The sequence below is a fragment of the Aquarana catesbeiana genome, linkage group LG11, assembly GCF_042186555.1.
Source record: "Aquarana catesbeiana isolate 2022-GZ linkage group LG11, ASM4218655v1, whole genome shotgun sequence".
Taxonomy (NCBI): Eukaryota; Metazoa; Chordata; class Amphibia; order Anura; family Ranidae; genus Aquarana; species Aquarana catesbeiana.
This window is the reverse complement of record NC_133334.1, coordinates 218341634-218413722: the sequence shown is the minus strand read 5'-3', so window position 1 is coordinate 218413722 and position 72089 is coordinate 218341634. Positions and strand designations below refer to the sequence as shown.

The 72089-nt window shown below is 43.5% G+C and overlaps 1 protein-coding gene across 1 annotated transcript; it reads right to left on the bottom strand.

The window, feature by feature from the left end:
- Positions 1-37887: 37887 nt before the first annotated feature.
- STX5 (syntaxin 5) lies at positions 37888-70534 on the bottom strand. Its single transcript, XM_073605318.1, has 11 exons — positions 70390-70534; positions 51172-51383; positions 48538-48608; positions 45960-46015; positions 44564-44634; positions 44341-44457; positions 42565-42621; positions 42096-42177; positions 40859-40959; positions 40649-40770; positions 37888-38960 (listed from the first exon to the last, which is right to left on the bottom strand). The coding sequence occupies exons 2-11, from the start codon at positions 51367-51369 to the stop codon at positions 38801-38803; spliced, it is 1035 nt and encodes a 344-aa protein (XP_073461419.1). The 5' UTR covers positions 51370-51383; positions 70390-70534; the 3' UTR covers positions 37888-38800.
- Positions 70535-72089: the final 1555 nt, after the last annotated feature.

Sequence of the window (72089 nt, the reverse complement as noted above, 5' to 3'; positions counted from 1 at the left end):
CAACTCGGTGGAGGTGGTCCTCCGAGTTGCATTCTGGGCGAGGGTATTTATGGGACAGACGCCATATTTTGGGGTTCCTTTTACAGCCACCTGCTGGAGGACGTATCCTAAAGTGATTATACAGCATAGTGTTGCCGGGTTGGTGTAAAGGTTCAAGCACTGTGACTGACATTCACCACAAAAACCAATACATCCTTTGGCAGAGGATCATACGGGTTCATCCCAAACAAGTCTGTGGCAGAGACTTTTGTTCGTGCTACGTACTGGCTGCTAGGCTAGTGAGAGAAGCCTATCCAGGCGTGCAAGGAGTGTGTCCCACCAAGGGAGTGCATTCTACTGAAATATCCAACCCCAAAGGACATTTGTCAAGAATCTTACTAAAAAGGTATTTGAGTTTTCCTCTGCAGTTTCCCTTCTGCCTCTTTCCTGCTACTTCCTTCGTTGATGGTTTGATAAAGCATTGAAAACATACTCAAGTGTTGGTGCGTGTGTCGTCCAGAGGTAAACTCAACGGAACCCTAGACCCGGTGCCGGTGAAACAGGGGGAAGGAGAGTGAAGGTAACAAGCCCGCTTAAACCAGCAGCTCCACCGAGAGTTATTACTACATTAATATATAAAAAAACATATATAAACATATACCACGCTTCTGCAAAAACAAATGCTAAATATATGTAACTGTGCCAATGTCCATAAATTAGAACGCACAATTCAGATCAAAGTGCAATAGTGCAAATAAATGTGCAATAAAAGTTGTGCTGCGACCCTTCTTAATGTAAAATGAATTGTGCTCTGAGTAGACTTCACTCTGGACAATTCTAGTTGGTGTCTTCACCCGTGTCCCCTCCAGGGACCAAACTCGCCAATAGTTGTTGACCTCCTAAGCATATCCCAAGGAAGTTCAATATGCGCTTGTATCAGACCCGGTGTATAAATTAAGCCATCATCCAGAGACATATAGTTCATATCACACATAAAAGGAGAGGAAGCCAAAGAACAGTCCTCTAAGCATGAAACTGTTTATTAAAACAAATAAAAGTAAAAATAAAAGTAAAAAGATTACCCTTACAAAATCAACATTTCAAGTATCGGTCCCTGGATGATGACTTAATTTACACAGCGGGTCTGTGTTTGGAAGCAATCCAGCAATCTACTTTAGGCACAACACTTTACAAATTATTTTGCCGTGTGCAGTGCCCTATGTACATTATAAATCATCAGCACATTTTAGAATCAATCTCTATGTCAAGGTAATGTTCAACCTGGGCAACCTTTTTAGCAGCAGTCTCTTTGTGACTATCCAATATGTTTTCCTGACAAGATATACATACAGAAGTAGTTATAGGAGAGTTTTGTGGGATTTTTAAGGTACAAAATTAGGTACAGTGCTCTTGAAAGATAATATAAAAAGTTTTATTTAAAAAAAGAATAAAAAATTGTTAAAAAAACAATCATGGCAAGTATGTTAGACACAATTGTATGGATACAGCACTTTGGAATGGAATTCCCAACATGTTTCACCCATATTCCGGGCTTCTTCAGGTGTTGCTGTCCATTTAGGGTACAAGCCTTCTATTGAAAGAGAATATACATATAGTAATCACATCAAAAGTCAGAATATAAAAATATATAATATACATACACTTATTTATTCACTCCTTTTAGAAATTGTTTTTCAATACATATACATGTGCACATTCAATTTGACGACACTCTTACTCACCCAAGTCTCTTGAAATATTGTATACTATGACCAAGCAACCATATGGATCAAGAGATCTGCCAGTGTCAAGGAGACCAAGAGCTATAGGTAACCATAGGGAGCATTCAAGGACCAGCAACAATAATATAGAGGGTAATAAAATTAATTTAAATGTCACAAAAGTGGGAAAAAATCTCCAGAAAATGAAAAAATATAGAAAGAAAGAGGTTGACCTAGAAAACAAAGTTTTGCAATGAACTCAATACCGAGGGACATAGACTCTCAGCACAGCAGTATACTTGTATCTAAAGTTTCAAAAGCCAAGAAGAAACAATAAGAAGAGGTGGAATCACTAACATAAAGCGCTCAAATGGGTGCTTCAAACCGGCAACAACTGGCACCAGAGCATTTAACTCAATGTGCGATATATAAAGAAAAGTTTGTATAAACAAATACCTGGCATCCTGCAGTAGCATATATGTCCCTGTAGTTTCGGCAGCATGTAATAGCCGGAACAAGAGGCCTTAAATACCCCCATCTGGCCTGTCGAAAAGACGAAAAGACCGCACTGCGCATGCGCGAACTACGTCACATCTGCCGCTCTACCCCTCACTGCTGGGTCCCAATGTCCAGCTCATGAGAGGACAAAAGAGCTCCCTCTGGTGGTTGGAGGGAGATAGTTCCTCTCAGAGCAATAGTGGGAACCGGAACAAGCGGATCAAGGGAAAAAGAAGGGGGTGGAAGACAAACGAGAAGCACATGGACAGCGCGGTGAACTGGGCGCCATCCAGGAACCCTGGATCAGACGCCCTGGGCGTCCATATGGTCACCCCAGGTGCTCAAAGGCAATCCAAGCAGCAAGCAGACTTTTCCCATAGATATACAAATAATATTACATAAAAAAGTCAGATGGACTTGAGCAGCGCTAATAAATGTGATTATTAATTCATGATCTTACAATAAAGTCTGTACATCAATATGATAAAATACCAAATTGTGTCATTAATTGCTAAGGAGAAAACTGCAAGTCCTTTTAAGATCAAAAGTTATATGCAGAACGCTTCATAGAGAGAGTTGCTGACACCAGAAGAAAGTCCACATCACACGTGCTCAATATAGAGGGGGAAGTGTGCGAGGAAGCCCCCTCTTGATAAACTCTTACCAGATAAGAGATTGTTCTTAGCGTGTGTATCTTTTAAACCAGTGGAACGTCTTTACCGGTGTCCTCCTTCCTTTGTTCAGAGCGAAGCAGCACTCAGATCATCCAGTTTATTCAAGAAGAAAAAAAGGGTGATCGGACATAGCGTAATCTCGTTTAACACAATTTTATTTATCATTTAAAACCAAGGGGAAAAACCCCCCTTCAAGATGTACACTTACAAGAATCAATAAAAATTGTAGCGGTGTTCACAAAGTAACAACAGATCACATCAGGTTTTCACAGCGTCTCCTACTGCTCCCGACATATATCACATACGAGGGGATCGGAGCTAAATTTCCCTGAGCTCACTGCTGTGTCCACGTACATCATATGGCTCCACCCTGACGCGTTTAGTCACTCATGACATCATGACATCATGGACTGATCAGCAGAAAGCAGCTCACTTTCTGATACGTCTGGGACAAAAAAGACGCAATGTATGCCGAGCCTGGCAAGCAAGTGGGGAGATCACTGCAGAGGACAAAAAGAAAACAGAGGTACTGTTTGCAAAGTTTGAAGTATACTGAAACCCAAGGAGAAACTCCACAGTGCAAGGGAAACTGTTTTATGAGAGGAACCAGTGTGGAGGCGAGTCTGTGGATGAATGGGTGCCAAAGACTGTGGTTTCTATGATGCCAGAGATATGATAAAAGACCGTTATCTGATGGGCAGTAAGTTTAAGGAAGTTCAGGAAAAGCTGTTGCATGAAGAAGACATAAATCTTGAGAAAGCCATAAGGATTGCCACAGCATATGAAATGTCAAAAAAGGACATGCAGGTACTGGAAGGAACACAGCTCCAGATTAATGCTATAGAAAATCACAGCAGCAGATATTGGCAAGAAAGAGCACACAAAGGAATAAAAGGCACCTATGGCACTGGAACAAGTAACACACAAGCAGCGTGTGGATATTGTGGAAATGTGCACCATAAAAATAGTGTCTGTCCGCCAAGGGGGCAGATATGCAAGAAAAGAGGACATTTTGCCAGGGTGTGTAAACTGTCTTCACAAACCGATAGGTCAAAAACACGTTCTGTATACGCCATAGAGGCAGGACCGGTGCTACCACTAGGCAAATTAGGCAACCGCCTAGGGCGCACTGTTGCCTAGGGGAGCCGGGCCACTGGTTTCCTTCTGCGTCTGCATGCTCTGCAGGCTGCAGCATGTAACTAACTCAGTCTCAAGCAGCTGCTCCATCCGACCGGTAGTGTAATTAGAGACGCAGTGCAGCACTGGAGCCAGCGATAGAGGAAGCAGAGCCGATGCTTCCTGTATAGTGCCACCTCCTGTCACATGGGCAGGAGGTGGCACTATACAGAAAGTATCGGCTCTGCTTCCTGTATAGTGCCACCTCCTGTCACATGGGCAGGGCAAAGGGGTGGAGTCAGGGGTGGAGCCAATGGGGGCAGCAAAATGAGGTTTAACCTAGGGTGTCAAAAATCCTTGCACCAGCCCTGTATAGAGGACAATGATGACAATGCAGGGTCAGACTCAGACTGCACCCTAATATATCTTGCAGCAGTACAGAAAACACATCGGTCCGCAGATGAAGCAAATGTTACATTACAGATAGGGGCTAACAAAACTCCAATCACATTCAAAATAGATACAGGAGCACAAGTAAATTGTGTGCCAAGCCACATATACCTGGAACACCTCAGTAATGAATTCCCCTTAGAGACTCGGGACCTACCGAAACGAATGGGATATGGGGGTGAAAAGCTGATAGTATTACAGCTTACAGGTCCTTAGATGTAGTGGCTGCATTTGTTTTTTTTCCATACCTTTTCCCCTTTATTTTAACCTGCCATTAACACACTTCCTGTCCTAGTGTGACAACTGTACTGAGCAGTGTTGTCACTCTAGGTAAGGGAGTGTGTTAGGAATCCATTGTTTTAGTTTAGATTTCACCACCTCCCCGCCTCTCAAGCTTATATAATCAGAGAATGCTTTGCATTCTTTGACAAAATGCCACATACATTATTCTGTGAATGGCACCCATGCCAAGCGGGGGGATCTTTTGTATTCACAATGCAGCAAGGCAGCTGCTCAGCATGGGCCTTGGAAGCTAGTGGTGATCGCTGGAATAGCGATGCCGGAACTGCACCCCCTCGCATTCCCACTGAAAAAAAGCCCTGAATGTAACTATATATAAAATGCCATCCTTGAAATTCTTAATCTTTAACAGATCAAAAGGGAGAGAATAACTGATTATTGTTATGCCCCGTACACACGATCGTACATTGATCGGACATTCCGACAACAAAATCCATGGATTTTTTTCCGACGGATGTTGGCTCAAACTTGTTTTGCATACACACGGTCGCACAAAGTTGTCGGAATTTCCGATCGCCAAGAACGCGGTCACGTACGACGAGACTACAGTCAGGTCCATAAATATTGGGACATCAACACAATTCTAATCTTTTTGGCTCTATACACCACCACAATGGATTTGAAATGAAACGAACAAGATGTGCTTTAACTGCAGACTTTCAGCTTTAATTTGAGGGTATTTACAACCAAATCAGGTGAACGGCGTAGGAATTACAACAGTTTGTATATGTGCCTCCCACTTTTTAAGGGACCAAAAGTAATGGGACAGATTAACAATCATTCATCAAACTTTCACTTTTTAGTACTTGGTTGCAAATCCTTTGCAGTCAATTACAGCCTGAAGTCTGGAACACATAGACATCACCAGACGCTGGGTTTCATCCCTGGTGATGCTCTGCCAGGCCTCTACTGCAACTGTCTTCAACTCCTGCTTATTCTTGGAGCATTTTCCCTTCAGTTTTGTCTTCAGCAAGTGAAATGCATGCTCAATCGGATTCAGGTCAGGTGATTGACTTGGCCATTGCATAACATTCCACTTCTTTCCCTTAAAAAACTCTCTGGTTGCTTTCGCAGTATGCTTCGGGTCATTGTCCATCTGCACTGTGAAGCGCCGTCCAATGAGTTCTGAAGCATTTTGCTGAATATGAGCAGATAATATTGCCCGAAACACTTCAGAATTCATCCTGCTGCTGTTGTCAGCAGTCACATCATCAATAAATACAAGAGAACCAGTTCCATTGGCAACCATACATGCCCACGCCATGACACTACCACCACCATGCTTCACTGATGAGGTGGTATGCTTTGGATCATGAGCAGTTCCTTTCCTTCTCCATACTCTTCTCTTCCCATCACTCTGGTACAAGTTGATCTTGGTCTCATCTGTCCATAGGATGTTGTTCCAGAACTAGGAAGGCTTTTTTAGATGTTGTTTGGCAAACTCTAATTTGGCCTTCCTGTTTTTGAGGCTCACCAATGGTTTACATCTTGCGGTGAACCCTCTGTATTCACTCCGGTGCAGTCTTCTCTTGATTGTTGACTTTGACACACATACACCTACCTCCTGGAGAGTGTTCTTGATCTGGCAAACTGTTGTGAAGGGTGTTTTCTTCACCAGGGAAAGAATTCTTCGGTCATCCACCACAGTTGTTTTCCGTGGTCTTCCGGGTCTTTTGGTGTTGCTGAGCTCACCGATGCATTCTTTCTTTTTAAGGATGTTCCAAACAGTTGATTTGGCCACACCTAATGTTTTTGCTATCTCTCTGATGGGTTTGTTTTGTTTTTTCAGCCTAATGATGGCTTGCTTCACTGATAGTGACAGCTCTTTGGATCTCATATTGAGAGTTGACAGCAACAGATTCCAAATGCAAATAGCACACTTGAAATGAATGCTGGACCTTTTATCTGCTCCTTATAAATGGGATAATGAGGGAATAACACACACCTGGCCATGGAACATCTGAGCAGCCAATTGTCCCATTACTTTTGGTCCCTTAAAATGTGGGAGGCACATATACAAACTGCTGTAATTCCTACATCGTTCACCTGATTTGAATGTAAATATCCTCAAATTAAAGCTGAAAGTCTGCAGTTAAAGCACATCTTGTTCATTTAATTTCAAATGCATTGTGGTGGTGTATAGAGCCAAAAAAATTAGAATTGTGTCGATGTCCCAATATTTATGGACCTGACTGTATAAAAGGGCAGTTCAGAACCAAGCGCGGCACCCTTTGGGCTCCTTTTGCTAATCTCGTGTTAGTAAAAGTTTGGTGAGAGATGATTCGCGCTTTTTCAGACTTGTGGCTTTCAGATCGTTTTCTGCTGTTCAGTTTGTGCTTGTGTGTTTGTATCTGGTCTTCAGTGCGTGCAGCGAGTACAATTGACTTGTCATTGTGTTCGTGTTCGTTCGTTATTGATTTTCTGGTCGCTCTTCACAGGCTTTGCTGTTCTTCAGTGCGTTCTGTTACTTCGTTCTGAGCAGCCGACCGTTTTCTAGCCATGTTGCGTATACGTACTCCTCGTAGAGTTCGTGCTGTGCCGGAGCTTGGTGTTGGGGTCCTTACCTTGACACAAGTCCAGTCCATGAACAGGGTGGGGAGGTGTTCATGGACCAAGAATTGGTTGCTTCAGCGTGACCAGTTCTGTCACATGCCTTTGCTCCATGAGATCCGTGAGAATAATCCTGATGATTTCAGGAACTTTCTCAGGATGACAGACCCCGTATTTCACCGTTTGTTGGCTTTGCTGACCCCCTATATCAGCAGGCAGGATACCTGCATGAAGCAAGCCATCACTCCGGAGCAGAGGCTAGTCGCCACCCTGCGGTACTTGGCGACGGGGAGAAGCCTGCAGGACCTCAATTTCTCGACAGGCATCTCCCCCCAGGCTCTGGGGATCATTATCCCAGAGACCTGTTCTTCCATCATCCAGGTCCTGCAGAAATAGTATATTAAGGTAAGATTTTTATCCTTTAACATCACATTTTATTGTATAGAATGTTTGCTAATATATTGTATTTCTTTCCTCATTCCCTAATTACCATGATTGTAATATGCTGTGAATGTCCCCTTTGTCCTCATGCATGCTGGATTTTAAGGTAATTTTTACTTTTGCCCTTCATACATATTTGCCTTCACTAATCTCCCCAGCATGCTCTCCTGGCCCTATATTCATCTAGTGTAGTCACTTAACAATGTATTTTGTCATCTCCATAGTAGTGATTTACCCTAAATACCCCCTAAAATGTTAAAAAATGTGATGTGTGCTTTAAATTCTGGCAGAGTGCCAGAGGTTTTTTTTTTGGGTCACAAAATCATTTGGAACCCTCCCTTCCCCCAACTGCTAACTCAGCTGATACCAATCCTCTATCTGCTGACTTTGCCAAACCCATACACAGTATACCCACCTCTTTTGTGGTCAGATTTATGGATGAATTCCCCAAAGCATGTAGTGCAAGGGCCTGCCTGAATACTTTTAAATGGTACTGTTTAAAGTTTTTGGATCCTATTATTATCTTGATAGCAGAATGTAAAAATGTGCTAAAATGTGTACAGTGTGTATTTACATCTTTGTATTATGACACTTCTTACCTGTCCAGTGGGCTGCCAATAGTGTAAGTAAGGAGGGGCTGGCTAAAGTAATACACATTATTTAGGCATTCAACTCTCAATGAAGTGGAGAGGGTTACCTGTCCAAAACATCTCTCCACCCCTCGTAAAATTCACCAAATGGCCCATGGGGGGGGGGGGATCTGATAGGTGGACCTTATACCTTTGTCTTTAAATACTCCTTAAAATAAATGTAATACTGATGTTGGCCAAGAATGTTTCTGTCTAATCTGCTTTCCATGTTTATGTGAAAAATGATTAATTTTATTTTATTGTTTGACTCCAGAGTCTCCTTCCAACCCACAGGAATGGCAGACTGTGGCCTCCCACTTTGCCCAGCGGTGGGACTTTCCTAACTGCGGAGGGGCAATTGATGGGAAACATGTCCACATTGTCCCCCCACCCAACTCGGGGTCATACTATTACAACTACAAGGTGTTCAATAGTATTGTGATGTTGGCGGTGGTGTCGGCTACTTACGAATTCCTGTATGTGGACGTGGGGAAGAATGGCCGAATGTCAGATGGTGGCGTCATCACCCAGACGGAGTTCTACAGGCGTCTCCAGAATGGCAGCTTGGACTTGCCACCTCCAGAAGACAATGCGTAAGGACTCCCATTCGTCTTTGTTGCGGATGAAGTGTTTGCGCTGGGGGACCATCTTATGCGGCCATTCCCTATGAGGACCCTCACCCCGGACCAGAGGGTTTTTAGTTACCGGCTGGCCAGAGCCAGAAGAGTGGTGGAGAACACATTTGGAATAATGGCCAGCCGGTTCCGCCTATTTCTTACACCCATACACATGGCGGAGTATAAACTGAATCACATCATCCTGGCTTGCTGTGTTCTCCACAACTTTTTACGGAGAAATTCTGTGAACTATGCTGGCTCAGTTGGGCCTGATTCCGGAATTCAAGTAAATTAGTAAACCTGACGGCGCTTGAAGCTGGCCGTCCTGGCTTGCCCCCCCTGAGTGCCCGCGAGGTCCGCCTGAGATACATGGAATACTTTGCACGTAGGGGGGCCATCAATATGCCAGACAATGTCTGAGACATTTTTTAAATAAAAAACAAATTTCAACAACTAAAATATTTGCTGACATTTACTGCTTGTCTTTCTTTTAGCTGACCCTGACATCAATTTGGAGAGTCCTGAAAATGGCGTGATTGTGTAACATTAGAAAGCATTACTGGGTGTTATTTACTAAAGGCAAATACACTTTACACTACAAGTGCACTTGAGACTGCACAGAAACTGCACTTGTAGTGCAAAGTGGATTTGCCCTTAGGAAATAACCCCCATTGTCACAGAAACCAACAATTTTACCAACCAAAAATTTGGGGAGCATTGAAAGAAGAATCCACACATTCTTGATGAACAATCTTTTTAATACAAGCACAATCACGTGCATTTATCAAAGGTTTTTAAAACAAACCAACATGTTTGTTGTATAACAATTTTTGGAGTCACATTAATAAAAGTAGAAATGTCCATTTAAGGTAAAACAGGCATGTTTAAAACCAACAAGAAATACACAAATCTGGAACTTACAAAATTCAACTTTGGTAGAAATTGAAGGCAATATCAGACATGAGTATTTATAAACTGTGTTTGATATTGCATACAGATGGGGTGAAGTCACCCCTGGAAAAGCCAAATTTTGAAGATGCACACAAATTCACAAATGTCAACATGTGCTAGCTGCCATCATGGGGGATCAATGGATGTATTTTGTGGGTGCAACCCCTTCCTCTCAGTTACTTTATTATTGAGGAAGGGGTTGCACCCACAAAATGCATACATTGATCTCCCGTGATGGCAGATAGCACATGTTGACACACTGTGTGCATCTTCAAAATTTGGCTTTTCGAGACTATGTTAAAAAAGGTGCAACAATTTTTTGTGGAAAAAATGCAAACTACATTAGAGATTTGAGGGGTTTTAAACTCTCCCTAAAACATCAATGATGTTCTTCATTTTGTTTTTAACATCATTGTTGTTTTGATTGATGTTTTCCAAGTCCCTATTATACCCCATGATCTCCCCGATCAGGATCTGGGCACTCTCACTGGTGAAATGTCCTTCATCCACAACATCACGATCACCTAAAAATATATATTAAAAAAAAACACCATGTATTATAAATATGCCGCCATCCATCTCTTACCTGAGCCTATGGTCACAGACACTCACCTGTTGTGGTGACAATTTCCACCACGTCTCCCTCCTCCTCCTCCTCCTGTTGCCTTTGGGGGATTTCCAATTCCTCATGAGGTGGGGGGTCTGTGGTCTCCTCGGATGAGTGGTGTCCTCCGAGTCTTTTCTCCTCTATGTAAAAGAAAAATAGGTATACTTAGCACACAGATATTTGATGACAGAATTAGGAATATGAAACATTGCTTGGAAGTGAGGTACAATTGTCTGTTTTGGCAGAGTTCCAAGATGAAGAAATATATTTTTCCTTTGTCAAGCTTGAATACTTACCTGTTTTGTAAAAGCTTCAGAGATGGAGACACCCCTATAGTATACACTGGAGCACCTGTGTGGGCCCCCTAATAAAAAGAGTTTTCTTGTGTCCCACACTAGTGCTCCAGCGTCCAGATGTATAAACAGCTGCTGAGTGTCCTCTCCTTACACAGAATCTAGTTTGCATTTCATTCTAGTTAACAACCCATCTAGACACCAAAATTATTTGAAGAGAAGTAGGCTAGCAAAAATGTATTTAAATGCATATGTCCAAAACATGGTGTTTTCTATGCCGGAACGAACAATGTTTCATACGAACGAATAATGTGCACATGAACATGAAAGTTGCAATTTTAAACTGTACAACAGTTAAGAAAAGCACATGGAGCAGCACGAACGTTAGAAAAATAAAGAATAGGAACACAGGACAACTACTTACTTTTTTGCAGCACTCTCCTGATCCTTTTGTACTGATCGTGCTCCCTTAATTTGAGGTCCGACCACCGTTTCCGGAATTGATCCTTGGATCGACGTACCCCAAAATTCTTCTGCAGACTCTTAAATACTTTCCCCATGATCTTGGCCTTTCTGACATTGGGGTTGGGGTAAGGTCGATACTTCCCATCATAGTCGGTCCTCTTCCGTATGTCCACCATCTCCAACATCTCCCCAAAGGACATATTTGAGGCCTTAAATCGTCTCCTCTGGGATCGGGACATTTCTGGCTCCGGGATTTCCTCCTCCTCTTTGGTGTAATTAGCACGCACCTGCTGTGTTTCCGCCATGTGCTTTTCCCCACTGTGCCGAAAGAGAAGGGGACGGGGAATAGACTAGAAAGAACGTCAGGGGCGGGTGGAGTTTCACGCATGCGCAGTGTATATAAAGCGTAACACGCGTGCGTAGGACGTACGATCTGTGAGCGGAGGAAGGAGTATCGGAGGCGCCGATCGTCATAATGAAGATTTAAAATTGGGCCTATACTGCTTCTAGATTGAGGCCTATATTGGGACAAGATTAGGAGACTTTAGTCTGACATTAGGGTTTGTCTTGTGTTGTGTCTTGCAGAGAAAATGGATATCTTGAAGAATCAGGAGTTTATCTGCATATTCATAGATATGTTCAGGGAGCTGCCCTGTCTGTGGCAGGTAAACCACCCTGATTATAAGAACCAAACAAAGAGGAAGGCAGCGCTGGAAAATTTGCTGCAATTTGTAAAGCTGTTGATCCCCACGGCAGACATCCCCTATTTGAAGGCCCTAATTGGTGGCATGAGGAGCACTTATCTAAGGGAGCACAAGAAGGTCCAGGATTCCCAGAGATCAGGAGCTGCAGATGACATTTATCTCCCCAGGCTGTGGTACTATGACAGGCTGCATTTTCTGGCAGGTCAGACTGAAACCAGGCCAGCACTCTCCACTCTTCCTTCCACGCTTCCTTCCCCCTCAGCTGAGGCTTCTGACGCCCAACCTGGGCCTTCCAGGCAGCAACATGTGGAGGAGCCCAGCTTGAGCCAGGTATAGCATTCTTCTAAATATTTCTGGTTGTCAAATTAATGATGTTAAATCTATGTTAGTTTGGAGTACTAATTTATGATTGTGATTGATGAACCACAAACTAAAATGATGTCCCTTATTTATACACAGGAAAGTCTCAGCCAGGAGGTGGCCGGGCCAAGCAGGCTGCCTGATACCCAGGTCCCTACCCTCCGCCTTCAAAGAAAAAGTGTCAGGAAGAGGAGTAACCTGGAGGAGGCTGCAATAGGCCTATTTTGGAAGGCTACTGAGGCCCTCAGAACACCCCACAGTGTGGAAGAGGATTTTGCTGCCATAACAGTCTGCAAAATGCTGCAAATGGAGGAGGGCCAACCACTCTTATGTGAGTGTGTCATTTTAGAAGCTCTACAGAAGTGGTTGAGGGGCCAACTCACATGCGAAAGCCACATTTGTCAGCTCACCCATAGATCTCCTCCTCCTCCTCCAGGTCCTACTCCTCCTCCTACCACACCTCCAACACCAGAGCCACAGCCGGGAAGGAAGCGTCTAAGGAAGACCAGAGAGTGATGATCTGGGTTCAGTCTGGTCTGGCAAAAGATGCAGGCTCTTGTATGACCACAGCCTGGGGACATACATGTCATCCGTTCATGATCTCTTGGACTTCTGGACCAGACTGCACTCCCTTAGATATGGACTCCTCAGGCCACCAATTTTGCCTGGAAATAATTGATGTCTGCCCTGGGGGCCAAAGGCTTCGCCAAATTCTGCTGTTTATCCAGCGTTGCCTTCCTCTTTGTTTGGTTATGAGCCCTTAATAAAGGAATTTTGGTTTCAATTATACTTGCCTATGTGTGTTTTCCTTCAAAAAGGACAGTTTGTTTGTGAGGAGGCAGGTACATTTAAAAAATACAATGTGAAATTAACAAGAGACACCAACACCAAGCAACCTCCTTGAGATTAAATAATACTCAATAATAATGGTGTTGTGGTAACTTGACACACAAAACACACCCAAAAATATTCTGGTAAAAAAAAAAAAAATTTTAAAAAAAGATCAGGCTTGAAAAAAAATACAAACCAAAAAATAAAAAAATTATAATTTTTTTCGTCAGATGTGACAAATCAAAATATAGTGATGAAATCACAATAAATAATAAAGAAGGAAGTTTGTGAGAAGTCTGTGTGAATATGAGCAGCAAAACTACTTCATTCTTCTAGCATTATAAAGAAGAACAGAGTGCGCTGCATTAAACAATTTCAAACATTGCACCGTGACGAAAGTGCTATATCCATTGCGAACGATAATTTTACCAGACCGAGCCGCTCCGTCTCGGAATTTCTTCTGAGCATGCGTGGCACTTTGTGCGTCGGAATTGTCCACACACGGTCGGAATTGACGAGATCGGATTTTGTTGTCGGAAAATTTTATAGCCTGCTCTCAAACTTTGTGTGTCGGAAAACCCGAAGGAAAAAGTCCGATGGAGCCCACACACGGTCGGAATTTCCGACAACAAGCTCCGATCGCACATTTTCTGTTGGAAAATCCGACCGTGTGTACAGGGCAGTAGAGTTTACATACACAATAAATGTGCTGACATGTGTTGTGCTGACAAGAATAGAGAGTGAAGGAATGACCAAACAGTTCAGTACTGTAGATCTAAGCCTTCATGTGCAGGAAAATATGTAGCTGGCAATGAATAAACGCTGTTAAGCATGTTAAGAGGCCCATAATTAGAAAAAACATTATCTTGCTATTTTACTACCTCACACTCGCCTACAGACAGACGTTAAGAAACAGGAAAAAAAAAATTTCCAGGATGTGCAGACGATTGCCATCTGAAACACAAACGTTCCAGGATTTTGCCACGCACGAGTATTTCATATGCCTTATAGAAGGAACTAATAATAGTGCTTTCCAATAACCGCAGGACCACAAACCGCAGGGTTTCATATCCACGTTTACCTTAGTAAGGCAGGAACGACAAGAATGTACACAGGTTTTCCAATGGATGATAAAGCAGGAGCTTTAGATCAATACAGGAGGAAAAACAACATTTGTGTTATTTGAAGTTTGCAATAATCAATGAGCTATAAGGAGCAATATCAGACATGAGCAAAATGCCAATGTAGAGGCTTTTGGCTCCTCAGCACCTTAACTGCTTACCGACCAGCGCACGTCGATTTACGTCGGCAGAATAGCACTGGTAGGCAAAAGGGCGTACAAGTACGTCCCCTTTAAGAAGCGGTGTCGTGGGCGCAGTCTCAGTGACCGCGGGTCCCATGGACTCGATGTCCACTGGGTGACCGTGATCGTGTCACGGAGAGGAAGAATGGGGAGATACTTTTGTAAACAAAGCATTTCCCCGTTCTGCCTAATGACAGGACAGAGATCACTGCTTTCTGTCATCAAGAGCAGTGATCACTGTCCTGTGTGTTGAAGCCCAGCCCCCTCACAGTTATGCCGGGTACACACGATCGCACATTCCGACAACAAAATCCACGTTTTTTTTCCGACAGATGTTGGTTCAAACTTCTCTTGCATACACATGGTCACACATAGTTGGTTGGAAATTCCGAACGTCAAGAACGCAGTGACGTACAACACGTACGACGAGCCGAGAAAAATTAAGTTCAATAGCCAGTGCTGCTCTTCTGCTTGATTCCGAGCATGCGTGGCACTTTGTGCGTCGGAATTGTGTACACACGATCGGAATTTCCGTCAAATTTCCGATTTTGTTGTTGGAAAATTTGAGAACCAGATCTCAATTTTGCGCAACGGAAATTCCGATGGAAAATGTACGATGGAGCCTACACAAAGTCGGAATTTCCGACAAAAGGCTCCCATCGAACATTTTCCATCGGAAAATCCGTCCATGTGTACGGGGCATTGGAATCACTCCCTAGGACACACTTAACCCCTTCACCGCCCCCTAGTGGTTAACCCCTTCACTGCCAGCGTCATTTACACAATAATCAATGCATTTAAATAGCACTGATCGCTGTATAAATGACAATGGTGCCAAAATAGTGTCAAAAATGTCTTATGTGTCCGCTATAATGTCGCAGTCCCCATAAAAATCGCAGATCGCTGCCATTACTAATAAAAAAATTAAAAATAAAAATGCCATAAAACTATTTCGTAGACGCTATACATTTTGCGCAAACCAATCAATATACGCTTATTGAGATTTTGTTTTACCAAAAATATGTAGAAGAATACATATCGGCCTAAACTGAGGAAAAAAATTGTTTTTTTATATATTTTTGAGGGATATTTATTATAGCAAAATGTAATAAAATAAAAACCGCAGAGGCGATCAAATACCACCAAAAGAAAGCTCTATTTGTGGGGAAAAAAAGGACGTCAATTTTGTCTGGGTACAACGCCGCACGACCGCACAATTGTCAGTTAAAGCGACGCAGTGCCGAATTGCAAAAAGTGCTCTGGTCAGGAAGGGGGTAAAATCTTCCGGAGCTGAAGCGGTTAAAGACTTTTGTCTTCTCTGGCTCTCTAACCACTAATAAACTGCAAGCATTAACACAACCTGGCAACATCTAAATGGTAATGTATTAGTAGACTTGTAGTATATCAGCAAGTATATAGATACACTGCTGAGAAAAAAAAAATGAACAGTAACAATATACAGTATATACAACATATATGAGAGAGATTTACTAAAACTGGTGCACACAGAATTTGGTGCAGCTGTGCATATTAACCAAACAACTTCTAGGTTTGAGGCCGGGTTTACACTGGTGCAACAAATGCTCCAACATTGGGAGCTCATGTGGCATGACGTGTGAAAATCAATGTTTCCCTATGGGAGCCGTCTTAACTGGTCCGACACAAGTCGGTCCGACTTTGAAAATGCTCCCTGTACTACTTTGGTCCGACTTTGATCCTACTTCAGCCCATTGACTATCATTGAAGTTGGATCAAAGTCGGATCGCTGTCTTGCATGATCCGACTTTGGCATGCGACTTGTGCCCTGATGATCTTGAGGGGGAACTCGTGCCAAATTTTAAATAAAAGACTGGCATGGGTTCCCCCTCCAAGAGCATACCAGGCCCTTCGGTCTGATATGGATTTTGAGGTCGTTTTTTCGGCGTGGGGGTCCCCCCAAAATCCATACCAGACCCTTATCCGAGCACGCAGCCCGGCCGGTCAGGAAAAGGGGTGCGGACGAGCAAGTGCCCCCCCCCTCCTGAATCGTACCAGGCCGCATGCCCTCAACATGGAAGGGTGGGTGCTTTGGGACAGGGGACGCCCTGCGGCCCCCCCCCACCCCAAAGCACCTTGTCCCCATGTTGATGAGGACAAGGGCTTCTTCCCGTCAACCCTGGCCGTTAGTTGTCGGGGTCTGCGGGCGGAGGGCTTATTGGAATTTGGGAGCCCCCTTTAATAAGGGGGCCCCCAGTTCCCGGCCCCCCACCCTATGTGAATAAGTATGGGGTACATCGTACCCCTACCCATTCACCTGGAGAAAAAAGTGTCAATAAAAAAACACACTAGACAGGTTTTTAAAGTAATTTATTAGGCAGCTCCGGGGGTCTTCAACATCGGAAGAAGACCGGAGGGAAGAAGACGACGGAGAAGACCGGGCCAACGCTAGCAAAAGAGCGGGCAAAAGAGCAGAAGATAGTGGAGGAGTCCGGCAGAAGACACCGGAGAATGGGAGAAGAACTAAGGAGTGCCCGATTATGCTCACCCTTTCAGCCCAGCTCCTCTATTCATAGCAGTCATACTACAACTTTTGAAAAGTGATCTGTGAATAAACTACTTGCTTACTGGGCACTTATACCCCCCTCCTGCCCAGACCAATTTTCAGCTTTCAGCGCTGACGAACTTTAAATAACAATTGCATGGTCATGCAACACTGTACCCAAATGAAATTTTTATCATTTTTTTCACACAAATAGAGCTTTCTTTTGGTGGTATTTAATCATAGCTGGGGTTTTTATTTTTTGCTAAACAAACAAAAAAAGATTGAAAATTTTGAAAAAATAAATAATCATGTTTCATAGTTTGTTATAAAATTTTGCAAACAGGTAATTTTTCTCCTTCATTGATATGCACTGATGAGGCGGCAATGGTGGGCACTAATAGGCTGCACTGGTGGGCACTGATAGGCTGCACTGATGGGCGCTGATAAGCACAGATAAGGCGGCACTGATGGGTGGCACTGATGAGTGGCACTGATAGGTGGCACTGTGGGCCCCCGATGATCGGCTTTTTTAAAAAAAAAGCTATCAGCGCAAGGAGAAAAAGTAGCCGATTACCGACTCTGTTTACATCACATGATCAGCTGTCATTGGCTGACAGCTGATCATGTGGTAAGGGGTCGGGATCGACCCCTTACTCCGATCTGTGATCAGCCAAGGCTCATAGACTCGCTGATCACAGAGCGCGCCGCATATGCCCTGCATCAATAGACGTACTCCCGACAAAGTAGGTCCGCGCTGTAGCTGTCATTCATGAAATCCTAGACAGATTCGATGTTGAGATCAGGGATCTGGACCATCCCTTCCAGGATTCCTTGTTCTTCTTTGCGCTAAAGATAGTTCTTAACTACATTGGCTGTATATTTGTGGCATTGTCCAGTTGCAGAATAAATTGCATCACCAATCACATTCCTCCCTGTCGGTATGGGATGATGGGTTAGTATCCGTCTGTATTTCTCAGCATTTAGGACACCATTCATACTCAATAAGTCTGCAGCTCCAATTGCAGAAATGCAGCCCCACACTTACAAGGAACCTCCACCATGGCTCACTGTTGCCTGCAGACACTTATTATTGTATTGCTCTCCAGCCCTTCGGTGAACAAACTGCCTCCTGCTACAGCCATATTTTTCAGATTTTGATTTATCAGTCCAGAGCACCCACTGCCATTTTTCCTCACCCCAGTTCCTTTGTTTTTGGGCATAGTTGAAACGCTTAGCCTTGTTTTCAGGTCGGAGGTATAAAAACCACTTCAGACAGATGGTTTCCACTAGTTCTGTGCTGATGGCACTTCTGAACATCTTCCAATATCGAAGGGAAGAAAGCATGACGTGTCTTTCATCTGCTGCATTACGTTTCCTTGGCCAACCACTGCGTCTACGGTTCTCAACTTTGCCAGTTTCTTGTGTTTCTTCAAAAGAGCTTGAACACCACCCCACTCTGCTTTGAAATCTTTGCCTGAGAGAGACCTTACTGATGCAGTATAACTACCTTGTGTCTTGTTGCTGTGCTCAGTCTTGGCATGGTGTTTGATCTGTGATGTGAAAATGTCTTCCACAACCTCACTTTAGTAGCAGAGTTTGGCTATTCCTCACCCAGTTTAAGCCTCCTACACAGCTGTGTCTGTTATAATTAATGACTGTGTAACAACCTACATATGAAATTGGTGCTTATTAACACCTCTTTGATATAATAATTGGTTAAACATATACCTGACTCCTACAAAATCCCTGACTTTGTGCAAGTGTAAGAATTGATGCTGGTTTGAAGTCAAAGGGTAGTCACACCAAATATTTACTTGAGTTTGATTTTATTTCTGTTCGCTCACTTTGTATTTTGTGAATTGATAAAAATAAACGAATTTAAAATCCATACTGTATTTTGCAAGCATTCTTACGGTCTCTTACTTTACAGCATTTCTTTACAGCTGCCTTTGCACAGTACTGTATCTCTCTTTTTTATTCCAGGTCTCAGGAGTAGAGGTCAACTGATTATCGGAGCAGCAGGTTATTATGGCCGATATTCGAAAATTTTCAAATAATCGCCATCGGTCAGAAACTTTCGATTTCAGGGCCCACTACTACTGTCACCATTATCGGCTCAGGTAGAAGAAGCCAGGACTCAGAAAGTGCACTGCAGGCCCAGTGCGCAGAGGCGCGCGGCACATGTACGCAACATCATTATGTATGTTGCACCGCGTGCCTCTGCGCACTGGGCCTGCAAACGTTCTTAATACTGACTTTTTCTACCCACATAGGGCAAAGGCCACCACCTCCCTCACCTCGGACAGTGTGTGGAATGGTGGAACTGGACCAGAGAGAACACATCAGCCAGCCACAGCAGGGTCAGGGTGCCAGCCACCCACAGCAGGGTGCCAGCCAGCCACCCACCCACAGCAGAGTGCACCGTGCCAGCCAGCCACCCACCCACAGCCGGGTGCACCGTGCCAGCCAGCCACCCATTCAGCCACAGCTGGGTGTCAGCCAGCCATCCATTCACAGCAGGGTGCCAGCCAGCTACCCACACACAGCAGGGTGCCAGTCAGTCACCCACTCAAAGCAGTGTGCTTGATGCCAATATAGCCCACCCACCCATAGCAGGGTGCCAGCCAGCCGGCCCACCCACCCACAGCAGGGTGCCAGCCAGCCAGGCCACCCACCCACAGCAGGGTGCCAGCCAGCCACCCACCCACAGCAGGGTGTCAGTCAGCCAGCCACCTACCCATAGCAGGGTGCCAGCCAGCCAGCCACACACCCATTGCAAGGCGCTCCGTGCCAGCCAGTTTTAACCCTTATCTGAAATCTCTCTTTCCAATTTCAATGCAGATGGCTGCAGAGAGAATAAGTAAAAGTGTGGTCTGGGACTATTTCTCGTCTCAACCATCCCCAGCAGTGTGCAACACATGTACAAACAATGTGAGCATTGAATCAGCAACTGCAAAAAACAAAAATACGTCAAATCTTTGAGCCCATCTAAGAATTCATCATGTTGAATTATATAATGCAGCCCAGAAAAAACAAACTGAATCATAAAGTGAAACACAACTATCCAAGACAACAATAAAAAATATGTTTCAGAAAAAAGCTAAGTTCTAAATTCGGATTGAAGATCCCAACTGCTGGACAGAGCAATCACAGAGATGGTGGTTACTGATAACCAGCCATTTACAATGGTATCTGACTCTGGATTTAAAGTGAGGTTCCACTCAAATTTTTAACTTAATCTTACCCCCTTCAGTTAATTGCATAGATGTTCAAATGCCGCACGAAAAAATTTTTAATCGCTGTAATTACCTTTATTTTTGATTGAAAATGTATACTTTATTTTGCAAGAAAATATACAAAAAAACAAGTACTTAAACAGGGTACCTTCCAATCTGTACTGCGAAGCAGCGCATAAATATACTACATAACAATACATTGCCAAGCATACAAAATAAATTACATTCATCCTGCGGTATGATGCCTAATGTGTTGTGTAGAGTAATAATACCCCAAAACATCACATCATGCATGACGCTGCATTACCCTGAAAGCATTATTTCAAACACATGTCACAAAAGTCAGGTCATACAGTCTAATAACATTCAAATGTGCAACGGGTGTGTTGGGGGGGGTGGAGAAGGTGAGGTAGGGGAGGGAGAAAAGAGTTCACAGGCCCGAAGCTTTATTTGAACTGCCAAAGGATACACGGGGGAGGGGGGGGGGAATCTTCAGACCTCCTCTTCCTCCTTGAGATCCATCAAGTGGTAGTCTCTGAGCAGACTGTGGACCAGTCTGCGACAGTCTTCGATGGACATCCTCTCCCGCTGGTGGATGAGGCGCTTTCTGGCGCACCATAAAGCGTCCATAAAGCAACACAGCACCCGCCAGGCACCGTCAATGTCCTCCTGTGAATGAGTTCCACAGAAGAGTCCGTTCAACACACCAAAGTGTGTGATAGCAGTCTGTGGAACAAAGTCTTTGAGTTCAGGTTCCAGGGCCCTCAACAGGTCCTGTGCAAAGGGGCACTCCCAGAAAACATGCAGAGCAGTTTCCTCCTGGATGATGCAAAAGGGGCAGTGCCTGTATCTGCACAGGTTTCTGGCATGCATGAATGTCCTGAGTGGCAACCCCCCTTGGATTGCCATCCATGCCAGATCTTTGTGCCTGTTGGTGAGTCTCTTTGAAGAAACATTTATCCAGACCACTTTGCAAGTGGCTGAGGGGAGGCCTGGAACAGTCTCAACAATGTCCGATGCTCTAATCAACTTGTGGATAGTTTTTGGCTTCCACAAGTCGGGCTTCACTCCATGTAGCCCCAGCTCCTTAATAAACTTGAAGGTGTCCAAGTAGTACCAAGGGGTGTCCCAGTTGTAGGGGATAGAGCTGTCCCATTTGTCCCATCCAAGGGTCCTCCAAAGAGGCAGGAGGAAAAAAACGGGACATGGAGTTACCACCAGAGTCCACAGTTCTGCCCACCAATGTCCTGCGGATGCAGTTACAAGCAACGCACACCCTCAGTAGTGTAGCGATGTCGGGCACGCCCTTACTGCCTTTGAGGGGTTCCTTGAACATAACCGCCCGCTTCACTCTGTCCATTTTGGAGCTCCAGATGAAGTGAAACACCGCCCTGGTGATGGCCTTACAGGTGTTAACCTGGGGGGGCCAGGCCTGGGCGAGGTACTGCAACACAGGGAGGATCTCGCTGCGGAGTACCAGTGTTTTGCCTTCGATGGTGAGTTCTCTGGGGCTCCAAAGTCCAAACTTCTGTCGCATCTTTGTCAGTCTTTCCTCCCAGGACTTCAGGGCTGCGCCCTGAGCTCCAAACCAAACCCCAAGGATTTTGATGAAGTCCGTCTTGATGCTGAAAGGAATGGGCGCAGAAGAAGGCAGGAACCACTTTCCGAAGAGCATGACTTCTGACTTCCTGCAGTTGACCTTTGCCCCTGAAGCTTGGCCGAAGTCCTCACAGGTCTGGGCGAGTGTGTCGATGGAGCGCCGATCAGCACAGAACACCGTCACGTCGTCCATGTAGAGTGAGCACTTGACCTCCCGTCTGTCCGGTCCTGGTGGCCAGAACCTTGGCGAGGATTTTGTAGTCCACATTTAGAAGAGAGATCGGACGCCAATTTTTAAGATCCGATCTCTCCCCCTTCCGCTTATACAAAATCGTGATCATCCCCTCCCTCAGTGACGGAGGCATTCTGCCCTCCACCACCATCTCCTCGTTCAGCTCGAGCAGGTCCGGGCCCACGAGATCCCACAGTGCTACATAGAGCTCAACTGGGAGACCATCGCAGCCCGGGGTCCTGCGTCGCCTAAAGGATTTAGCGGCAGAGTGCAGCTCCTCCAACACCAAGGGGGCATTGACGGTTGATGAACCTGCAGGATCAATTTGGTTAGAGATACCTGACAGGAACCTGTGGGCCGCCTGTGTGTCCGTTTCTTTCTCAAGATTCTCCACCTTGGCATGGAAGACAATGTGCCTGGATTCTTCCTCGAAGTGTCCTTTCAGGCTCTTCTTGGAGTCCTCCAGGTCCTGCCTAATGTCCCAGCTGCAGTGATGAAGTTCCTACAGGGACTGCAACTGACGCTGCAGTCTCCTGAGTTTCCTCCTCCTGGCACACACACCGGCGTCCCCTTGCCTGAAAGAAGCTACGCAGCTTAACCTTCACAAACTCCCACCAATCACTTAACCTTCCGAAGAATCTCTTTTCCTCCGTCCAGGTGGAATAGGCTTCCCGGAGTTCCCCCATCAATTCTTCGTTTTCCAGCAGGGTGCTATTCAGCTTCCAGGAACCGGTCCGCAGGTGAAGCCCTCGGCCAGGTCACCCCGAAAGTGAATAGCCCTGTGGTCAGAGAAAAAGCAGGGGACCATGGAGAACTCACGATGCTTGACTGTTCTTGAAGTGAGCACGAAGTCAATCCTGGAATGCACAGATCCATCGGGTCGGCACCACGAGTAGTTCATGGCCCCTTTCACATGCCCACAAGCAAGATGTAAACAGCCAGCATCACATTTTTTAAGTTATTCTTCAGTACGAAAACAGACAGAGGCGGAAATATTACACCCAAACTGAGTATTATTTTGGGATTAGCAAAGTGTCTCAATGACCTAAAAAAAAAAAAAAAAAAAAAAGATTGGTCGCCGGACTCCTGCTTTAAGCAGTTGATGTCCATAGCTGAGCAAAGGTACACACCAAAGAGTGAAAAGTATTACCAAACCAAAATGCTGGTAAAAGATTCGCCAAAAGGTAGTTGAGAAAGTAAAGACTATGTTGCAACCAGAGAATGCTGGCAACTCACACTCATTCACTACTGAATGCTGGTCAGGACCAACAGAGTCACTAATGAATGCCACTTCATTGACAGCGGATGGACAAAAAGGCAATTGCTGTTGAATACAAAAGTGTTGCAAGGATCCCACACTGGCGAGTACATTAGTAATGTTTCTAGGCATGCTTGAAGACTGGGGAATAAACAAAGACCGAGTGATGCTTATGCTTCGAGACAGCGAAGCAAACATGGTGAAAGAAGTAGATATAGTGAATATTCCCACGCTACCTAACCTGGGATCAAAACAAGTCCTTAGTTGCAGCAAACACCAGATTGGTTAAACGTAAGCCAACAATAAAGTACTATAAAATCAATAAGTGGTGTGGCACTCTAAGTGATACCCAAATGAGTATATATGTGCTACGTGGCTACTATAAGGTGCAAAATATTCATAGATAGTGGACCTCCAAATTAATCACTTCAGCCCCGGAAGGATTTGCCCCCTTCCTGACCAGAGCACTTTTTACGATACGGCACTGCGTTGCTTTAACTGACAATTGCGCGGTCGTGCGATGTTGTACCCAAACAAAACTGATGTCCTTTTTTTCCCACAAATAAACAAAAAAAGAGTGACAATTTTGAAAAAAAAGCAATATTTTTTACTTTTTGCTATAATAAATATCCCCGAAAAATATATAAATTTTTTTTTTTTTCCTCAGTTTAGACCGATATGTATTCTTCTACATATTTTTTGCTAAAAAAATTGCAATAAGCGTATATTGATTGGTTTTCGCAAAATTTATAGCGTCTACAAAATAGGGGATAGTTTTTTGGCATTTTTATTATTAACTTTTTTTTATTAGTAATGGTGCAAGCTATTTTTATTGGGACTGGGACATTGTGGCGGACAGATCGGACACTTTTGACACTATTTTGGGACCATTGTCATTTATACAGCGATCAGTGCTAAAAAATGCATTGATTACTGTGTAAATGACACTGGCAGTGAAGGGGTTAACCACTAGGGGGTGATGAAGGGGTTTAGTGTGTCCTAGAGAGTGATTCTAACTGTGGGGGGAGGGGCTTCAACACACAGGACAGTGATCACTGCTCTTGATGACAGAGAGCAGTGATCTCTGTCATGACACTAGGCAGAACAGGGAAATGCTTTGTTTACAAAAGCATCTCCACGTTCTACCTCTCCGTGACATAATCGCAGGCACGGGATTCGCAGTCACGGTCAACGTGGGTGGGCGTGCACGCGCGCGTCCGCAGTGCCGCTTCTTAAAGGGGACGTACCTGTACGCCCTTTTGCCCACCAGTGCCATTCTGCCAACGTAAATCGGCGTGCGCTGGCATTCAAGCGGTTAATAAAATATCAGCAGGGCACAAAATACGCAAAGTACACAATGTACAATCTAAAGTGCCAAATGCTCATAATATGAATATCTCCCAATGTGTGAAAAAGTGCCAATAATGCAAAGAAATAGCATCTAAAACAAAATACACAGTATGCAATCTAAAGTGCAAAGTGCTAATAATATAAATGATATGTTCCAATGTGCAAAAGAGTGCCAATAGTGCAAAGAAAAAATATCTGAACAGTGCTATCACACACTAAATAAAGTGCTAGTGCCAAAGGAGTAATAAGAAAGAAGTCCAAAGGGTAAAGTCCATAGTGAACATCAATCTTCCAATAATAATCTTCCAATAAATAAGTGATGATTTCCAACTAACACACTGTGTTAGTGTGATGTTGTGAATAAATGGTGTTTCTTCTTCATTGTAATCACACCTTGAAGTGAAATGGCTCCTTACCTTACCGCTGTAAGGTTACAGCGTAATATTAGCCAGTGGTACTTTGGGGGTACTGTAATCGGTCACCCTAGGTGTATCCTATAGATGGCAGTGTAGTGCCCTGGTAGGTGCTCCTCCCTGGGATATAGTTCCTTTATATAGATCAGATATAGATCAGATGGCAATGGATTTCCATTGGACTTTCCGCCAACAAAAACGTGGATTTTTGTTCGAAGGATGTTGGCTCAAACTTGTCTTGCATACACACGGTCACACAAATGTTGGCCAACAATTCCGAACGTAGGAACGCAGTGACATACAAGACGTATGACGACCCGAGAAAAAGGAAGTTCAATAGCCAGTGCGGCTCCTTCTGCTTGATTCCGAGCATGCGTGAACTTTTGTGCGACGGACTTGTGTACACACGATCGGACTTTCCGACAACAAAGTTTTGTTGGTGGAAAATTTGAGAACCTTGAGAAGCTCACATCCAACATTTCCCATCGGAAAGTCCGTCCGTGTGTACGCGGCATAATAGTTTATTTAAATCTCAGCCAAGATGTGGTACTCACATAAAAGCAGGTACAAACAAATAAAACACAAAATGAGCAGCGAGCTCGCGGCCTGACTTCACTTCCAGTGCCTCTGTATTTTGGCAATAAAAAGCCTTCTGTCTTTATAACCATCTGAAATTTAATTTTATATCAGTGCAGTGCACTACAGTTTATAGGTATGCCATTTTTCTATGTTTTGGGAAGCCATTTAACCACTTAAGGACCAACCTCGTTTTGAGATTTTGGTGTTTACATGTTTAAAACAGTTTTTTGTTTTGCTAGAAAATTACTTAGAACCCCCAAACATTATATATTTCTTTTTTTCTAACACCCTAGAGAATAAAATGGCAGTCATTGCAATACTTTGTTTCACACCGTATTTGCGCAGCGGTCTTACAAGTGCACTTTTTTTGGAAAAAATTCACTTTTTTGAATAAAAAAATAAGACAACAGTAAAATTAGCCCAATTTTTTTTATATATTGTGAAAGATAATGTTATGCCGATTTTGATACCCAACATGTCACGCTTCAAAATTGCACCCGCTCGTGGAATGGCGACAAACTTTTACCCTTAAAAATCTCCATAGGCGATGTTTAAAAAATTCTACAGGTTGCATGTTTTAAGTTACCTCACATGTGTGGTTTGAACACTGTTTTCATATGCGGGCGCCACTCACGTATGCATTCGCTTCTGCACGCGAGCTCATCGGGACAGGGAGCGTTTAAAAAAAAATGTTTTTATTATTATTTATTTTACCTTTTATTTTTTAATTTAAAAAAAAAAATGTCACTTTTATTCCTATTACAAGGAATGTAAACATACCTTGTAATAGAAAAAAGCATGACAGGACCTCTTAAATATGAGATCTGGGGTCAAAAAGACCTTAGATCTCATATTTAGATTAAAATGCAATTAAAAAAAAAATTGTAATTTAAAAAAAATATTTAAATAAAATGGCCCTTTAAGAGCTATGGGCGGAAGTGACGTTTTGACGTCGCTTCCGCCCAGCAATTGTATGGAGACAGGTGGGGGCCATCTTCCCCTCACTCGTCGCCATACCTGACAGGAGACAGGACGCGATTGCCTCCGCCACTGCCGAAGGCACCGGATCACGGCGAGAGGGGGGGCCCTCTCCCGCCACCGATAAAAGTGATCTTGCGGCGAATCCGCTGCAGAGACCACTTTTATCTTGTAGCGGACTGTCCGCTGAAGATGAGATTACCGGGGTTATGGCAACTAGCTGCTGCCATAATAACGATATCCTCCTTCAAACAGCCGCTGTAAAACTGCGGCAGGCGGTCTGTAAGTGGTTAATAAGTTATTATTTTTCAAGCACTTTATTTTTCCAGTTGTTTACTTTTTGGCCTCGTTCACACCATGGTGCAGAGACGTCAGTTTTTCTGCAGGTGTTCTGCAAGGGCACAAAAAAACAATGGTTCTCTGTCTCTCTTCTCTATGTTCCCTGTTCACACCACAATGTGCAGATTTTTTCTGTGCAGGAATGTACAACGTGTATGCAGTTTTCTGCACAGGAAAAAAAAAAAAACTGACATTACATCAACATTGGTGTGAATATAGGGCACATAACTGACACACATTGAAAACTCCCCAAAGCACCCTCCCCAAGTTCAGGGCATGTGGCCTGGTACGGTTGAGGAGGGGGGCGCTCTCTTGTTGCCCCCCCTTTTGCTGCGGCCTGCCAGGTTGCATGCTCAGATAAGGGTCTGGTATGGATTTTGGGGGGACCCCCACGCCATTAAAAAAAAAAAAAATGGCATGGGGTTTCCCTTAAAATCCATACCAGACCTGAAGCTTCTGGTATGGATTTTGGGGGGCATCCCCACACACCATTTTTTTTTTTTTAAATTTTGGTGCAGGGTTCCCCTTATCCACTTCAATACACTTTATTATATAAACTACACTACCTGCATTGACTAAATATAGAGTATACACTGAATATATAGTATACACTAAATGCAGAGTGTGTGTATATACAGTATCTCACAAAAGTGAGTACACCCCTCACATTTTTGTAAATATTTTATTATATCTTTTCATGTGACAACACTGAAGAAATGACGCTTTGCTACAATGTAAAGTAGTGAGTGTACAGCTTGTATAACAGTGTAAATTTGCTGTCCCCTCAAAATAACTCAACACACAGTTATTAATGTCTGAACCGCTGGCAACAAAAGTGAGTACACCCCTAAGTGAACATGTCCAAATTGGGCCCAGTTAGCCATTTTCCCTCCCCGGTGTCATGTGACTCTTTAGTGTTACAAGGTCTAAGGTGTGAATGGGGAGCAGGTGTGTTAAATTTGGTGTTATCGCTCTCACTTTCTCATACTGGTCAATGGAAGTTCAACACGGCACCTCATGGCAAAGAACACTCTGAGAATCTGAAAAAAAGAATTGTTGCTCTACATAAAGATGGCCTAGGCTAAAAAGAAGATTGCCAAGACCCTGAAACTGAGCTGCAGCACAGTGGCCAGGACCATACAGCGGTTTAACAGGACAGGTACCACTCAGAACAGGCCACGCTATGGTCGACCAAAGGCGTTGAGTACACGTGTTCAGCATCATATCCAGAGGTTGTCTTTGGGAAATAGATGTACGAGTGCTGCCAGCATTGCTGCAGAGGTTGAACGGGTGGGGGGTCAGCCTGTCAGTGCTCAGACCATACGCCGCACACTGCATAAAATTGATCTGCATGGCTGTTGTCCCATAAGGAAGTCTCTTCTAAAGATGATGCACGAGTAAAGCCCGCAAACAGTTTGCTGAAGCAGATTAAGGACATAGATTACTGGAACCATGTCCTGTGGGGTCTGATGAGACCAAGATAAACTTATTTGGTTCAGACGGTGTCAAGCGTGTGTGGTGGCAACCAGGTGAGGGGTACAAAGACAAGTGTGTCTTGCCTACAGTCAAGCATGGTGGTGGGAGTGTCATGGTCTGGGGCTGCATGAGTGCTGCCGGCACTGGGGAGCTACAGTTCATTGAGGGAACCATGAATGTCAATATGTACTGTGACATACTGAAGTAGAAAATGATCTCCTCCCTTCGGAGACCGCAGGGCAGTATTCCAACATGATAATGACCCCAAATACCTCCAAGATGACCACTGCTTTGCTAAAGAAGCTGAGGGTAAAGGTGATGGCCAAGCATGTCTCCAGACCTAAACCCTATTGAGCATCTGTGGGGCATCCTCAAACGGAAGATAGGGAGCACAAGGTCTCTAACATCCACCAGCTTCGTGATGTCGTCATGGAGGAGTGGAAGAGGGCTCCAGTGGCAACCTGTGAAGCTCTGGTGAACTCCATGTCCAAGAGGGTTAAGGCAGTGCTGGAAAAGAATGGTGGCTACACAAAATATTGACACTTTGGGCCCAATTTGGACATTTTCAGTTGGGGGTGTACTCACTTTTGTTGCCAGCAGTTTAGACATTAATGGCTGTGTGTTGAGTAATTTTGAGGGGACAGCAAATTTACACTGTTATACAAGCTGTACACTTACTACTTTACATTGTAGCAAAGTGTAATTTCTTCAGTGTTGTCACATGAAAATATACAGTATAATAAAATATTTACAAAAATGTGAGGGGTGTACTCACTTTTGTGAGATACTGTATATACCTTTACACACAGGGGAGTACACCCCTCACATTTTTGAAAATATTTTGTTATATCTCTTCATGTGACAGCACTGAAAAAATGACATTTGCTACAATGTAAAGTAGTCAGTGTACAGCTTGTATAACAGTGTAAATGTGCTGTCCCCTCAAAATAATTCACACAGCCATTAATGTCTAAACTGCTGGCAACAAAAGTGAGTACACCCCTAAGTGAAAATGTCCAAATTGGGCCCAAAGTGTCACTATTTTGTGTGGCCATCATTATTTTCCAGCACTGCCTTAACCCTCTTGGGCATGGAGTTCACCAGAGTGTCACAGGTTGCCACTGGAGTCCTTTTCCACTCCTCCATGATAACATCACGGAGCTGGTGAATGTTGAGACCTTGCACTCCTCTACCTTCCATTTGAGGATGCCCCACAAACGCTCAATAGGGTTTAGGTCTGGGGACATGCTTGGCCAGTCCATCACCTTTACCCTCAGCTTCTTTAGCAAGGCAGTGGTCGTCTTGGAGGTGTGTTTGGGGTTATCATTTTGGAATACTGCCCTGCGGCCCAGTCTCCAAAGGGAGGGATTCACGTTCTTCTTCAGTATGTCACAGTGCATGTTGGCATTCATGGTTCCCTCAATGAACTATAGCTCCCCAGTGCGGGCAGCACTCATGCAGCTCCAGACCATGATACTCCCACCACCATGCTTGACTGTAGGCAGGATACACTTGTCTTTGTACTCCTCACCTGGTTGCCGCCACACACGCTTGACACCATCTAAACCAGATAAGTTTATCTTGGTCTCATCAGACCACAGGACATGGTTCCAGTAATCCATTTCCTTAGTCATCCTTCTGGGATGAAAGCCATGCAGCCCAATTTGATGCAGTGTGACACTCACACGTCTATTTCCAGAAGAAAACCTCTGGATGTGATGCTGAGCACATGCACTCAACTTCTTTCGTTGACCATGGCGAGGCTTGTTCTGAGTGGAACCTGCCCTGTTAAACCGCTGTATGGTCTTGGCCACCATGCTGCAGCTCAGTTTCAGGGTCTTGGCAATCTTCTTATAGCCTACGCCAGTGATGGCGAACCTTGGCATCCCAGATGTTTTGGAAGTACATTTCCCATGATGCTCAGCTACACTGCAGAGTGCATGAGTATCATGGGAAATGTAGTTCCAAAAGATTTGGGGTGCCAAGGTTCGCCATCACTGGCCTAGGCCATCTTTATGTAGAGCAACAATTCTTTTTTTCAGATCCTCAGAGAGTTCTTTGCCATGAGGTGGCATGCTGAACTTCCAGTGACCAGTATGAGAGTGAGAGCGATAACACCAAATTTAACACACCTGCTCCCCATTCACACCTGAGACCTTGTCACACTAATGAGTCACATGACACTGGGGAGGGAAAATGGCTAATTGGGCCCAATATGAACATTTTCACTTAGGGGTATACTCACATTTGCTTTAGACATTAATGGCTGTGTTAAGTTATTTTGAGGGGACAGCAAATTTACACATGAAAAAGATGTAATAAAATATTTACAAAAATGTGAGGGATGTACTCACTTTTGTGAGATATTGTGTATATATATATATATATATATAATGTGTGTGTGTGTGTGTGTGTGTGTGTGTGTGTGTGTGTGTGTGTGTGTGTGTGTGTGTGTACATACACAGTTTTGCTCATAAGTTTACATACCCTGGCAGAATTTATGATTTCTTGGCCATTTTTCACAGAATATGAATGATAACACAAAAACATTTTTCATTCATGGTTAGTGTTTGGCTGAAGCCATTTATTATCAATCAACTGTGTTTACTCTTTTTAAATCATAATGACAACAGAAACTACCCAAATGATCTTGATCAAAAGTTTACATACCCTGGTGATTTTGGCCTGATAACATGCACACAAGTTGACACAAAGAGGTTTGAATGGTTATTAAAGGTAACCATCCTCACCTGTGATCTGTTTGCTTGTAATTAGTGTGTGTATAAAAGGTCAATGAGTGTCTGGACTCCAGACAGACCCTTGCATCTTTCATCCAGTGCTGCACTGACATTTCTGGATTCTGAGTCATGGGGAAATCAAAAGAATTGTCAAAGGATCTGCGGGAAAAGGTAGTTAAACTGTATAAAACAGGAAAGGAATATAAAAAGATATCCAAGGAATTGAGAATGCCAATCAGCAGTGTTCAAACTCTAATCAAGAAGTGGAAAATTATGGGTTCTGTTGAAACCAAACCACGGTCAGGTAGACCAACTGAGATTTCAGCCACAACTGCCAGGAAAATTGTTTGGGGTGCAAAGAAAAACCTACAAATAACTTCAGGTGAAATACAGGACTCTTTGAAAACATGTGGTGTGGCTGTTTCAAGATGCACAATAAGGAGGCATTTGAAGAAAGATAGGCTCCATGTCATTTGGAGTGATGAGACCCAAATTGAGCTTTTTGGCCACAACCATAAACACTACATTTGGAGAGGAGTCAACAAGGCCTATGATAAAAGGTGCACCATTCCTACTGTGAAACATGGAGGTGGATCGCTGATGTTTTAGGGATGTGTGAGCTACAAAGGCACAGGAAATTTGGTCAAAATTGATGGCAAAATGAATGCAGTATGGTTATCAAAAAATACTGGAGGAACATTTGAATTCATCAGCCAGGAAGCTGCGTATGGGACGTACTTGGACACTCCAACATGACAATGATCCAAAACACAAGGCCAAGTCGACCTGTCATTGGCTACAGCAGAATGAAGTGAAGGTTCTGGAGTGGCCATCTCAGTCTCCTGAGCCATTGAGCCACTCTGGGGAGATCTCAAACAGGAACTGGAGGCTTTTTGCCAAGAGGAATGGGCAGCTTTACCATCTGAGAAGATAAAGAGCCTCATCCACAAATACCACAAAAGACTTCAAGTTGTCATTGATATAAAAGGGGGCAATACATTGTATTAGGAACTGGGGTATGTAAACTTTTGATACGGGTCATTTGGGTCGTTTCTGTTGTCATAATGATTTAAAAAGAGTAAACACAGTTGATTGATAATAAATGGCTTCAGCCAAACACTAACCATGAGTGAAAGAAAAGTTTGTGTGTTATCATTCATATTCTCTGAAAAAATGGCCAAGAAATCATAAGTTTACATACCCTGGCAGAATTTATGAGCACAACTGTATAATTATTTTATACACACACACACAATCACGTACACTGCCACTAACTAACCTGCCTGCCTAATCTAGCTTAGTCCGTCCACACACACTATACACGGCCGTTATGTACGCAGCCTTATATAGTGTGGGGCGTGGACTTAGTCCCCCTGAGCCACGATTGGCCAAAGGCACCCTGCATGCTTTGGCCAATCATCATGCAGCAATGTACTGCGATCTCGCAGTGCATTATGGGGCGTTCCACAGCGCACGAATTTCCCACAAACGCCCCATAATATTCGCTGTTCGGAGAACGGGTGAACACCCGATGATCGAGTCAAACTTACGTTCGATTTGAACTTCGAGCTCATCCCTACTCAGCAGGCAGCAGATCGCACTTACCGATCCTTTATGCACCCAAACTTGTACATTTGTGCTAATATCTTAATAATCTTTGCTAAGAAAATGCTATAAATTCAATGTGATTTTTAAAGCATTGATTTTATCAAGTTTATTGGTTTTTGGAAATGGGGCACCTAGCGTTCTTGTGCATTTACAAGCATCAGGCTTTTTTTTCTGCTCAAACGCTGCTGCTTTTGGACGCACTAGTAGAGGGTTTTTCCTGCCACTAAAACGCTGCATAGGATAACATGCAGGGGAGTTTAAAGGCAGCATAACAAAACCGCCAGACCCTGAGGAGCAGCTGTAATAAAGTCAAGAGCGTGTGAGGTCTAATATAAAATATATAGGTTAAAGTATGTGTGAACTCTCACCTTGTAAAATAATATTAGTGTGAGTACTCTCCTGCGCTACCAGTATTATAATGTAAATGTGTGGTATGTTTTTAGTGCTAATGACTAGAGTGTGCTGCTAGCACGGATTTCCCCCACAACGTTAGAATCAGTGATCAATATATAAAGTGCTGCGCTACTTAAGGCCCCATGCACACTAGCGTTTTCTTTAAGCTAAAAATGCTGGGAAAAAAAAAAAGCACTGGATAAAAAAAACGCTGGTAATAGCTGTTTGTGGTAGCGTTTTAGCAGCAGTCACATTATTGCAGTAAAAGGGAAAAAAAAACCCACGCTATTAGTAGCGTTTCTGCTGGAAAAAGGCTCCAGGAAACTCTACAAAAGCAATTTTTTTTTCTGCTCCTAGACGCTGAAGTTCAAAAAACGCTAATAGCCTAAAGTAGTGTGCATAGACACATAGGGTTGATTTACTAAAGGCAAATCCGCTTTGTACTGCAAGTGCACTTGGAAGTGCAGTCGATTTAGATCTGAAATGAGGGGAAGCTCTGCTGATTTTATCATCCAATCATGTACAAGCAAAAATGCTGTTTTTTTTTTTTTTTATTATTTTCCTTGCATATCCCCCTCAGATCTACAGCGACTGCAATTCCAAGTGCATTTGTAGTGCAAAGTGGATTTGCCTTTAGTAAATAAACCCCATAGTGTTATCCTATTTAGCTTCTAGGAGAGAAAAAAATGCTAATAACAGCTTGACGGGGGCGCAAACCATGCCACGTTTGTGCTTGCCAAAACCTCTTCCGCAAAGTCATGTCCAAGTGCAGCTGCAGATACGCCCGGCTGAGAGAGTGGCCACATGAATAATATGGCTGGATTTAAAAAAGAGACATACAGAATAACAGAAATAAGACAGCTAGAGAGAGGGACCCCAGGGGACGAGTGGTACCTATCAAAAGGAGAAGTAATGCAAGGTGTATTGGGAAATACATGCGTGATTCATATTGATTTGAGGTGAGAGTTTTGGGAGACTATACATACACGTGGTGTACAGCAAGGTGTACTTTAACCAGATAGTGAAAGGTAAAGGGTACAGCATGGATATTTATATACTCTGTAAAACTTTGGAGAAGCTGTGAAATATTAAGAGAACATGGACTTTAAAATGCTTTTTATTACTATAATATTCAAATAAATGTGATAGTCCATGAAAATTAATCAGCTGTAAAGATGACGTGAAACCTCCACCAGACTTCAGTGTGCAAAAGGAAAGCACACCACACCCACGTGCTATCAATCCGCTTACCAGAAAGATATAAAAAATACACGATGTGATCATACAATGAAGAGGGTTAATGGCAGATCCGAATGGCACACTACATCATGGGCAGGCAGAACTTGGAAATAGTCAGGTCATCACATATCAGAGGGATTAGGACTGGCATTAGAAATGGATAAATTGGTGCAGTCATCAACGGGAACAAACCAGTAAAAAAAAAAGCAACAATAGTGAAGCCCGTAAGGTAAAAACACATGTAGTTTATTGTAGTCTACTTACAGGTATGAAGTAAAAATCATCACAAAACAAGAATAATCCGCGGCTCTCAGCGTACTTGCATCGGCCAGCCTGACATGTTTCATCCTATGTGGATATCATCAGAGCTGCCGTTAACCCTCTTCATTGTATGATCACATCGCGTATTTTTAATATCTTTCTGGTAAGCGGATTGATAGCACGTGGGTGTGGTGTGCTTTCCTTTTGCACACTGGTGGAGGTTTCACGTCATCTTTACAGCTGATTAATTTTCATGGACTATCACATTTATTTGGATATTTGTTTTATTTAAGCGCTGCGTTTGGACTTTTATACATTTGTGTTTGATGAAATCTGCAAACTATGCCAGCTGCTTTTGTTGTTCTCTTTTTTAGTTAGCGCAGATATTTGTTTACCTGTTTATTACTATAATATTGTCATTTTATTTGGATGCACATATCCATTTGGTATATTGTACATTTTAAGATTGTGAGTCATCATTTAATTTTGACTTTGTTACATTAACTGTTATCGAGTTATAGTTTGGATTAGTACATTGCATTTTGACACATTTAAGAGTAGCGCAGCACTTTACAGTGCCTTGGAAAAGTATTCATACCCCTTGAAGTTTCCCACATTTTGTCATGTTACAACCAAAAATGTAAATGTATTTTATTGGGATTTTATGTGATAGACCAACACAAAGTGGCACATAATTGTGAAGTGGAAGGAAAATGATATTCAAATTTTTGACAAATAAATATGTTAAAAGTGTGTTGTGCATTTGTATTCAGCCCCCCTGAGTCAATACCTTTTAGAACCATCTTTTGCTGCAATTACAGCTGCAAGTCTTTTTGGGTACGTCTCTACCAGCTTTGCATATTTAGGAGAGTAAAATTTTTGCTTCTTTGCAAAATAGCACAAGCTCTGTCAGATTGGATGGAGAGTGTCTGAACAGCAATTTTTAAGTCTTGTCACAAATTCTTAATTGGATTTAGGTCTGGACTTTGGGCCATTCTAACACATGAATATGCTTTGATCTAAACCATGCCATCGTAGCTCTGGCTGTATGTTTAGGGTCATAGCCCTGCTGGAAGGTGAACCTCCGGCCCAGTCTCAAGACTTTTGCAGACTTTAACAGGTTTTCTTCTAAGATTTGCCTCCATTCATCTTCCGATCAACTCTGACCAGCTTCCCTGTCCTTGCTGAAGAAAAGCATCCCCCGAATATGATGCTGCCACCACCATGTTTCCCAGTGGGGATGGTGTTTTCAGGGTGATGTGCAGTGTTAGTTTTCCACCACACATAGCGTTTTGCTTTTAGGCGAAAAAGTTAAATTTTGGTCCCATCTGACCAGATGCACCTTCTTCCACATGTTTGCTATGTCCTCCCCATGGCTTCTCACAAACTGCAAACTAAATTTCTTCTGGCTTTCAACAATGGCTTTCTTCTTGCCACTCTTCCATAAAGGCCAGATTTGTGGAGTGCATGACTGATAGTTCTCCTGTGGACGAATTCTCCCACCTGAGCTGCGGATCACTGCCTACCTTACCCCTACTTTGTTCATTGGTCCTTGAGGGTTCCTGAAAATGGCTATGAACCAATCGATCCTTTAGAGATTGACATTTTTTTGTATGTGATCTGAGGATAGTCATTGATATATTTCCTCAGGATAGGATCACCGGAGAGGATATGCCAGTGTCTGCCTACCGTCTTTTTTACCATATGATGGTTACTTGAGTGTGTAGTAACTATCCTCACAGAGTCTAACCGTTAGTTCTCTTACCAAACAACAGTTTGTGTCTTTCTTTCTGGCATGCCTTATTATAGGCCTTCTTGGTATAACCTCTTTCTGGTAATCTAGATTTTAATAGATTAGAGTCCTTCTTGAAAGTCTCTTCATGTGAGTTATCCTAATGATAGAATTCTCCACCGGAGCTGTGGATCTCTGCAACTCCTCCGGAGTAACCATGGGCCCCTTTGGCTGCTTCTCTAAATAATGCTCTCCTTGCCCGGCCTGCCAGTTTAGGTGGACGGCCATGTCTTGGTAGGTTTGCAGTTGTGCCATACGCTTTCTTTTTCGGATGATGGATTGCACAGTGCTCCGAGAGATGTTCAAAGCTTGGGATATTTTTTTTTATAACCTAACCCTGCTTTAAACTTCTCCACAACTTTATCCCTGACCTGTCCGGCATGTTCCTTGGCCTTCATGATGCTGCTTGGTCACCAAGGTTCTCTAACAAACCTTTGAGGGCTTCACAGAAAGGCTGAATTTATGCGGAGATCAAATTACAGACAGGTGGACTCTATTTACTAGTTAGGCGACTTCTTAAGGCAATTGGCTCCAATAGATTTTAACCACGGGTATCAGAGTAAAGGGGGCTGAATACAAACGCACACAACACTTTTCAGATATTTATTTGGAAAACCATTTATCATTTTCCTTCCACTTCACAATTATGTGCCAGTTTGTGTTGGTCTATCAAATAAAATCTCAATAAAATACATTTTTTGTTGCAACATGACAAAAAATTGAAAATTTCAAGGGGTATGAATACTTTTTCAAGGCACTGTATATATTGATCACCTTATAAAACAACCCATTCAGTTTAAAATAGACCTGAAAAGCAGTGTGTGTAAATGATAGGAAAAAAACATTTTAAAATCTCTCCCCCCCCCCCCCCCCTTTTTTATTTTTATAAGTGATCACATACACTCTGTTCTCAGCTGAATGAGCTCAGAGATCTAGGGGAGGTGAAACAGCAGTACACTGGACTTCCCAGTGAATGGCTGTCCTGAGGGGTGGGAGGGGTGTTGGAGGAGAGCAGACTGAGCTCTCAGCACAGCTAAAGAACTGACCACGGTGTGCTCTCCTGCCTAGTGTGGTCTGATTTTGATCGGAAAGCAGAGGGACTGGCAGGAACACCAGAGATTTCACACAAAAGGAAATAATACAAAGAACAAGATGACATTTTCATACAATATGAAATGTTGGTTTTACATATTTAACTGCATCCCTCTGTTTTCTCACACAAAATACAAGGAACATCTGTCCTACATGAAAAGAAATGGATTTCCAGGACTAAAACCTGCTGCTACTAGATAAACTAGGAATGGAGAAACAACAAGCTTTTTATCAAAAGGTGCACTTTTTTTTTTTACCTGCATCTGTACAAATAAACAAGGCAAACTCAAACAGTTCAGCTGAAATGTGTATTACTCATCTGTATTATATACAATGTGTACATCATATGAAGGTCACAGTCTTTATCCTAAGGCATTTGGGGAGAGAGGGGTTAGAGTCCTCCATGGTTGAGTTCTGGAATGTGTTAAAAAATATAACCGCCTCTCCTGGGTCATTTAATCCATCTACACGGGACCTTCCCCTTTGAGAGGGCAAACCTGCGTATTAGCAGTTTTTTTCAATGCTAAGGAATAATAATTTAAAAGCAAAAAAAAAAAGTCTACAAAAGATTAAAATAAGAAAGAGAAGTCTGTATATGGTGGAGAAGGAGGCTGGTTGATCCTTTCACATGCCTTGGGTTAATTTTAGGGAGTTCCAGTAAGACACCTCAAGAAATGTCAACTCAACTTTCATACAATCGCAGCCACACCCTTCTCACTCATTCACTTCACATACATTGGCAAATAACATAGCATCTGTATACATGTGTTAACCGTTCCGCCATTCATAAGCAATATACAAACACTCATACACCATTTTCACATCCCAATTCACTTATGACTGTGTGTGCAGGCATATATATTTACAAGGCCTAAAATCTATATTATAGTTAGTATTATATTATTTACACATACACACACAGTCATCCACTGTATATTCTTTCATTATACCATCAAATATGTGCACTTTATAGTTCAAGGGTAACCTACCTATGGCACCAAACAGCAGTTCTGGTACCATAGTAGGCCTGCCTCTTTTTTTTTTTTTTTTTTTAATAAAGGGAAGAAGTGCCACACACAATAGCCACGATCCACATGCATACAAAAATGACAGCACTGCAATTTTCCTGTGGTTTCATAGGACCGAGCCGTCTGGGAGGTAGCATGGAGTGTGTGTGGACCATCATACAGATTTTGTGGGGGTTGCCTCAAGCCAGGAAGACTACAAATATGATGAAGAAAACGATAAGTATAAGAAAAATCTTGATCATGAGCCAGCGGTTTGATGTGACGGACTGAAAATATTTCAGAATTTCAGAGTGGGCTGCTTCCACATTCAGCTGTGTATCCTCTATATTCCCATCAATTCTGTTGAAACAAAAGCAAATATATAGGGATATAACTTTTTTTGTGGAAGGGAGTTTAACAAGACACATGGCCACTCATTAAAATTAGAAGAAAAGAGGTTTAACCTTAAACTACATAGAGGGTTCTTTACTGTAAGAGCGGTAAGGATGTGGAATTCCCTTCCACAGGTGGTGGTCTCAGCGGGAAGCATCAAGTTTAAAAAAAACTATTAGATAAGCACCTGAACGACCACAACATACAGCGATATACAATGTAATACTGACATATAAATCACACACATGGGTTGGACTTGATGGACTCGCGTCTTTTTTCAACCTCACCTACTATGTAACAGCTGTAAAAGGTGGATTTAAAGAGTAACTTTACTTCACTTTCATTCCCCTTTGGGTGATAATTGCAGGTATTTTAACAAATTTTCCTCGCAGATTCCTATCTTTTGTTATTCTGAAGAAATAGCTGGTTGACTGTTTCCATGTGCAAAGTGAATAAGAGTTATTTTTTTAATTATCAATCACTTGCAGGGTTTTAACCACTTCAGTCCCAGAAGGATTTACCCCTTTAATGACCAGGCCATTTTTGCGATATGGCACTGCGTTGCTTTAGCTGACAATCGAGCGGTCGTGCGACGCTGTACCCAAACAAAATTGATTTTCTTTTTTCCCCCCCACAAATAGAGCTCTCTTTTGGTGGTAAAAAAAACAAAAAAAAAACCCCCCAAAAAACGTATATTGATTGGTTAGCGTCTACAAACTAGGGGATAGGGTTATGGACTTTTATAATTATTTTTATTGTTTTTACTGGTAATGGCGGCGATCTATGATTTTTAGCGGGACTGCGACATTGCAGCAGACAAATCTGACCCCAAGTGACATTACAGTGATCAGATCAGTATAAATAAAAAAACACTGATCAATGTATAAATGACACTGGCAGGGAAGGAGTTAACATTAGGGGGCATTCAAGGTATTAACTGTGTTCCCTGGGTGTGTTTTAACTGACTGGGGGATGGGCTTCCTAGTGATCAGAGATCGCTGTTCCTGATCACTAGGAACAGCAGATCTCAGTATTGTTCCATCAGAACGGGGATCCGCCTTGTTTACATAGGCAGATCCCCGTTCTGCCTCTGTACCGCAAATCAAAGATGGCATGTGCTCCCACTGTATCTCATGCACGGACCGACGTACGGTACATCGGTTCGCGCTGCCGCAGTATATGTGCGGTGGGCAGTCCGGAAGTGCTTAATGAGGAACGTTGCAGGTTCTGCATTCCTTTAGGCGCTATTTCTCTTGGAAGTACCTCACCAAAATGAATTTTTTTGTTGCACAAGCTGGCAATTACGTTTCCAGGGGGTGTTCTGTACACCATCTGTAAACAGAATGCCTCCAAGTTGCCATATTCTATTTTACAGAAAATTATGCAGCAGATTGAAAAGTTAAAAAGGTAATTTTTTTTTTTTTTTTGAAACTGTAATTTTGAACATAGCAGGACACGTGTCAAGAAAAAAAAAAAAAAAAAAAATTATAAATAACATTCATTCACAATGTAACTTGTGTATCAAAATTATATATATATATATATATATATATATATATATATATATATATATATATATATATATATATATATATATATTTTTTTTTTTTTTGCCATTAACACTGGATAAATCAGTGGATGGGTCAGTTACCCACCTCTGTATAGTTTCTTCCTGCTCCTTTACCATGTGAGCCAGCTGTTGGAAGATGGAACCTAGTTCGACTATGGTGGACTCTATATTCTGCATAGTGTCTGCTCGACTCTGAATATAGGAATCCTGAAGAAAGAATTGACAAAGTTGTACTTGTGAAGTTTATGGATGCTGTAGACCAGTCCCTTTTTAAAACAATGTCCACTGCTCTTACCTGCTCATCTATTAGCTGCAATTGTTGACTGACTTTTGAATCCATGTCTATTGTCACATCCCCATGTCTGCGAGAGTCATCTTGTAGGAGGACAGAGGGACCTGCAGTAAGATACAAGCAATACTTAACCACTTCAATACTGGGCACTTTTGCCCCTTCCTGCCCAGGACAATTTTCAGCTTTCAGTGCTGTCGCACTTTGAATGACAATTGCGTGGTCATGCAACACTGCACCCAAACTAAATTTTTATAAGTTTCTTCCCACAAAAGAGCTTTGTTTTGGTGGTATTTGATCACCACTGGGGTTTATTTTTTGCTAAACAAACTAAAAAAGACCAAAATTTTTGAAGGAAAAAAAAAAGTTTTTTTCTTTGTTTCGGTTATAAAATTTAGCTTTCGCCTTTACCGACGGACACTGATAAGGAGGCACTGATATGTAGAATTGATGGGCACTGACAGGTGATTGTGATGGGCACTGACAGGTGTTACTGCTGGGCACTGAGGTGGGCATTGATGGGGCACCGATTGGCAGCTGATGGGGGCTGCGCTGATAATCAATGTGCCGATTATCAGCACAGACCCCCCCTCTGAACCAGGAAGTGTCGGTAAACGCAATACCTAGGTTCACGTTGACAGGGAGAGCCGTCGATCGGCTCTCCCTGTCAACGCGAACCGAGGAATTAAGTTTAGCAAACACTTCCTGGTTCACGCGATGATCAGCTGTGACTGGTCACAGCTGATCACGTGGCAAGGAGCCTCCGTCAGAGGCTCCATACCACGATCGGAGATGTAGTGTGTCAAATTGACACACACCACCTCCGACTGCAGCCCCCGCCAGCATGTTATCCTGCTGGACGTCATAAGATGCCCAGTCAGCATAACAGAACCACTGCCCAGCCGTCATTCTGCTATAGGCCAGGCAGGAAGTGGTTAAGAATGCAAAGCAGAGCTAAATAATAAGAAATGTAGACAGGACGTGAAAAACCAATAAATAGTGCTGCTGGTTACTTTGGAAAATGAACATGCTTGATGGAGTTTCCAAAAAGGTACTACAAAGAACAATGTTGAGTCGTATCGTATGGCAATGGACCAACTTACTGTAATCAGAGATGTTTTGTTTGGTTGCCATATGTTTCTGCATATCATGCTTACTTTTATGTAATGAATAACCCTAAAAAGGTGTCAGTCAATAAAAAAGGTGATAAAAGACAAATAAAAATAAACTATGGCACGCATACCCATGCTATTGTGATGGAGGGGTAGAGAGGAGACCTGATTTTGAGAAAACTGCTCCCTGCGACTTCGCTGATGCTTTAGATTCTAAAGAAGAAAACAAAAAAAGGTTTAAAAGTTGGAATTTCAAAGAGAAGTAGCTGTGGGAACAAAACTTGGGATAAAAACTACATAATACAATCATTTCCACTCAACTGTGTTGGGGAGCCGCAGGTTACTGAAATTGGCACTGCAAGGGACCCCCCTAGGTCGTAAAAGGTAAATTATTTATTTGCCGAAAAAGAGAACATTGATCACAAAGTGTTATTCAGAGTGCCGCAGTGATAAGAAGAATTTTTGCAGATTTTGCATGATTCAAAAAGTGAATATGCATGCTGAGTAATGGGCCAATCAAGCAGAACCAAACAATCAGATAGCTGCTCCATATGAGGCAGACTTTTTTCTAATATGGTACAACTAATATCAAAAACTCACCTCTGTCCTTACTTCTAGTACAGACTTGAAGTCATTAGACATTGATGCCAGCTTTGACTAGAAAGACAAAAATGAAGGCATTAACTTATGAAAACAAGAACATGGCTAAGAAAATTAGCTATAGGAAGATGGCTTATGACTATAATGCTGTCACAGTGCATTGATTAATTAAGGCCATGAAATGTAGTCCATGTATGGTCTTTGTTGTGCGAATAGTACACATTTTCTACAGTTGTGAAGTTCCGTCACTACTCTTTACACCATCCTCACAATGCAGGGAAAAACTGAGAGTTTAGCATCCGCAGAACTTCAATGCTTCCCACGGTTCTATTTTGTACTCAGAGGTCCAGACTGCTGTGGGAGCCATGCAGTGTCACTAACATGACTGAGGAGTCACAAATCACTTTATTCATGTGTTTGTACCTGCAGCAGCCTGGAGATAAAGCACTTTCCCTTGCATGCATTCACTTATTTCCGGCTTTTCACCATTTAGTCTACACTACCCAATATGTTAAAGAGTGATTTACGGTCCCTTAACCACAATGTAGGAATTGAACATTAGGTCCCATTGACATGTATACGTCAAATTAAGGCAGCCCATTCCATAAACACAATTGCACATGACTCTTTGTAATGCAACACATTACCATGTATTGCAATGCACTAAAAAGTAGTAGATTTGTTGCCTTAGTATTCTGGAGTATTATTCAAAATTAAACTGCAACACCACAACAACAACAAAAAAAACCCACGCACAATGCTCGCACTATTGCAACACAAAAGTGATTTGGTCTTAATCTTTATATTTTGAATTCCACAGAGGTTTATTAAAATGCTATGCTAAACATACCATTTGTCTTGGATGCTCATAAATACTTGTCTCCACGTCCAGATATTTCCCAAGACTAACCCAAAGAGAGTTGGTTTTGAAACTATTCCAAGCTGTGAGCACTTAAATCTAGTTATTTAGAGAATACACTAACCTTTAGAAATAGGTTACACCTGTATTTAGGATGTAACCTGTTCCTAAGCACCCCCCATTTTCCCCCATAACAGTCTGCAAGCGTTCCTCTCCCCCACAGCCTGCATTCAATTATGGGTGCAATGCTTTGTAGGCTACTGTATAAAAAAAAAATAAAAAAAAAAAAAAAAAAAAAACACATTTTTTTCTTCTTAAAAGGTAAACCTAGCCTTTAAGGGTAACCAACACCTCTCATACATAGCGAAGCAAACATCCTTTTGCTGAATTTATTCTTGTTAAAGTGTTCAGATGCAAATGCTTTAGACAGGATTTTCACCCAAGTTAATGGTCAAAAAATGTCATAATCTGCAGAGTGATTGAACTTGTCAGTAACCTTTTTAAACCAGTTGGCAAAAAAAAAATTTAGGACATCAAGAGGGGCACTGCCAATCATTACAAAATGAAGTGTGGATTAACTCTCAAACATCCTCTTTTACAGCAGGCAGCACTGGCACACCTACAGATAACTAATGCAGCAGGAAAAGTGTAAGCAGGTAGTCACAGCATGACATTTTGGAAGAAAATCATTTCATCAGTCTTGACATAAAAACCACTGCATTATCTCAAATTCATTTTGTTAATAAAGGCATGCCCAGATCTGACTGCACTGAATATCCATGCATTTCATGGATCGGTCTGCTATAGTAGAGAGGTTTAGGATCTGGCATCTGCATCACACTTGTTTGATCCAATTTTTTTGCCACTCGTCCTTCTGCTGCATTACTGATGTCATTAGACACATGGGATCGCCTCACCTGAAGAGAAACCACCACAGTATTTGAGTGAGTTTGAACATGACGCCCATTCTGATTGCCTCGTGCTCTTACAAAGGACTGTAACTGAGCAATCTGTTGATTTAGGCTTCCAATGTCCTGTATAATCGAATGACAGGTACAGATTAGAAAAAATAAACAGCACACACAAATATTATATACATATATGACATGTAAGAAATCAGCATAATCTATGGACACCTACTTGTTTAATAATGTATGTCAATTCCTCAATTTCCACTGCTTTGTCATCAAACAGAGATTTCCTTTTAGCCACTAAGGAAAATAAGAGAATAATCAAAGAAACTATATATCTGGCACCATTTGTTGTGCACAAAAATAGACACATTTATGATCAAATGGCATGTGCATATTCCTTAACCCTTTTGCTGCAGGAGCCATTTTTTTTTTTAAATTTGCACACGATAAAATGCTAAATTTTAGGCCTGAAGATTATCTAACCCCCCCCCCCCAAAATACATTATATGTTTTCTGAAAGCATAGGCCTAAAGAACGAAATGGTAGATGATACAATTTATGTTACACGATAGTTGCATTATTGTTCATCAAATCCATATTTTCAGTAAAAAAAAAAAAAAAATATAATATATACTTTCATGCATTTTTGTGTACGCAAACACTTTTTTTTTTTTTAGGAAAAATTAAAAGACAAGTAAATAGACACGAACTATCAACCCTCAAAACATGCAAAATAGCGAAAAAAAGGAAGGCACCCAAAACTGTACATAGGTAGCCCCTTAAAAGCCTTCACAGGTCATTGATGTACAGTAGAGTTAACAGTGAATGATGGCCTTGATCATTGCTTTCAGTCTGATATGTGTGTGGCACAATTGTTCTTTTTGTATGTTTACGCACCCAATGTGTATGCACAAAGGGGAGAGGGCTTTAAAATATTCTTGCAATAGCGGCTATGAGTTTGTTTACATGTGGATGGTGCTGCATCATAGTGGAAGGGAAAGCATTAAAGCAGAATAATGACATATTCAGATATATATTAGAATGGTTAACATAGACAAATATGTTTTTTGCTAGTCCAGAAATATATGTTGTTGTTATCAGACCACATGACAGAACATCTGGATGGATATTTTATTATTTTGAGCAGTGAAAGGGAAAATAAATAAATCAGAAATTTGGGTTAAGGCTGGCCATACACTATACTATTTTCTTATTCATTTTCCTTTAGATTTACCTTCAAACTATGTAGTACAAGGGCCTGCCTGATTGCATACACATTGAAAGTGTTTAGGTTTGACCTCATATTATATGGTTTTGGTAAATCTAAAAGGAAAAGGAAAATTGAATAAGAAAATTGTATAATGTATGGCCATCCTTAGTTGCCCAAACTATATAAAACACATTTTTCAAGTATGGCCAACTTCAAGTATTTATTTCCATTTACCTTTTCACAGGCAGTAAGATAATTAACCTCATACATCATCTGCATTTCTAATTAACAAGCATTTTCAACAGTAAAGACATGCACATATACATGATTGGCATGTATTTAAAGCCCATAAGCCCCTCATAAATAAGCTGTTTCTCTGTACATAAATACACAAAAACTTTTTTAGACTTACATATTGTCAGTTTTTCCAGCTTACTGAAGGTGTTGCTAAGATCCCTTCCAATTCGTCTGTAAAAGACAAAATGTGCAAATTGAAAAAAAGCTAGAACATTTTTTTTTTTTAATTGAAAGAGGCAGAAGACTGAAAACATAACACAGATTTACATTCTTGCTCCATTATAGTAAACCAAAATAGTCTCCATTCTGCATCAATGTGCATGATTACATCACCAATTTAGTAATAAACTTTGGATAAAATATTCAAGTGATAGGGGCTCAAAAAGGGCAGTTCAGTAGAAATAACAGCTTTGCCCAACCTTGATCACTTGCAACACTTCCTGTTCTTCAAAAGTTGTACATTTGATTAGTTTAAAAGGATACATTCACATTCGGGAACATGTTACACCTTCCACCCAATTTTGGGGTGGAAGATGCAACGTGTTCCAAATGCTGCAACCGCTGCCCGATCCCCCTCCCCGTGACAGCAGTATGGGGAGAACTTTCCTGTACTAGCTGTCACTTTTTGAAATCAGCATGGCCGTGCGGGGCTCTGGCCACACAGCTGCGTCATTCATTTACACACCTATGTGTGAATGAACTACAAGCCCTGGCATTCTTTCACGGCTGTTAGATTTTAGTTCTCAATGATTCTTCCTGTCAGATTGTATCTGCTTGCCTGTACATGCACACAGATACACTAACAGATCTGCAGGAGACTTGTATGGCACCAGTGATCTGACGCAATGCTTTACAGCAGGGATATGCAGTTAGCGGACCTCCAGCTGTTGCAGAACTACAAGTCCCATGAGGCACAGCAAGACTCTGACAGCCACAAGCATGACACCCAGAGGCAGAGCATGATGGGACTTGTAGTTTTGCAACAGCTGGAGGTCCGCTAATTGCAGATCCCTGCTTTACAGGCTCCAAAAATAAATAAATGCAATTTTTTTTTTTACCTGAAAAAAAAAAAAAAAAAAAAAAAAAAAAAGAAAGAAGAAAAGTGCATTTATTCTTTTTGTGTGAACATATCTTTTAAGCTTGCCAAGTTGAGAGCGGGGGGGAAAAAAAAAAAAAATTATTATATTAATAAATATATATATATATATATATATATATATATATATATATATATATATATATATATACACATACACACACACACACACACACACATACATACACACATATAATTTTACACACACAATATATATATTTTATTTATTCCCCCATCCATAGCTGATCTTTTATGTTCTGATGGTGGGAAGACTTCTCTGCTATCAGAATACACTCATCAGTGCTGCCGGCTACAGCTATAGCGTAGCGGCACCGATTGTTCGAAAAAAACAATAGGCTTAGGATCGACTTCCGTACAACCATCCTGCCCATACATGGATTGAAATTCAGCCAGTCCATGCTGGACTGGCTGAATTTCAATTCATGTATGACTGCCTTAACTAGACCTTCAACTTAAAAAGGACTGCTAACATAACGTGCTTGTTCTAAGTTTGCAAGTTTTATTAGGTCAGGCTTTTCTCTCATGCCAAAAAACGTAAGCTCTTTGGATGTGGAACTCCATGTTATTCTTGTTATAAACTTAGATCGCTTACTTTTATCAACAGTAAACACATTTATGCTTACATTCGAAGGTTTTACTGTACCTACTGGTGGTGTTTTTTTTTTTTTTTCTTAAAAAGTATCCATTACACCAGGCATGTCCACGCGCGGCCCGGTTGGTAATTTGGACATGTATATCTTTAGTGGCCCCCAACGAATCCCCGAGCACCACAAAAGATATACATGCTGGCTGCCTTGGAGGGGACAGGGAGGAGGCAGGACGAGTGCCGTACATACAGGTGAATTTCCTGTTTGCACGGCGGCCTCTATAATAGGAAGTCCCGTCTCCTGCGCTGCCATTGGATGACTGTTCTGTCCATCATAGGAGGCGGAACTTTGTATTAAAAAGGCCGCCGAGAAAACAGATTCTGCTGCATGTAATCTGTTGGCGCTCGTCCTCGTCCCCCCCCCCCCAGTCCCATCCAAGGTTGCAGATGGGTATCAATCAGGCTGCACTGATGGAAATAGTAAGTCTGCATTCCTGGCAATGGGGGTGCTGCATTCCTGGCAATAGTAAGGTATGGCAACGGTGGGGCTGCATTCATGGCAATGGTGGGGCTGCAGATGGGCACTGACCCTTATTTTGCTTCACAGTCCTGTTTTTTTCCTGAAACTTCCCTCTTAAAGTGAAGGTGCGTGTTATAAACTGATAAATACGGTATAGCCAAACAACACGCCCAAGCTCATCTCCTCAAGACACATGGCCACAAAGGCAAGAGAATTCTTGTTGGGCAGTGTATTAGTGCTCGGACAAACACTATTAGACCAAATTTTAATGGTTCAAAGAATGTCAGGCAAAATGGTCGGCCCACACGCACATTCACTTCATCAAATCTGGCCCTATTTCAAAAAAGTTTAGACACTCCTGCATTATACAATAGATAGAGAAAAATCAGTAAAAGAATTAAAAAAATAAATAAATAAAATATGGTACTTATGAGCAGAGAAGGAAAAATAGAGCAAAATAGGTTTCTTACTTGGCCATTAGAGTAAATTCACTTCTCTGTTTCACAGCATTGAGAGAAGGGTTGGACAGCTGAACACCATTCTGCAAAGTATAAATCAGATCATCAGCGTGAAAATGACATTGTCAGGTAATCATTGCTCTACCTAAATGTATTTCTATGTATTAGTTATTGTCAAATGTGAGCTATGTGGCCACATCCAGCAGACCTTTGTTTGCACATCCTAAGCATTACCCCAACACATACAGTGAGGGGAAAAAAAAAAAAAAAAAGTATTTGATCCCTGCTGATTTTGTACGTTTGCCCATTGACAAAGAAATAATCAGTCTATAACTTTAATGGTAGGTTTATTTTAACAGTGAAAGACAGAACAACAAAAATATCCAGAAAAAACGCATTTTAAAAAAAAGTTATAAATCAATTTGCATTTTAACCACTTCAGCCCAGGAAGATTTTACCCCCTTCCTGACCAGAGCACTTTTTACAATTTGGCACTGCGTCGCTTTAACTGACAATTGCGCAGTCATGTAATGCTGTGCCCAAACAAATTTTGCGTCCTTTTTTTCCCACAAATAGAGCTTTCTTTTGGTGGTATTTGATCACCTCTGCGGTTTTTATTTTTTGCGCTATAAACAAAAAAAAGAGCAACAGTTTTCAAAAATAAAAAACAATATTTTTTACTTTTTGCTATAATAAAGTTCCCCAAAAATGTTTCTGAAAAACAAATTTCTTCATCAGTTTAGGCCAATATATATTCTTCTACATTTTTTTTTTACCAAAAATAATGCAATAAACGTATATTGATTGGTGTGGTCGAAAGTTATAGCGTCTACAAACTTTGGGAAAGACATATGACATTTTTTTTTACCTGCAAAAAAAAGAAAAGTGCATTTATTATTTTTTTCTTTATTTATAACTTTTTTGAAATGCGTTTTTCTGGATATTTTTGTTGTTTTTCTCTCACTGTTAAAATAAATCTACCATTAAAATTATGGACATATCATTTCTCAGTGAGCAAACATACAAAATCAGCAGGGGATCAAATACTTTTTTCCCTCTCTGTATACCCACTGGCCTCAGATGATACACAGAGATGAAACAAATCCTCATACGTAAGTTGTACATGCTTGTCTGCAGCCCTCTCTCCTCTACATCCGTTAAAGGTCTAGAATCTACAGAGCTGCCTGAGCGTTCAGAAAAAAAGGAGGCGGAGGTGAAGTTACACTCTCCAGAGCTCAGTGAGAAGAACTCCGAGAGCTGATTGGAATGTCCTGTGTGGAGCTGAGGCTGTCAATCAGCTGAAGCTCCCTTCCCTGTCACCTTTTTTCTCTTGGTGTCAGGAACACACACACACACACACACACACACCAAAACAGGCAGGAATGGAAAGACAACCACCCCATACTTGTGCAGCAATCTCTGAAAACAGTAGGACAAGCAGACTTCTCCACAAGGACACTCAGCAGTGTTACTAAAATCTGACTGCAGGGCCTGCTTGACTGATCCAGGACATTAAGCTAAGGTGCTTGCTCCCACCAATTGCATTGGGAAGAAGGTCTTAGCAGTCCTAAAACAGCAGGCCGATCCATCAAATGCAGGGAGATACGCACAACATAAATTAGATACGAAACAATCCCTTTTATACCCAAGTCGACTGTGGTAACCCAAAAAACAGCCTTTCCCAACTGTAGGGATTCTGAAGCAGAAACAATCAGGATGGTTGGGAGGGATGTAGAGACAACCACTGCTGGGAATGATTCCAGTGCACACTTAGAATCTCTAATGGACAGAATTGTAAAATAGCTGTACACCAATAGCAAGGAATTCCCCAGGGACTTGGGGGAGGCCACAGCCCCACCTGACAGAGCTCAGAATACCTTTTATTGTAAGCGGTCCCAGGTTCCAGATTACAGGCATTAGTTCCACCTGGGGATAATGGGTAAATGCCCATACAGCCATTAGGGGGGTATGGACTTAAGTCACCCATAATGGCGGGACTGTCCTGTCGCTTTTTGTTTCTTTTAGAAAACACGTTGCACCATGTAGCAGTAAGCAACTAATGTGAGGCAAGTATCCACAAACCAGGCATCTGATGCTGATGAGAGTTTTAGGAGGGCACAGAGGACCAAACCTAGATCCACTTGGTTCTCCAAAAGCAGGAGCAGCAGTGCAATGGTAAATCGTGGGTATGAAAATGCAGAGCATGTTTGCAGCACTCCACCTAGTGGATGACATCAGCACTTGACCGCTTAATCCTTACTGTGGCGAAAATTGCAGGGCATTTAAAAATGGTGTAGCTGTTGCAGCAGCTCAATCAACCTTTTTCACTAAGTGAGCTTTAAAAGACAGGGTCAAACCAAAGAATATACAATGGCTCTGGACCCAAAAATGCACTCTTAATTAACAACATGTACAAAGGTCTACAAAGTACTACCATGCATAAAAGGAAACCATCAAAAAAATGAAGCACAACGGCAAAGGGTTACACGAGGGCTGGGGGCTTTGTCCAAAACTCCTGTAGGCAGCAGCATGTCACCCAAATGTCCCAGAATTTCTACATTCCTTTGTCCATTAAAGAAAGATAAATGTAATATTTTATGGGAAACAAAACATTTTTCTGTGTTTTACACACTTTATTATGCTAACCTGGCGTCCGCGGAGGGATTTGCAAGCAGATATGAACTCGGCAGTGCGGTCCCGGCAGGACATCACGTCAGTTGGAGGAGGAAGTACAGGTGGAGAGAAAACTTGAGTCGTAGTGGAGGGCAGGACTTGAGTCTGAGGGGGTCCCACGTAAACTCCGTTATCAGTGTTGCGGGAGCCGTGGCGTTTACGAGTGTTCATGAGTCCTGGGCCAGCTGAAAGATAAACCAAGATTAATCCATGCAAACAATCTAAATTTGAAGTGTAATGTATGCATATTTAATCCACCCCCCTTCCCAGAATCTGGGCTAGATTACCGAAGACACTTTTTAAATCGACCTTCTCTAACTTGAAAGGAATAAACGATTAATGGTTTGTGGACGGGCACCTGCCCACCCATCATTATCGACATGTATTTGAATGTCCTCAATGTAACATACTTGCTCTACACATGCCATGTAATCATTTAATGTAAGTTTATATTACTCACCCCCTTTATTTTCTACTAACTTCAAATGGTCTGATATCTCCTTATCTAGATGTCCAAAAATAGTATGACATGCATAGTTTTCTTTTTGTGATTTGTTATGTTGCTGTATATGCACTTGTTTCAATAAAGATCTTATTTTTTCAACTTGAAATTATAAGAGCTCATTAAATTATAACATCAGTATTGAACCAGGTGTGTGTCTCAAACATCTCAGACACTTTCTATACAATGCCCAACTAATTCATTCCAAAGGTGTTCTATTGGGTTGAGGTCAGGACTCCGTAGGCCAGTTAAGTTTCTCCACCCCAAACTCACTCATCCATGTCTTTATGAAGTGGAGGTAGGAGACTGCTCTGTACAATGCCATTCCACAAAGCAGGCAAGTATAACATCTACTTTATTTGGGGGGGGGGGGGGGGGGGGGCACTTTAAGACTTGTTATAGAAGCAAATATTTTTATTGGATCTTATGAGGTTCAGACAGACATACTGAGAAACCTGATTTTGTAACAGGATGGAAAATTATTCTCAGCAGTATACTGTTGACAAGAGATGGTCGCAACACAAACAACTGCACACAGTGGTGAGAGATGTAAGTGGCAGTTGGAGTAATATAGGAGATTTTATATGAACAGAGGCATTTTAACAGTACTTCCACAAGGTAACTAATATTGCACTCAAAATCCCTGTTTGTTAATGCCAGTTACCCCTACAGGGGTCTAAAACTGGCAGCCCTCCAGCTGTTGCGAAGCTACAAGTCCCATCATGCCCCCATCCTGTGGGAGTCATTCTTGTAACTCTCAGCCTTGCAATGCCTCATGGGACATGTCGTTTCGCAACAGCTGGATGGCCACCAGTTTGAGACCCCTGCCTTATAACAATGAGAGAAAAGTCATATCTACAGCTGTATGTAATCAATAGCTCTTTAAAGAGGTAAACCCTGCAAGACAAAGGCATAATGAGCTAATATGCATCGCATACTAGCTCGTTATGACATACTTACCTTAGAACAATGCCCTGGATCGGTGTCGGCCCTCCGAGTACAGCGTAGACATCTTCCACCGGAGTTACTTCCAGGTTCACCGCTCTAGCGCTGTGATTGGCCAGAGCCGCGACTACGTCACTCCCATGCGCGCGGCAGCCGCCGGTCACGGCATGACTCCTGAAGAAACGGCACCAGCGGCCCGTTTCTTCAGTGCGCACGCAAAGATGTTGGCAGCAGCACATATACTGAATATCTCCTAAACTGTGCAAGTTAAGGAGATATTCAAGGTACCTACAGGTAAGCCTTGTTATAGGCTTTGCTTTAGGTAAAAAAGTGGTGCAACAGGGTTTACAACCACTTTAAAATGATGTGCTAGCTCAGTTGTCTGAATTGGCCTTTAAGTGAAATACAGTAACAAATGCAGGCAGGCCATACATGGGTTGAATGCCAAACCAATTTTCTTTCAAAATCAGAATTTTTGTGTGGCTTGTAATCCGATGGTGCCACCATTGATTTTGAAATTTGACCAACCAAACCTTTAATTTCACCTTATGTTGCTACAGAAAAGATTGTTCGTGGCCACGACTCTTCTTTTCTTGCACTCAGGTCCATTTCTTTTTCGATTATATTTCTCACATGATTCTCCCATCATTGATTCGAAAATCATTTGTTTTTCAAAAAATTTCCAAAACGTTCGATCACTCAAATTCAAAGCCGCATGAAAATCGACCGTTCCTGCGGCCCACTATAGGTGCGAAATTCAAACAAAAATTCTTTGATGAGATTTTCTAAAGAAAATTCTTTTAGAATTCGATTCATGTATGGCCTGCATAAATCTTAATATAATACAATACAAATAACACCTGCGTCTTTGGGATGCTAATGACAAGCTGCTACCTTTGGTGTCAAAGTTAAAAAGTGATATATATATATATATATATATATATATATATATATATTTATTATTTGCTAATAAAAATGCTTAACCATAAAGTGTCTCTGTGTATTAATTCTAAGGAAAAATGCTCAAATCCATAAAGTGCTTACAAATACGATATGAATCACACAAAGTGTAAAAGAAAAGAAAAAAAAAAAAAAAAAAAAAAGCGTCCATGAAGCAATGGTTTCAGCTGTGCGCCACTTAAATGTAAATGTTATAATTCTACTAAAATAAGACAATAAAATTACAAAAATGGTTAATTCTAAAAATTCCAATGCGCTCCACCCGAAATATTCAGGTTTTTTTTTCCCATCCACAGTCAATAGTCACACCACTGCTGTACTTCCATGTGAAGGAGCAAAAAAGTTCCAATGTGCTCCACGTGACACTGAGTCCTCATGCACACGGACGTTTTTACAGCTGCTTTTTTGAGCTTTTTTTGCAGCTTAAAAATGCCTATGTTAGTCTATGGCTTCATGCCCACCTAGGCGTTTTTGAGCTGCAAGTGGCATAGGCGTTTTTAAGCTGTAAAAAAAAACCCAGGACCAGTGGGTTCTGAGAGACGTTTTTCAGCTGTAAAAACGCTCTAACGCTGAAAAACGCTCAAAAACGTCATTCACCAACGTTTAACGTTTTTGATCCATTGAAAAAAAAAAAAAAAAACGCTAAAAAACGCTAATGCGGAAAACCGCTCAAGAACGCTATTGCAAAAACGCTGAAAAAAGCTGAAAAAAGTTTAAAAAAAAAATCACTGCAAAGATACTGGCGTTTTCATAACGTTATTTTAACAGCCTGTGTGCATGAGGGCTGAACATTCAATTTTGTTTTTTAATTTATTTTATATTGTGGAGGGAGTAATGTTCAGTTTCTGGTGGAGCACATTGGGGGAAAAAATTGGGGGTTTCAAATTCAAGTTAGAAAAGTGTTTTTTTTGACAATTTAGAAACTGGCCTTTCCAACTGACGTTTGAAATTATAACCAGTAAATATTGGGTTCTTTGTAGGGATGCACCGAAATTTCAGCCGCCAAAACATATCGGCCGAAAATGGCCTTTTCGCCAATTTGCAGAAAGAGAAATTTGCTGATAATGGCACCGAAAGAAGGGGCAGGGCCACCCCGCCGGGTGCTGCACATGTTTCATCCCGACGCTCCCCTCAGAGTCTCCCCTCCCTCCTCCTCCTCTTCTCACTCCTGTCATACACAGCCTCCCCAGTGCCTGGTAATGCATGTCACGCTGTGTGTCAGAGCTGGATCTGAATCACCATGCAGCCAATGCAACGATGTCCCGCCTCCTAAACCACCTCTTGTGATAGACGGCACTCTGATCCAATGCTAGGAATCATTGTGTCATAGGAGGCCGGACATGGTTAAATCGGCTGTATGGCGATTCAGATCCAGCTCAGACATAGCATTACCAGGCGTTGGCGGGCTGCACAACATGGGCACTGGCGGGCTGCACAACATGGGCACTGGCGGGCTGCACAACATGGGCACTGGCGGGCTGCTGCATCTGATGGGCACACGCATTGGTGAGGCTGCATGGCATGGGCACTGGCGGGCTGCTGCATCTGATGGGCACGTGCATTGGTGAGGCTACATATGGGCACGTGCATTGGTGAGGCTACATATGGACACGGGCATTGGTGAGGCTACATATGGACACGGGCACTGGTGAGGCTGCATGACCGGCACAGACAGGCTGCTGCATCTGATGGGCACAGACACTGGCGAGGCTGCATGAAGGGCACAGGCAGGCTGCTGCAACTGACTGCTAAGCTGCATCTGACAGGCACTGGTGAGGCTGCATTGATCTCCTGTACCGTGTCCTCCGTACCGGACCATCTCCTGTACCGTGTCCTCCGTACCGGACCATCTCCTGTACCGTGTCCTCCGTATCGGACCATCTCCTGTACCGTGTCCTCCGTATCGGACCATCTCCTGTACCGTGTCCTCCGTATCGGACCATCTCCTGTACCGTGTCCTCCGTATCGGACCATCTCCTGTACCGTGTCCTCCGTATCGGACCATCTCCTGTACCGTGTCCTCCGTATCGGACCATCTCCTGTACCGTGTCCTCCGTATCGGACCATCTCCTGTACCGTGTCCTCCGTATCGGACCATCTCCTGTACCGTGTCCTCCGTATCGGACCATCTCCTGTACCGTGTCCTCCGTATCGGACCATCTCCTGTACCGTGTCCTCCGTATCGGACCATCTCCTGTACCGTGTCCTCCGTATCGGACCATCTCCTGTACCGTGTCCTCCGTATCGGACCATCTCCTGTACCGTGTCCTCCGTATCGGACCATCTCCTGTACCGTGTCCTCCGTATCGGACCATCTCCTGTACCGTGTCCTCCGTATCGGACCATCTCCTGTACCGTGTCCTCCGTATCGGACCATCTCCTGTACCGTGTCCTCCGTATCGGACCATCTCCTGTACCGTGTCCTCCGTATCGGACCATCTCCTGTACCGTGTCCTCCGTATCGGACCATCTCCTGTACCGTGTCCTCCGTATCGGACCATCTCCTGTACCGTGTCCTCCGTATCGGACCATCTCCTGTACCGTGTCCTCCGTATCGGACCATCTCCTGTACCGTGTCCTCCGTATCGGACCATCTCCTGTACCGTGTCCTCCGTATCGGACCATCTCCTGTACCGTGTCCTCCGTATCGGACCATCTCCTGTACCGTGTCCTCCGTATCGGACCATCTCCTGTACCGTGTCCTCCGTATCGGACCATCTCCTGTACCGTGTCCTCCGTATCGGACCATCTCCTGTACCGTGTCCTCCGTATCGGACCATCTCCTGTACCGTGTCCTCCGTATCGGACCATCTCCTGTACCGTGTCCTCCGTATCGGACCATCTCCTGTACCGTGTCCTCCGTATCGGACCATCTCCTGTACCGTGTCCTCCGTATCGGACCATCTCCTGTACCGTGTCCTCCGTATCGGACCATCTCCTGTACCGTGTCCTCCGTATCGGACCATCTCCTGTACCGTGTCCTCCGTATCGGACCATCTCCTGTACCGTGTCCTCCGTATCGGACCATCTCCTGTACCGTGTCCTCCGTATCGGACCATCTCCTGTACCGTGTCCTCCGTATCGGACCATCTCCTGTACCGTGTCCTCCGTATCGGACCATCTCCTGTACCGTGTCCTCCGTATCGGACCATCTCCTGTACCGTGTCCTCCGTATCGGACCATCTCCTGTACCGTGTCCTCCGTATCGGACCATCTCCTGTACCGTGTCCTCCGTATCGGACCATCTCCTGTACCGTGTCCTCCGTATCGGACCATCTCCTGTACCGTGTCCTCCGTATCGGACCATCTCCTGTACCGTGTCCTCCGTATCGGACCATCTCCTGTACCGTGTCCTCCGTATCGGACCATCTCCTGTACCGTGTCCTCCGTATCGGACCATCTCCTGTACCGTGTCCTCCGTATCGGACCATCTCCTGTACCGTGTCCTCCGTATCGGACCATCTCCTGTACCGTGTCCTCCGTATCGGACCATCTCCTGTACCGTGTCCTCCGTATCGGACCATCTCCTGTACCGTGTCCTCCGTATCGGACCATCTCCTGTACCGTGTCCTCCGTATCGGACCATCTCCTGTACCGTGTCCTCCGTATCGGACCATCTCCTGTACCGTGTCCTCCGTATCGGACCATCTCCTGTACCGTGTCCTCCGTATCGGACCATCTCCTGTACCGTGTCCTCCGTATCGGACCATCTCCTGTACCGTGTCCTCCGTATCGGACCATCTCCTGTACCGTGTCCTCCGTATCGGACCATCTCCTGTACCGTGTCCTCCGTATCGGACCATCTCCTGTACCGTGTCCTCCGTATCGGACCATCTCCTGTACCGTGTCCTCCGTATCGGACCATCTCCTGTACCGTGTCCTCCGTATCGGACCATCTCCTGTACCGTGTCCTCCGTATCGGACCATCTCCTGTACCGTGTCCTCAGTATCGGACCATCTCCTGTACCGTGTCCTCAGTATCGGACCATCTCCTGTACCGTGTCCTCAGTATCGGACCATCTCCTGTACCGTGTCCTCAGTATCGGACCATCTCCTGTACCGTGTCCTCAGTATCGGACCATCTCCTGTACCGTGTCCTCAGTATCGGACCATCTCCTGTACCGTGTCCTCAGTATCGGACCATCTCCTGTACCGTGTCCTCAGTATCGGACCATCTCCTGTACCGTGTCCTCAGTATCGGACCATCTCCTGTACCGTGTCCTCAGTATCGGACCATCTCCTGTACCGTGTCCTCAGTATCGGACCATCTCCTGTACCGTGTCCTCAGTATCGGACCATCTCCTGTACCGTGTCCTCAGTATCGGACCATCTCCTGTACCGTGTCCTCAGTATCGGACCATCTCCTGTACCGTGTCCTCAGTATCGGACCATCTCCTGTACCGTGTCCTCAGTATCGGACCATCTCCTGTACCGTGTCCTCAGTATCGGACCATCTCCTGTACCGTGTCCTCAGTATCGGACCATCTCCTGTACCGTGTCCTCAGTATCGGACCATCTCCTGTACCGTGTCCTCAGTATCGGACCATCTCCTGTACCGTGTCCTCAGTATCGGACCATCTCCTGTACCGTGTCCTCAGTATCGGACCATCTCCTGTACCGTGTCCTCAGTATCGGACCATCTCCTGTACCGTGTCCTCAGTATCGGACCATCTCCTGTACCGTGTCCTCAGTATCGGACCATCTCCTGTACCGTGTCCTCAGTATCGGACCATCTCCTGTACCGTGTCCTCAGTATCGGACCATCTCCTGTACCGTGTCCTCAGTATCGGACCATCTCCTGTACCGTGTCCTCAGTATCGGACCATCTCCTGTACCGTGTCCTCAGTATCGGACCATCTCCTGTACCGTGTCCTCAGTATCGGACCATCTCCTGTACCGTGTCCTCAGTATCGGACCATCTCCTGTACCGTGTCCTCAGTATCGGACCATCTCCTGTACCGTGTCCTCAGTATCGGACCATCTCCTGTACCGTGTCCTCAGTATCGGACCATCTCCTGTACCGTGTCCTCAGTATCGGACCATCTCCTGTACCGTGTCCTCAGTATCGGACCATCTCCTGTACCGTGTCCTCAGTATCGGACCATCTCCTGTACCGTGTCCTCAGTATCGGACCATCTCCTGTACCGTGTCCTCAGTATCGGACCATCTCCTGTACCGTGTCCTCAGTATCGGACCATCTCCTGTACCGTGTCCTCAGTATCGGACCATCTCCTGTACCGTGTCCTCAGTATCGGACCATCTCCTGTACCGTGTCCTCAGTATCGGACCATCTCCTGTACCGTGTCCTCAGTATCGGACCATCTCCTGTACCGTGTCCTCAGTATCGGACCATCTCCTGTACCGTGTCCTCAGTATCGGACCATCTCCTGTACCGTGTCCTCAGTATCGGACCATCTCCTGTACCGTGTCCTCAGTATCGGACCATCTCCTGTACCGTGTCCTCAGTATCGGACCATCTCCTGTACCGTGTCCTCAGTATCGGACCATCTCCTGTACCGTGTCCTCAGTATCGGACCATCTCCTGTACCGTGTCCTCAGTATCGGACCATCTCCTGTACCGTGTCCTCAGTATCGGACCATCTCCTGTACCGTGTCCTCAGTATCGGACCATCTCCTGTACCGTGTCCTCAGTATCGGACCATCTCCTGTACCGTGTCCTCAGTATCGGACCATCTCCTGTACCGTGTCCTCAGTATCGGACCATCTCCTGTACCGTGTCCTCAGTATCGGACCATCTCCTGTACCGTGTCCTCAGTATCGGACCATCTCCTGTACCGTGTCCTCAGTATCGGACCATCTCCTGTACCGTGTCCTCAGTATCGGACCATCTCCTGTACCGTGTCCTCAGTATCGGACCATCTCCTGTACCGTGTCCTCAGTATCGGACCATCTCCTGTACCGTGTCCTCAGTATCGGACCATCTCCTGTACCGTGTCCTCAGTATCGGACCATCTCCTGTACCGTGTCCTCAGTATCGGACCATCTCCTGTACCGTGTCCTCAGTATCGGACCATCTCCTGTACCGTGTCCTCAGTATCGGACCATCTCCTGTACCGTGTCCTCAGTATCGGACCATCTCCTGTACCGTGTCCTCAGTATCGGACCATCTCCTGTACCGTGTCCCCAGTCTCTGACCATCTCCTGTACCGTGTCCCCAGTCTCTGACCATCTCCTGTACCGTGTCCTCAGTATCTGACCATCTCCTGTACCGTGTCCTCAGTATCTGACCATCTCCTGTACCATGTCCCCAGTCTCTGACCATCTCCTGTATAAAAATATATTTTTAAAAACAGTTACTTTGGTTATCGATGCTGTTTCGGTATCAGTTTTCAGCCTAGTGTATTTTTCATTTTCAGTATCAGTTTCGGCACTAAAAAACCCATTCGGTGCATCCCTAGTTCTTTGGCAATACTATACAGTAGTATACAGTAACTAAAATGCATCGAAAACAAACATTTAATGTATTGCAGATTACCAGTCCTTAGATTTGGCAACTACATTCGTTTTATCCTTTTATTTTCATCTAAAATGATTCTGCCACTAACAAAGTTACTGTCCTAAGAAAAAAAAAAAGGACCAATTTCCTGTATTTATGTCTTGTCTCTCTAGAACAGCAAGAGTTAAAGCCCAAATCTGAGATGAAACGGTGCAGGTTATTTATTTATTTTGAGTGGGGGGGGGGGGGGGGGGCCTAAAGAGGATGTACTACTTAGCTTAACCACTGCTCCAGTGCTGTCCCCCGCCGGTGCTTCTGCCACCTCCTATCCTCAGTGTGCCACCATAGAAAGCTACTTCCTAATGTGACACACCTGCAGGCTCGATTCCGAGCCACATTGCCTGTGTCTATTGACTCAGCCAGGCTCAGCCCCACCCCCCAACTCACTCCACACAGGGTATGATTAATAGCAGCGGAAGCAAATGGCTCCCGCTGCTGTCTCTGAGCCAGTGAGGAAAGAGACTGCAGCTCTGCTGCTCTTGGGCACAGTGATGGATAAAGATCAGGTTCAAGTAAGTATTTAGGGGGGCTGGGGGAGGAAATCTGAAAAGGTTTTTTACCTTGATGCAGAGAATGCATTAACCACTTTTTTTTTATATTTTGTTATAAATTTTTGCAAACAGGTAATTTTTCTTCTTCGTTAATGTACGCTGATGAGGTGGCGGTGATGGGCACTGATTGGGCACTGATTGATGGCAGCACTGCTAGGTGGCACTGATTTGTGGCACTTGTGGGCATTGTTGGTGGCACTTGTGGGCACTGGCAGGTGGCAATGACAAATGGCACTTGGAGGCACAGATGAGGCATCTGTGCCTCCTTCCTCTTCGGGACCGATGTCCCTTTCACATAAGCCTGTGATCGGCTTTTTTTTCCTCCTCACGCTCTCAGCGTGAGGAGAAAACGAAACCGATCACCGAGTTTTGTTTACATCATGTGATCAGCTGTCATTGGCTGACAGCTGATCACATGGTAAGGGGCTGGGACCAGCCCCTTACTCGGATCTGTGATCATCCGAGTCTTCGTGACTCGGTGATCACAGCGTGCGCGCGGTGCGCGTGCACAGGGGAGGACGTCCCATGACGGCCTCCCGGAGATTGAGATCCGTGCTGTAGCCGTCATTCGGCTATGGCCCGGACCTCAAGTGGTTAAAGGTAAAAAAAACTTTAGCCCTTACAATCACTTAAAGTGGTTGTAAATGCAAAAAAACTCCCCCCCAAAAAAAGACAACCTGCAAGACAAAGGCATAATGAGCTAGTATGTATTGCATACTAGCTCATTATGAAATACTTAATTTAGAACGATGCTGTTGCAGCAGTCCCCATACACAACTGTGATTGGCAACATATCTCCGGAATGTTACTTCTGGGTTTGCTGTGATTGGCCAGAGCCACCATGACATCACTACCGCGCATGCGTGCAAGAGCCGCCGGTCACGGCACAGCAGCTGAAGAAAGGGCACGTACGAGCCATTTATTCAGTGCGCATGTGCCGATGACTGACATGTGTACACACACACACTATTGGAAAATCTGACAACAGACTGCAGTCCGCGGTAAATTGATAAGCCTGCCATCCAACATTTGTCCGCGGAAAATCCGACAACAATTGTCCAATGGAGCATACAAACGGTCGGATTTTAGGCCAACAGTCTGTCAACACACAATTCCCGTCGGAAAATCAGATCGTGTGCACAAGGCTTTAAAGATTGCTGTTCATAAGTGCAAACCATCCAACTTGAAGGAGCTGGAGCAGTTTTGCAAGGAGGAATGGGCAAAAATCCCAGTGGTAAAATGTGGCAAGCTCACACAGACTTATCCATAGCGACTTGGAGCTGTGATAGCTGCAAAAGGTGGCTCTACAAAGTTTTGACTTTAGGGAGGTGAATAGTTTTGCACATTGACTTTTTCTGTTATTTTGTCCTATTTGTTGTTTGCTTCACAAGAAAAGAAAAAAAAAAAAAATCTTCAAAGTTGTGGGCATGTTCTGTAAATTAAATGATGTGTATCCTCAAACAATCCATGTTAATTCCAGGTTGGCAACAAAACACGAAAAATGCCAAGGGGGGGGGGTGAATACTTCTGCAAGGCACTGTATACAGTATATTGTACATTCACATTAGTCCCTTAACCTCAAGAAGCTAACAATCTAAGGCAGGGGTGTCAAACTAAATTTTATTGTGGGACACATCAGCAGTATGGTTTCCCTCAAAAGGCAGGTTGTACCCTGGGGTGTGCTATGTACACAGCGTGGAGTTCAGGGGTGCGCTACATACAGAGTGCAGCATTCAGGGGTGCACTATACACAGTGTGCACCCCAACCCCCCCTAACGCTTCCTCACATCTCTCTCCCCTACCTGGCCCAGCTCAAGTACCTTCCTGTGCAGGTGGCTCTGCCTCGCAGAGGAGATCATTCTCTTTCAGATTTTGGATATCTGTCCTCGCCATGAGTGCGTGCAGAGTGTTAGTTCCAGGAACCACTGAGAGCAAATCGGTCCCATGTAAACACAGAAGGATATTTTGTTTACAAGTGAAAGTGGGGAGGAGGAACAGAGGGTGAGAGCCGGTAGTGGCAGAATAGATAAGAGAGGAATGCCGCTCGCTAAGCCTCTGGACCTTAACAGGTGCCCCCCGCCCTACTGTGAACTTTCAGGTGCTGGCTCTGCACAAGTCTGTAGAAACAAGAAGGTGCTGGACTGCCGCACTCCTACAAAAGGCATCTTTATTGTGAAAAATAAGATGAAATCCAACATACAGTCAAATCAAAACGTGGACAAAGCAGGGATCAATGGCTAACGCGTTTCACATCGTTTGTGCTTACTCATAGCTGTAAGTTTTGTCCACGTTTGATTTGACTGTATGTTGTATTCTATCTTATTTTTCACAATTAAGATGCCTTTTCTACAGAGTGCGGCAGTCCAGGACCTTCTTGTTTCTACAGACTTGTGCCAGGACCTTCTCGTTTCTACAGTGGCAGAATGGAGTTCTGCCATGTTGCAGCTGCAAAACTGGGTGCAAGGGCCACATGACAAGGCCTGGAGGGCTGGATTCGGCCTGCGGGCCTTGTGTTGTAATCTAATAATCCTAACTCACATTCATACATACACATACTAGGGCCAATTTAGACAGGAGCCAATTAACCTACCAGCACATCTTTGGAATGTGAGAGGAAACCCATGCAGGCACAGGGAGAACATGCAAAGTTTACAGGTAGTGTCGTGTTTGGGATTTTTTTTTATTTTGCCTGTATGTGTCCTTCAAAAAACAAGACTGAATGTTCACTTTGCCAGCTTCATTTGTTCACTAAACTAATAAATAAGATGAAGCTGTGCTCACTTCAATAAACCTAATAGGTACTAGCCAAAAACCCAAATTCTTAGTTTTTTCCTGCAAGCTACTGGCGATTCAGGTTTTTACTATCCTTCACTTTGCTACAGCCTCTATTCTTTCAGTAAATTAACCCCACTGGTTTAACAAAAGCTAGCAGCTGTGTAGTGTGTAAATCTAGCAGACTGAATATAGATGTGATCAGATGTATAAGTAAATCTTCACTCTGCAAAGCCTTTAATAAATAAATGTTGCTAATCTGACATGTCATAACTGAGAAAAACATATGACTGGCTGATTCACCCCTAATACATTTTCTAGCAGGGGATAGAACGATACAGTGTTACTGAAGATGCAGCCATATACTATCATTTCACAGCCACAAATAAATGAGGTCATCAAGGTATATAAACAAGAAGCTTCATGGGAAGTTAAGCAGCATTATAAATTCCAATAAGGGGAACACCAACTCCCAAAATATAGAACAGAACAGTCAATAGTATCCTTACCGTAAAAAAAAAACAAAAACACACACAACACTACCATGACTTTCACTAGGTCAGCAGTAACTTCATGGACATACATTCATTTTGGCAGGGCACTGTCAATTGTGGCCCCTCTTGATGCCAATGGTAGAGTAATAGATAAGTTGTGCCTTCATCAACGGCATACGTAGTCCACTCTGAAAACTGGCGATTTGTGAATTTTATGTTGCTGCTCAAATATATTCCAGTGCAACAACTGTATGCACTGAGATTCCTATGCTATTCTACTCCACACAAAGGAATCTCTGACAATATTCCCTCAGAGATTGTTGCTTATTAAAGTGTATGTGAAGGATTAGAGAACCCCCATCAGGTTTTTATTGCTGTCTGTGTCCCCACTGGCGACTTCACCCTCTATTTTTTCTATTGACCATTGTTCCAGTCGCTGAAAGGAAGAAAATTAAATTAAAGTTTTGAGTTGTCACCAGAACACACATAGTGGGGAAATCTTCCTATGTGGACACAAGTTCCAGAAACTGTCAAAGGAGATTTCCCTAATTTACCAGATGGTTCTTTTCATCGCTTGTTTCATTCTCAAGACTGAAAGCAAAAGAAAATCTCTCCATTGAAAAACAAGCAAAAAAAAAAAAAGTTTCAGCTTTAGATCTACTTTACAGGGGATAAAGATAAATCCCTCATCTGCAACTGATTGCTGTAATAAAAAAATAAAAAAAAAAAAAATCCCTAAACACGATGCCCCTTTTTACTAAGGTGGTTGAAAATTCTCAGAGAAAAGAAAAAAAAAAACAACCTTCAGGACAAAGGCATAATGAGCAGTATGCATCGCATACTAGCTCTTTATGAAATACTTCCCTAAGAACGAAGGCGATGCAGCGGTCCTCGTACACCGCTGTGACCGGCAGCATGTCTCCCGGATTTCTTTCTGGGTTTACAGGCTCCGGCACTGTGATTGGCAGCAGCTGCGATGACGTCTGGAGCGATGACATCACGGCACAGCTACTGAAGAAACGGCATGAGCGAGCAGTTTCTTCAGTGCGCATGTGTCGGTGACGTTGTCGCATGAGGATACAGTAAATATCTCCTAAACGATGCAAGTTTAGGAGATATTTACAGTACCTACAGGTAAGCCTTATACAGTTTACAACCACTTTAAAGTGGAACTAAACTCAATGATTTACTTCCCAAAATAGTTACGTTTAAGACATGCCTCCAATGATCACTGTACAGTTACTAGTGTGTCTAGGTGAGCTCTAAACTAAACTGTCAAGCCATTAGATGACCAGTGGCATAGCTCACATGTGCAGCACCATGGCAACTGCAGACCATAGGCTAAGCACTCTCCCTGTTTGACAAAGTTTCTCTAACTTTTTTTGAGACATTGCCGATCCCTATTTCTGTCCTCACACCTTAAACTTCAATCCACCTTGCTTCTTTTGCTTCCGCAGGATCAAGGAGGCCTTCCTTTCCTGAATGTTGCTAAATACTATCTGGCTGCTCAGCTGCACTCCCTTGCCTCTTGGTATACCCTGCATGCATAACACCACTGGACAGAGGTTGAGAAACTGTGGTTAGCGCCTGCCCATCCTAAAGCCCCATACACACAATCAGAAAATTGTATGAAAAATACAAATTTTGGAGCGATCGTACGATAATCGGATCGTTAGTACAGAGTTTGAGAGCCATTCAGGACAGTTCATCCGATATTATTTGATCGGACATGCACAAAAAAAATTTTCGTACGATTTTCATTTAATCAGTACATTTGTCTTTCGAAAATGCAATACAAATACACTACAACACTTCCGAATTTTTATTTTGTTGTACGAGAATATTCATGGCTTTAGTAAACTCTTCATGTCCGATCTGAGATTAGTGTTAAAAAAAAAACGGATGATCATTCGTCTGATAATCTCATTTTGTGTACCAAGCATTACTCTAATCTATAGAGAATGATGCCACGTTTGTTACTTCCCACTTGTTGGAACCTATGACTCTCTGGCAAACCTTATGGAGACGTGCTAAGCAGCCATACTCCCTTACCTCCGATGCCTCAATAGCAACCTCCTTTTTATTTACACCCAACATCCCAGATAGTTTGATCTCGCACATGTCCCACTTCTAGCAGGAAAATACACTGGTGTTAATTTACTAAAATGGGAGAATGCAAAATCAGGTGCAGCTCTGCATGGAAACCAATCTGCTTCAAGGTTTTTTTGTCAAAGCTTATTTGAAGAAGCTGAAGTTAGAATGTGATTGGTTTCCATGCAGAGCTGCACCAGGTTTTGCACTCGCAAGTTTTAGTAAATCAAGCCCATTGTTTCACTTTGGTCAGTTTAGAATATTGCACACTTTCTGGGGCCTACAGGACACCACTATGCACAATCCCTCATGAATAGCCCCCAATTCTCTAAATTGATGACATTTTAAAGGATATGTCTGGAAGGCACATTCTCCAAGGGTATGATTTCTTGATTCTATAGATTCCTTATCTCTATTCCCACTCTACCCATAGCTCAGTATGCTTATATGAGAAAGTGGGAGCAGATCTTGGGAAAAGAGCTGCCCCTGAAGACGTGGCAAGTAATCTGTTCTCGGGTGTCTAAAAGCTGGATCTGCACCCTATACAAAGGAAAACCAGTACAAAGTTAATTTAACTACCGTAGTATCAAACCCCACCTCTGCTCCACTCTTCTACCCCCCCCTATACTGATAGCCACTGTTGGTGATATAAACAGGTTCCACTTTAAGCTGCAGTCATGTGACACTTCAGGAGCCTTCTCCGTTTCGATTTACTTCCTGAATAGGTTTTTCTTAGGTGTCCACATCACTGCCTGTGTGACATGGACAACTTCCTATTAGAAATATAGCCACAGGGTTCTCAGAGAATCCAGAAAAGGGATGACAGAAGAGGGGATCTTTGGAGAATTAGGGGTCCCCCGCCCTTGGAAACAGTGGTAGCGTAGAACCTGGCCAAGAGACTTAGGTAAGTATAGTTGGCTTCACAAGGTAATGAAACAAAAAAGCCCGACAGGACAGGCGAGAGGGAGATAGGAAGGAGTTTTTGTCTAGAGAGGGGCTTTGAAGAATAAGTGCCCTCTGACCTAAAGTAAGCCTTCTCCCTTCCACAGATGCATACTTACCTTGATCCGATAGCCATAGCCTCACATGATTGTTTACATCAGTGGTTCTCAATCTCAGACCTCAAGTACCCCCAATGGGCCATGTTTTGGGAACTTACCTTAGATAAAATAGCTCTTATCAATACCATGTCATTGATATTGATTTAAAGCAGCTGTGTAAAGTAAAGAAAAACCTGAAAACATGGCCCGTTGGGAGTACTTGAGGATGGAGGTTGAGAACCACTTGTTTACATGCAGTATCACAAATATCACCATCCTGGCCATGTCAACACAACATACTGTATCCCCCAGACTTCTATGGGGCTGTGGTCTGAGGCTGGAGACGGAGGAGGAGGATCAGAGAAGACAAGTTCAAACAGCCTTTTTACACAAAGTGGATGATTAACCCCTTGTGTTCCACAGTGAGTATAACAAGGATGATATACTGCATATACAGACTGATTTTACTGTTGTGGGTTTAGTAACACTTTAAAGTGTCACACACGAGCAGTTAATAGTAAGGAGCAGTAAATAAGGTAGCAGCTTTTTGAAAACACGCAAGAACAAGTGCCTATGCTAGGGACAGAGGATTACGTCACCACAGAAAGGCGCTCTAAAGACTGCAGCATGGAATGCAGGATAAATGGTTGATGCGCACGTGACATCACTGGCTGAAATAAGCAGCGTCATCTCAGGAAAGGAACGGCTTAGAAAAATGTAAAAAGGTATACCCAAGAAGTATGCACAGTATGCATGCAGATGGGGCAAAGTAAGTAGACTGCTTCAAATCTGGGTTTTATTAGACCGGTTTGTGTGGCTGCTTCACATCTAATGGATCCAATGGTCAATAATCTCTGTTCACAGGGGTACAAGAATTCTATTTTCTCCTTCACTCATTGAAGGACAAAGCTGGATTCATTAGAATTAGGATACTCTGTAGTGACAGCATGAACTCCACATGTCTAATGAATCCAGCTGTATCTCTTAGTAACGTCAGAGATAAGAATCTTACATAGAAACACAGAAGAGTGATGGCAGAAAAAAGACCAAGTGGTCCATCAAACTTTTCTTTTTTTATTAAATTATATATATTTATTTTAATCCGAGTATGTCAATTTATGTTTGTTGCAAGCATGTTTGAATCCACTTACTGTTTCCCAACTCACTACCTCTGCTGGGAGTCTGATCCAAGCATCAACTACTCTTTCAGCAAAAACATACTAAGATTCTTCTTGATCTTGGCTTCATATTGAAAATACTGCCCCTCTGAACCCTATACAACTCCTTGATGTATTTTGAGGTTTCAATCACATCTCCCCTTTCCTTTCTTTCCTCCAGACTGTACATTTTAAAGCGGATGTAGAATCATTTTTTTTTTTTAAAACGAAAAGTCAGCAGTTACAAAAACTTTAGCTGCTGACTTAATAGGCATCTCACCTGTACCAGGATCCAGCGCTGTCCTCACCGCGCTTCAGTCCCCAGCATACTAACTGTGGGCAGCTGGCTGTGACGGATGTGTGAGCCACGATGTGCTATCTGAATGGTCCTTCAGCATGTCCCAGAAGGCTACAGGGGAAGGAGGGTGAGCTGAACTGCCGCTCAGATCGCTGCGGCGATCCTACTGAAAGTGGGGGAGTGGGTACCTGACAAAACCAGGTACCCGCTCCCCCCCAAAAAATAAAAATGAAGTGCCAAGTATGGAGGAGGAGGAGAAGGGCGGAACTACCCCTTTTGAGTGAAGTTCTACTTTAAAACAGAGCTCCACCCAAAAAGGGAAGCTCCACTTGTTTGCTTCCTAGCCCCCTCCGCTGACACATTTGGCACTTCACTTTTCAGGGGGGAGGGTACCTGTTACCACTTCTGGGTGACCTCACTGCAGCGAGGTCCCCAGAGAGTTCAGCCCCTCTCCTCCTTCCCCTGCCACCGGGCCATTCACAAAGTGCAGCATGCTTCTTGCATGCGCAATAAGGAATCAGCACAAGGCTTCACTGCCGGTTTCCCTTACAAGGAATGGCGGTGGAAGCACCCGAGAGTCGATTGAAAAATCAGCTGGGGTGCCAACATCACAGGATCCCTGGACAGGTGAGTGTCCTATCAATTTTAAGTCAGCAGCTACAAATACTTGTAGCTGCTGACTTTTAATTTTTTGGTGGGGAGGCTGGAGCTCCTCTAAGTTCCTGAAGTCTCTCCTGATACGTTTTATCCCTCAGACCCCCCCACTGGATCTGTTCTATCTTATCAATGTCTATTTGTAAGTAAGGTCTCTAGAACCCAACACAGTATTCTAAATAAAGTCTAAGGGACTCTTCATGCTGCCCTGCTATGCTCTGGCCATCTGCGGCGCTGTGTAATGCCGGTTTAACTGCGCTTCGCCATAGACTTCTATTCGGTCCCACAGTTTTGGTGCGTTTTCTGAAAGTACGTCAACAGTCCTGCATTCTGTGTCTTTGCTGCGATTTCCCAAAAATGCACCAAAACTGTCAGACATCATAGAAGTCTATAGGGGCAAAGCACAGCTAACCCGCTGGTACACAGCGCTACGGCCAAAGAGAAACAAGGCGGTGGGAAGCCATCCTAAAGATCTATACTGGTAACTAAAGATCTGTATAGAGGAACCAGGACCACCTTCCTCCAGCTGGTGACCCCTCTAATGATAACTAAAGATCTGCATAGGGGGAACCAGGACCACCTTCCTCCTGCTGGTGACCCCTCTAATGATAACTAAAGATCTGCATAGGGGGAACCAGGACCACCTTCCTCCTGCTGGTGACCCCTCTAATGATAACTAAAGATCTGCATAGGGGGAACCAGGACCACCTTCCTCCAGCTGGTGACCCCTCTAATGATAACTAAAGATCTGCATAGGGGGAACCAGGACCACCTTCCTCCTGCTGGTGACCCCCATCTCACAGGGAGTACAAACATTCCATGTGGTCACTATGAGGCCGGTAACCTCTTGGAATGGACACTGCCAGGTTGTCCTCCACAATGACAGGCAGGGAATGGGGGGAGGTGAGGAGACATTCCTCCTAGAGATCCCCAGGACACTCCTAGAATGAAGCTGATGATATACACTTTGGTGGGGGGAGGGGGTTACTAATAGCACATCAACAAGTAGGGGCACTGCAGTGATTCATGTGGAGTCACCACTGCTGACATCATAACACTAAGCCCTCCGAAGTGTCTCTGCCCACTCCAGGTAATGACGTCACCAGCCTAAATAACAACGACCCCCCTCGGAGACCTCACACCATGTCCATACGGAGTACGCGCTCCTCGCCACAAGTAACCAGCCCATTCTTCCATTACCGACACTTACTGTCCTTTCTGATCTGTCACAAATCCCTCCTGCTTCACCGGCCGCCTTTGCAATCCTCGTCCGTGCCGGGGGTTTCGCTGACGTCAGCGCCACGTACTCACGCGTCACTGGCTCCTAAGCGGCTGGCGGCGCAGGGTGATGACGTGTTGTTGAGGCGCTCATATGACAACCCGGAAGTGGGCAGAGACCAAATTGAGGCGATGAGAAAATCAGGTCTGTTTACTAAAGACCGGTGGAGCGTCGCCGTGTAATTAACAGTCATTCTTATGGCAAATAATCTTCTACATGGAGACTGCCATTAGCGAGTACTCACTGATCAATGGCAGGCTGACACGGCGGTACTCTTTCTCAGTACTTTGAACTATGACCCTGAACATGATTCATAGCTCCCAACTGTCCCTGATTTCAAGGGACTGTCCCTGATTTGGGACAAAGTCCCTCTGTCCCGATTTCCTCCTCATTTGCCCCTCACTTTGGTCTGATCTATATGGTTGTATATAAAATGCACTATCAAATATCAAAAATGTTTCCCAGTGCTAAACCTTTCATCCAATTTCTAAATTGCTGCATTTGTACATTCCAAAAGCCAATATAAAGGAATAGCAGTGGTAAAAATAAGCACTTGTACAATTCTCCTTTAAGAGGGCGTGGCAGGGGGTGTGTCCTATGCCTACATACTTTTGTTAATCAGCGTCCCTCATTCCCATTTTAGAAAGTTGGGAGGTATGCATGATTGTGTATGCCCTCATACCTACTGAAGATCAGGGTATTGAAGACACTGAGTGAGCATAACAGCCAGTCAGATTTCATTTTTAGATCAGCAATTGAAATTTCCATATTCCTCTTGTGCCAAGTTTACTTTAGCGTATACTAAAATTGGAACGATACAGAGAAGACTGGATATGTTTAATAGCAGAAAGTAAAAAATAATGTCTTATTTGTCTTTTTTTGTTTCTAGCGCAAAAAATAAAAACCGTGATCAAATACCACCAAAAGAAAGCTCTATTTGTGGGATGAAAAGGACATACATTTTATTTGGGTACAGCGTCGCACAGCCGCACAATTGTCAGTTAAATTAACGCAATGCCGTATCACAAAAAAATGGCCTGCTTATAAAGGGGGGTAAACATCCCAGGGCTGAAGTGGTTAAAGTGGATATAAACCTATAAAAAAAATGTTAATGAAGACTTCTACCTGGTACAGTAGAGGATATCAAGTCACCTGTGCATAGTCTTGCCACAAAGAGTTAATACAGCTCTGAGCAATCCTCTTGTCTTTTTTTTTGGTAAGATAAAAAAACAATACACAGATAAGTTTGTGTTCCCACATCCCCCAGTACTATGACTGACATCTGATTTCTTTATCTCATGAACACGCATGAGAACAGAGAGAGTGTTACGATTTCAGCTTCACATCTCTCCTCCTTTCTTCTCCAGCTCTCCCTGGATTGGCTGCTCCACACCTCAGCATGATTGGGCATGCTGAAGTCATGTGGTGCCTTTTCTGAGTTTTGTTTGGATGTTACTCATCATGGGGCATGATCCTCAAAATCAGCAGAAGATTGGTGTGACTGAGGAGGATTTACATGGTGTAGTCAGCTTCCAGAGCCAGCAGAAAGAGTAGGAGAGTGTAGAGGTGGGCGGGAAGTCTTGTGACATCATGACTCCGCCCACGGAGCTCCAGCAAAGAGACCCATCCAC

Bases quoted from the DNA above. Each gene is read 5' to 3' on its own strand.
- STX5 (XM_073605318.1), bottom strand. From the start codon at position 51,369: ATGAACACTCGTAAACGCCACGGCTCCCGCAACACTGATAACGGAGTT. The intron at 42,178-42,564 runs GTGAGTTTTTGA...TTTCTTCTTTAG, and splicing joins TACTAGAAGTAAGGACAGAG to AATCTAAAGCATCAGCGAAG. The intron at 40,960-42,095 runs GTATGCGTGCCA...ATCTTACTGCAG, and splicing joins CCTCCATCACAATAGCATGG to GTCCCTCTGTCCTCCTACAA.